The following is a 72,089-nucleotide window of genomic DNA, read 5'->3' as shown; positions in this document are numbered from 1 at the left end:
TGCCAACGCATATTTTTAACGATTAATATTCTTTAACTATCAACATCGTAAAATTATAAAAATTGGATATGAATAAAATATATACATTGAAGCTATTCAAACAAGATCTCACATGAATATGTTTTATCATATCTATAAACCACAAAAGCGAGTCAAAGTGTGTTGTATGGATAGTGTAAAAGTCAAACGGTGCCAACTAAAAAAACGGAGAAAATATTATTTAAAAAATTGAAAATAATAGTAATGCAACGGATTCTTAACAAACCAGTTTTGATTTAGTTTTTTCACAAAATCACAAGTATACAATTTGTAAACGTATTAATTCACTTTTAGTAAAAAAAACCAATATATGGATTCATTATTAACGCATAAATAATTTAATAATACGTACTAGCTAGTAGTATTAATCAACACAATTGTAATTCAAGTAACGGTCCATAATCTTATTTAATCACTAATTTATGAGATAAGTAAAGAGAAATGAGAGTTAATCTTATTTAATGACTAATTTATGAGATAAGTAAAGAGAAATGAGAGTGGTGATGACCAATAAAAAAGGCTAATAGTTACAATTATAGTTTAATGGCAAGCTGAAAATCAGCTCCTTTCTGCGAATTATTAGCAGGAATAAGAGTAGGTGATTCCACCCACGTGGCAGCATTAGTGTTGCTAGCTCGAAGCAAGTATCTTACTCTATAACCTCCATTTACTGTTGGTGGATTTTCCAGGTCCCAAACTGCTCCAAATGGCTTTCTCATGGGTTTCCATTCTTGGGTTTCCTCCTGCATTTCAAATAATATGAAGCCCAATTTAGCCCAATAAACAAATTATTTGTAACTTTGTATGAGTGTATTGTGTGGTAAGTGTACCTACCAAGTCGCACATAGAGAAATGAAACAAGTAATAATAAAAAAAATAAAGGGAGTACGGTTTATAATATGTGTAATCCCCTGATTTATTCCCTTAAGCTTATAATCAAAGTATATTCCTAAGCTAACTCTTAGTTAACAATATACTTGGTTAAATGTATTTAGTCGTATTTTATTGATTATTAATAATAATGTACTATATATACTTAAAGAATTGCATCAATATAATTAAGCTTTCTCTTTTACTCTCAAAGCTTTTAATATTCTCTTTCTCATAACTTTATCATGATATGTTATTCCACACATGTGGTGTGTATGCGTCATAGAGACTACATTATAGGTGATAGATAAAAGGAAGGAATAAACAAACCTGCCAAACTTCAATTCTAACAATGTCATAGAGAGAAGGATTATAGGTGATAATAATGGCAAAGTAGTTAGGGTATCTGGAGGCTTCATGTATGTTAACAATGAAGTTTGAACCACCGAAGGTGCAAGGGACTCGGTGGTAATCGATGTTAACGACGCCGTATGAGAGCAGCTCGGCTTCTAACCCGGGTTGGGCCATCTTAGCGTAGGTCTTGGCCGGAAATAGGAAATCTGTCCTATCGCCCATCCCAAAATCTGTTGCCACCACCACCACCCCATCTTGTGTGCATTCTCCTGTCTTGCACTTTACCTAGTAATTATTAAAAAATATTAATTTATTGATAGAGTATAAAACATATTCTTGCATGCAAAACATACTCCTAGATCTCAAGACTCTTAACTATCTAAGCGGATGGTTGAGCACAAGATTATGTTTTATACTCTATCATTAATGATCAAATATATAAATTAAAATTCGCTAAAAAAAAAAGTCAAATTGACGAACATTATTAATATATTATAAATTGGAAGGAGTACCTGGTAGCAAGCACCGCATCCAATGCCGTTTTGGTAAGGTCTGTACACACCAGCTACATCACCATTATTAGCAGTTCTCCCATAATCTCCATATCCACATGCTCCATCTGATAGATGCAATTAAGTCCATAATATCAATTATGTTTTCAGCCACTCACGTAGTCAATAACCAGTCATGTCATAATTAAGTATACAATTATCAAATGAACAGTTAAACATAAGCATAAAGTTTATGCTTTATTTACTAAAGAAAAGAAAATTTAATATTTTAATTAATCCTACAAAAGCATTAGTTTGAAGATTATTAAGTAATTGATATGGACTTCAAAGAGTGATAATTAAGATTTTAGATTAGCCTATAGGATATCGTAAGAATTAATAAACTTATAGTATAGCAGTAAGGGCTACTTACTAAGGGTCTGTTCATATTTACTGAACTGAACTGATTGGATCTGAAGTGAACTAAACTGATTAGAGTTGAAGTGAACTGAATAGAGCTGAAATGAATATTTTGTAAGAGAAGGAAATTAGGAGATGAACTGAACTGATTGGAGCTGAACTATACATTTCAGAGCTGAATTGAACTGAAATTAAGCTGAAGTGAACATGCCTTAAATAAAAAATTAAGAAGCTAATATACGAAGTACAAAATAAAATATTAATTACGTCGGTTCTTCCGTGTTTTTATGAAGAATTGCAAATATACATCGTTTCAGAATATGCATATAATGCTTATTAAATGTAACCATCAAATAAAGCTACCCATATAATTGCCCTTTAATTTAGCATACATGCATTGAAATAGTTAGTCACTACGTAACACATATATACATAAGCATAACTACAGTAGAGGTCGAAGAAGAAGAAGAAGAAGAAGAAGAAGAAGAAGAAGAAGAAGAAGAAGAAGAAGAAGAAGAAACGTACATCACTCAATATGCAAGTTAAGATACCATGCATGCTACTAAAACATAGAGAAACAACTCAAACAAGAAGGCATACTTGGATTTGCTTGACCAAAATAGGTTGCTCTAGAGTTGATTTTTTGACCATAGCCAATTACAAATAACAACATCATTATCAAAGGAAGTATGATAGCTTTGTAATTTAGGCTAAACCCCATTTTTTTTTAAGGAATATTAGAAATGAAAAGACAACAAGCTAAGAATGTAAGAAGCTAATATAAAAAGATAGTGGAAGAAATGGTGAGAAATGAATTAAGCAAGAAATTCTAGATATATATAGCACATAACTTTTCATAGAAACAAAAAAATAAAATAAAAGATTAATTTTAAAAAATGAAAATTGTAAAAAATTTGACTTTCACTATTGTAGTAGTCTTTAGAGACTATGTACAGTTTAACAATGAACCGATCGCTAATTACATTTAAAGTACCTTTGCTAAGTTTATTTTAATGTATTACTTTTCAGTGCACTTAGGCTTATCAATATAGTTAAAGAAAATGCTAAGATAGTCCTAGACTCCTACATTAATCAATTAAACAAGTACATCACTTTTTATTTTTTCTAGCAGTCAAGCACTCAGTTTTGTCACAACTGAGTTAGGAGATTAGGACACATGGGAATAAAAAATCTCTAGATAATTTTTTGGAAAATTTGCAAATTGCAGCCATTTAAATTTTTTTTTTTTGCAAATTGCAACCCAAAAGTTCGTATAAATTGTAAATTGCAGTCCGATTCAATTTTTTCACCGGTTTACATGTTGAAAAATCTTTGATTAATGTTGTAGGGGTCATTATATTCCTTAGGACCCCGAATTGAGCTCAGAATTAGCAAAAAAATAACGTAAGTGTTTCATATTTACAGTTTCCCACAAATCGATATATTTTTGTTTCACAAAACGAGATACTTGCGGTATTTTTTTTGCTTATTCCGAGCTCAAATCGGATCCTTAAGGGCTAAAATAGCCCCTGAAACTTTAATCGAAGATTTTTCAACTTGTAAACCGATGAAAAAGATGAATCAGGCTGCAATTTACAATTTATATGAACTTTTGGGCTGCAATTTGCAATTTTTTTTAAAATGGCTGCAATTTGCAAAATACGAACTTTAAATGGCTGCAATTTGCAAATTTTCCTAATTTCTTATTGACTTTTACTTGACAAATAATAGTAAAACTCCAGAAAATGATTTTGGCACATCCCTATGCGAGAGCACAGTTTTCTATGTTCTTCTCATATATAGAGGTGTGCCAAAATCAATAAAGGGTGTGCCAAAATCAATTTCCTAAAACTCCTTGTGATCCAGACTCACTTGTGGGTTGTGGCAGTTGCGGTTTAGACCTAATTATTATATTATAAGAGTCTGTGTTGAACTTAATAAATAATAATAATCTGAGCCAATATAATAGACAACTCAAATGTGAAGAAGAGTGTTAGTTGAGTCCATGAACAAGCCACATGCGAATGAAAGTGTTGTCTATATTAAAAGACTGTAAAAAGCATTGAAAAATGTACCTCACATTGAAGTAACACGAAAGTCGTGTTCACTTTATAAGGTTAAGAGGCTATTTCTCTTTTTGTCATATAATTTTGGTATGGAGCCTCATTATACTTGTAAATTGGACTCTCTCTCTCTCTTGATTACGGGTGTGGTCCAGAACCGTTTTCAACACAAAACACACAAAGTATGGGGGCTTATAATCTCACAAAGAAGCCATACCATCTTGCATTCAATCCCGATTTCAAACCACGCCACCTATGTTGAATAATCAATTATACCTTAAAATAGTGAACATTATTTTTAAAAAATAATTGTAGTGAATGGAAGACCCGTAAAACCGTTGTCAAGTCAAAATTGGGTTTGGTACAAATCCTTCTTGGATAGCTATGTGGAAATTAAAAGTAACCATATTTCTTTCTACAGGTAATTATGTTTTAGAATACTTTAAATAAAAATAACATGACCTATATATCTTTATTGTGTAATCATCATCCTTACGTTTTTGTGATTAATTCGACCTACATAGATTTATAATCTAACTTCATTAATCATCCAATGAATTTTCTTCCAAAGAGTTAATTCCTTGGAAAACCTTGTTACCCAATATAACAAAGAAATGTAGAATTTATGAAATTCTTGCTTTTCCTTCTACTTTGAATAGAAGTTATTTGATACAATCGGCAATCGGGTGAACAGCACACTAGTTGCAAAACCCCGATGACATCAATCCTCATGTACATGTACGGTGTTCAGCTACATACGATTCTTTTTTTTTTTTTTTTTTGAACGGACTACATACGATTTTTAGACATGTGCGTGATGTTTAATTTAGGGACTTACAAAATTAGGGGCTTATATTACTCTATGTGTTCGAGCGCAATTGTGATGTTGATAGTCTAATTTGTAAATGTGACAACTTGATTTACACAAAGGCAATCTGCATAACTAAATGTGCAAATAACATTAAACCATCTGTTTTGAATCTTAACTTCTTAAGATAATGGACAAAAACTGCCTTGGAGCCATTTTCATCAATACAAGGCACAAGCTGCCCTCCTTTTGTAGAATCTCAACAGCAACATGTTACTGTATAACCTTCAACATAGTCTTAATTTTGTGAAACCAAAACTTATAGAAAATGATCTAAGGCTTCCTGTTCACAAGGAGCCAATAACAAAACTGCAACATTTAGCAGAAACGATGGTTTTGATAGCATAATTCAGACAAGCCATGCACACTGCCTTGTATCGCGTATTGCTTTCACATGAATTATACAATGGAACATAATATAGTTTTGAAACAATTTGCTTTGACCACTCAAATCTTGAAACCTTTGCTTCCTGCCAAAATCTTCAACAGAAAACCCGGGATGAAGAACAGGGATCCAATACATGTAAAATCATTATTGAGTACATGACCTAATAAGATGCTGCTAATACTCTGGTGACACCAAACTAAAAGGATCTTACCTCAAAAACCTCCCTCTACATATTCTTAATTGATTATCACACCAAGTAACTAAATTGACACATTCAATACTCAATGCCCTGTATCGAGTCAGCAACTAGCTACACTAAATTTTCCCTGTCACAATGAGAATATTAAGACAAACTCCATCCCAGTAAAGTTGAATGCCGCACACACTTAATGGCAATAAGTTGAATAAGCGGGCTCAAAAGAACCTAAAATCAAGCACTGCAAGCTAATGCTCACACTTTAAGACCTTTACTTTAGACAAGCTACAGGAGCAAATAAGAACCAATAGCTATCTGGTCAGGTCATAAACTGGCTTTGTTGGTACAAACCATTCCAAGATGTCACCAAGTCTTTCCCACAAAAACACACAAGCCTAGGGGGAAAAGAGGGAAGTGTACAAATCTAAGCAGTATGGGACATGACATCCTGTACGAATATGAACATCATGCAACAAGATTAGTTCTTTACGAGCCACATCTAAACAAGCTAGGAGTGCAACTAGTGCGTCCTTCAACAGTAAAGTTGAATTTTTGGCAATGAATGGTTGCAAATAATATACTTCATATATTTTATCACATCCTCAAGCCATTAAGTATAGAGGATTCACAAGATTAACACATTCTACACCATTGGAAACTAGACTAGCTGACTAAATTAAGCCATAATGCGATCAAATCAGACAAGGACCAACTTCCCCAGCCAAACAACCTTCAGTACGTAATTCACCCACAATCACGCCCCAGCAACATCAGAATCCAAACTAATACAAGTACATAGGTAAACAAGATACAGAGCAATTATGAACCAGAAAATACATAAGAGAAATAACAGAGATAGGCAGGGGATGATGAAAGTTTAGTATTTACCAAATAAATTAACTTCAATCACGTCAATAATTATCAGAATATGTGAACTCAATAAAGATATTCTGCAACTGGCATATGATAAACAAGACTAACAAAACTTTACCACAATAGCACCAGAGTAGAGAAGTGTATACAATCAAAACTAACACAGCATTGTGCATAAGAGATACAAGTCATTGTATGCTTATGACATTTATGTAAAATAGTATCCTTTAAGCAGATCAAAGCAAAGTCACCATCGTCCATAACAACATGACAATATGAATGGACAATGCGTAATAATACCTAAACATATTCAACTATAAGGGGCTGGGGGAAAAATCACTATGCTTAACTATCATCTACACTGAAGGAACAAACATTCACATCAGTAACCAAGTCTAGAGCTGCAATCGAATTGGATCACTATACCTTGTACTATGAATGCAAACATGTTTACAACTACGACACGAATCCATTAGAGTTCAAACTCATCCTCAAGCTTCAATTGCTCAACAGCAGCTTCCTCCTCATCATCATCGATTGCAAAGTAAGGATTATGAGCCTCAGGCTTAAACTTGTACCCAGTAAACACATAGAAAGCAAGTGTGGCCAATTCAGCAGCCACAACACTAGTCCACAAATACCTGTAAGAAGTAATAGTCTCAAGTGCATAGACAACCACCCTAGTGAAGTATATGTAACAGATAACCACAATGTAGTAGTGCCTAAACAAGGTCAACTTCATTAGATTCACGGCCGCCTTCCCATCGGTCCTAGCCGCCTCCCGTAGATTCTTTATCGACCAAACAATCGGAAACAGGACAGCACAACAACAAATCACATCCACCAACAAAAACACCTGCTTCCAAGTAACCCAATCTTGATTAAAAGGACTAGTCTCATCAATCACAACTTGAGCAATATTCGCCACGACTTGCAATGGGATCACAATCATCAAAACCTTCTTCTCACGATCTTGTAAATAGGGTTTCAAAAACGACCACCCAGTTCCAATCAAAACAATCAAAGTAAACAAAGTGATACCCTTCAAAAAACTAAAGATATAGAACAACACGTCCCAACCGTGCGCACTACCCGTGCGTTTAATATACGATTTATCCTCAGCTTCACAAAGAAGATTCAAAGCTTTCATGATCACAACACCAAGCATAAAGAAATGAATTCCAAACACAGTCAATCTCTTCCTGTAAAGAACATAGATCCAGAACACAGCCATACCAAAGTAAATGATTGAGAAGAAGAAGTAAATCCGGGGCAAAAGAGTCCGACCCGCAGAAAGATAATCCCGGGTTCGGGTTTTCCCATCAAGATTATACATTGCAGACCTAATATTCATCGAAAGAAACAGATTTTCTGGGTAACAATTTGCGAAAACTAGGGTATATTGATCAGAATCAGTTTCAACAAAAAGCGACCCAAAAGAGTTAGAATTATGGGTAAGAGAATTGAAGGTGTAAACCTTTTTAACAAGAGCTGAATCAAGGGCACAAGAGATTTCGGATTCTTCGAGCTGTTCGAGAACATGAAGCCATGAATCGCGAGTACAAAGGAAGAACCCTACTTTGGAGAAATCGAGGTTGTTGTTGTTGTTGGAGAGGGTGATTCCGGTGACGTTGAGTTCGAGGCGACCCGTATGAGTAAACCCGAATTCGTCGATGGGTATTATGGGTCGATTGTCGGATTTGATCTTGGTTGATCGGATTTCTGCGGAGGAGAGAGAAAACAGGGTCAAGAAGAAGAAGATGGTTAGGGTGGTGATGCGGTGGCGCGCCATTGATGAATTCTGGGTAGAATGAGATCCGATTAGAGGAGACCGGATCAGAAAAAGGGGGAAAAACCTAGATTTGATAGTGGGAGAAATGCAGAGGAAGATGAATTAATAATGCAATTAATGGTGTGATTAACAGATGTTGGTGTGATTTAGAAGGAAGGAAATGAAAAGGAAGGGGAGTTTTCACGTTTTAGCTTTGATTTGATGATGAGGAGGAATTTTCTAATAGAAAAAGGAATAGGAAATTAAAGGAGTAGGAAATTCTGAGCTTTGGAATTTACACCACAATTTTCATGCCATTTGTTTTTTTATTTGAGCTTCGTATGGTATACCAAGACTTTGACTTTTTTCGTAGACTTTAATAAACTCTCCATTCCACATTTCTACGTTACATTAGATCCATACTGTAGAGTGTCCTGTAGTGATTATTTAGTTCAAACTAGCCTTTTGGCCCGTGCGATACACGGGTTATTCATATAAAATTGTATTGATAGATAAGTGAAGAAATATCAATAAGTCATTATAGGGTATAATATGTAATTGGAAACATGATTAAGAAAATTAAAATTTTGGACTTTAATAAAATAAAAAAATAAAAACTTAAATAGAAGGTGGAAGGGCTAAAATTAAAGAGAGAATAGGAAAAGGTTGAATTAAAGGGAAGAGATGAAGATGAAGTATGTATGAAAGATGAATTATAAGTTTAATGAAAGAATTTAAAAAAATGGTGTAATAAAAAATTAATAGTGTTACATGACATGTGGCACTATGATTAGAGAATTGTAATAGAATGGATGAGGACATGTGTCTTTCTTAGTTTCTTGGTTATAGTTTTTAAATACTAAGTATAGATATAGATATAAATATAGATAGGTATTTTTTGGTTTTGACATGTTTGCTTGATCGCTCTAGAGCTGGCAATCCTGACCTGACTCGAATTGAATGACCCGATCCTAACTCAAAATTGACCCGAAAACGTAGATCCGAAGTTGACCCAAACACAAAACTGACCCGACCCGACCTATACCCGACTCGAAGTAGAGTTGACCAACCCAAAGTGGAGTTTGACCCAAACTTGACCCGATATCCGAATTAACTCAGCCCGAATTAACCCGACCCGAAATTAAACTAATACCCGAATTGACCCGACCCGAAATTGACCCGATACTCGAAATGATTGACTCAAACGGACCTGAAACCCAAAGCGACCGGAACTATACTCGAAATGACCCGATCCAAAATAAAAAAATACTTAAAATGACCTAACTGATTTAGGGCTTAATTACTTTACCCAAATAAACACACATAGAAATTAACCTAAATTAAACAGTATAGTATTATGTGTATAATACTGTTGAAATGTGCGTGTAATTTAGTACTCGTAATTCATAAAAGAGTTCCATTTGATTAATCAAGAACACTAGTTATTGTTATTATTAGGACCTGTTCATATTTACTGAACTGAGCTGAACTGAACTGAAGTGAACTGAAGTGAACTGATTGGAGTTGAACTGAACTGAACTAAGCTGAAATGAATATTTTATGAGAGAGGGAAATTAAGAGCTGAACTGAACTGAACTGAACTGAAAATAAGTAAATATGAACAAACCCTTACTATTACTCTTAACTTCTTTTAAGTGTTACCTTGATTTTTTTTTTCCACTATTCACTTTATTTAATTTGAATTTGACCAATTTAATAATGATAGTGATACATAAAACAATACATTCTTATGTACTCCGTATATAGTACAGTTGGAATTGTCTAATGAATATATTATTAATATTCAATTGTTATATTTACGTAGTACTTATTGATAATTATAATATATTTAGGTAAGATTGACCTGACCCACACTCAACCCGATCAGAATTTGACCCGACCCGAACTTGACTCGAATATTGACCCGACCTGACCCCAAATAACCTGACCCGGAGTGTTGAACCGATACCCGACCCGAATTACCATTGACCTGAAACCCGAATTGACCCGACCCGTACCCGATCCGAACGATCCGTTTACCAGGTACTCGCTCATCATCCCATCAATTTGCAGCTCCATTTGTGTCCTCTTCCACTTCAAATATACGGAGTAGAAGTGTAGAACAATACGAATCTTAAACAAAATGAGGTTTCAAATTCCATGCTATTTTCGTTGCTTGAAGTACGTTCATCATTTATGACTAGATCACTAGTTCTAACTTATAACACACAAATTTGACATGTTGTCGAATTGAAACGACCACCAAATAACAACCCTAACTACGACACATTGATTAATAAATTGGATAGTTTTCAATAACTCGTATGATAATCCCCTTGTCCCCTTTTATTTGTCCAATTTTCAATTTTGGTTGCCTACACTAGTAATGGTTAAAAGAATCCTTCATTTTTATCGTCTCATTTTTACACTACTAATGGTTATCCTTGTTGGTTATAAGGGCAGGCGCAGCACTATCAATTTTCTCTATATAATTCTGCCTAACTAATTATGGTTTAGGAGTATTATGTATGGCATTGGGCTAAGCAAATCCGTGACATGACACGATCCAACATGAAAACAGATATGTGTAATACTATGTATACGGGGTCATGAGCCACTTTTTTTTTGTTTGAAAAGAAACAACCAGAACGATGATGTGCATGGCTTGACATAACAAATCAAGCCAAAAAAATAAAATAAAAAAATAATGATTTAGACATGCCAACATGAATGAAACAATAAAAGATGGTAGCACACAGACTATTTGAAAATTTTGACACGATATGAGCAAGCGGGATTAGCCATGGGTTGTATGACTTGTATCTAGTTGTGCACAATCTATAACCCTTAGCAATGCATTTTTTGTTGGCTGACCACACGGTGACCTGACTAACACATATCAAAACATTAACTGACCGAGAAAACCCCTGATTGATTGAGTAGTCTATGACCGAGTAACCCCTAACAATCGTGTAATCTGACCAAGTAACTCTTACTACACAGTGTGATTAGCCACATTTTCAACATGTGAAATTTTGTGTTTTTGCAATTATATAAACTATATAATGAATATATATATATTTTTTTTTAAAAAATAAAATTTATGGGTAATAAAATTTGTATTTTATCAGCAATTACTTCATAAAAAAAAACTATGGAATCAATGAGAAAGCACAAAGGGGCATTTGACCTGACTCTGTCAAAAGTTTGTAACAAATTGAAATTGGGAATTTCATGGTGACGGGTTTGCGTTGGTTTAAAAATCGCGCCTTTGGCTCTTTGAACAAGGTACATTAACGATCACTGTCTAATCTTATTTTCCAGATTCTTGATTTTGGATTAGTTTATTTTCAGGGTTTTTTTTTGGCCGATTTAATTTTGCTATTCTTCACTTCTTTATTTTTCTGTTCTCATAATTTAGGTTTGACAATTGTATAGCTTCTGTAACACGTACTACACCTTAATTAGTTTTCCGCAACATAATTTAGTTTTTGCCTAAATAATCCAATGATATTTTACTAATTGAATTTATGTAACATATGTCAAGTAATTCAAATTTGTACAGAACATAAGCCGAAGGATGGACAAAGAGTGATTTTTGTTTCAAACTTGATGAAATTTGAAATTGATTCTATTAGTTTAATAGGAATAGGAAGAATGACCAATTTTCTTGCATTTTCTTTAAAGGAATGGTCAATCTTGTTCATAAATACATACTAATTCCAATCTTATATTATCTATGTTAATGTATTAATGTTAGTATCTTTCATTATATGCTGAGAAGAAAGCAGCAGCTCCAACAAATGGTGCATTGATATAAGTTGCTGGTTCAGATTGTCTATAATTGTTTCTGTCGTCTGAAAACTGGTCTCCGGAATCTGGACCGCCTAATATAGCTCCGACTAGTACATTTGGATTTGGTGATCCGGAGTTGAGGTATTGGAACCCGTCCTTGCAACCAATGCGACTAGGGTGTGTGTGTACAGATGGTAGGGACGAACCTCTATGATGGATACGTTGTGGGTATTTGTTGCCAAATCCTACCATGTATGACATTTTTGCCGGATTATCACCCAAGATGTAGTCAACTTGCTGCCTGGCTACGGAGATTAGCTTCTTTGATGTGATTATTGAGGAGCCACACGAGGTTATGTCTCCGTTTTTGCCAAGGTACTTTGCATATGCTAATAAGAGGAATGATGTTGTTGTGACATATTGGAGATTGCTGTCACTTTGTTTGAACAAGAGCCCTCCTGCAAATATTTTATTGTATGAGACATCTATGAGATCAATAAGTGTTAACTATGTTACTTGAACTGGACTCGTGTACTAGTGTCAGACACGAGTTTGGTTCAAAATGTAGTGTCAAATGTCTATATCTATGTCATATTGGCGAAGATTTGACAAGAACACTTGAGGTGAAATTGTGAGTCCAAGTAATTAACGTAGTATGTGAATTATTCAGGATTCGTATTCACTTCCTTAGTGGCTTACCGGGGGTGTATTGGGCCTGATAATCATTTGCTCCTGGTATAAAGGAGCATATGAAGTTATCGGCGTGTGCTTTGTACACCTGAAAATCTGCTACTCTATCCTGCAGAAAGTCCTGTCAAAAGAAGCAATGTTAAGTGAGTAATAATATCACCTCTAAATTGGGTTCAAACAGGTGAAATGTGTTTAAGATATACCTTGGCAAGAAGGACTTTGGTGCCAGCTTTCTTATCATCCCAACTAAAGGAGAAATCATCCTCTTCAGCACCTAATATGTGACCATTGGACTGAATGTATGACAAGTACGAGGAGTCGCCGGAAGCCTTATGAATCCATGCTGCACCCCACAGGAGCTCATCCTGTAGACAAGAAATGAGAATTTCAGACTGTGTTTTGAGGACTATGAAGCGCAGAGATGGTTGAATGACTTACCTGATAACCTGAGTAGGAGCAGTAAAATGGGCAGACTACAGAGTTCAGAGAATCACTGTAAGAGCCTCTATGCTTGTCTGCAAAATCAAACACCTGCAGCAGCATTGAAGATTTTCAATTAGCCTTCTTAACTAATGATCAATTTTTATGTTTCAGCAGAAAGTTGTTCATTCTGAGTTTGCCTGTTTACCTGAATAGCCGTGTGAAGTAGTTTGCTCGAGTACGAAGGATCGGAATCTTTGAAAACAATCGAAGCTGCAGCCAGGGCAGCTGCAGTTTCAGCTGCTACATCAGATCCTGGATTTTGTGTGGACACCTTGTATACGTTCCGTGGCGTGTCCATGTCCTCTGGCCTTTCCCAACACTGATGGTCCAGGTTTGGTTCTCCCACCTACAAATTATGTGTTAGAAAAGTGTTCTTTTAGGTGAGAAATTATGTTTCCTACTTTTAAACACGCCTTATTAAACATGTCTTTAGCATTAATTATCATCAAACTTTTTCTGTTGCTATCCTCTTTTAGTAAAACAGCTCCAAACATTAGTTTGTGAATTGTGACTAATGAAAATGACATTTATGTGAGATAAAACGTGATTAACGTTAAGTAAACGTGTTTTAAAAAACAATTTATCATGCTTGATTTTGCGTTTATTAGTTTCTTCTAATGATGTTCACACATGTAGCAACAATAGCTAGAGAATTCATTATTTTTGCTCACTTGAACATATAAGGTGCCAGGGGTTGCTGCTGCCTTAAGTAGATAATCAGAACCCCAACGAACGGCAGCTTTAGCATTCGAAACCTGGTCATGCATCGAGCTTCCAAACTCGATAACACTCCACGCCAACATTGTCGTAGTGAAGGCCATAGGCAAGCCAAACTTGACATTATCCCCTGCATCATAATAACCTCCTACTAGGTCCACCTGAAATGCAGAACAAAAGAAATATAATTAGTAACGTAAAATGTTACTAATAGGTCCATGCCAACATTTCTCAGTAGATAAAATATCATGCTAGTAAATTAGTTACATGGTAAGAAGATCCATCAGACAACCCAGAGTCACCCCTCCAATTAAGCCGCTGGCTACGTGGCAGCGGCCCTGACCGCTGGCCCTCGAAAAAGAGGATCGATTTCTGGAGTGCATCGTAGTAATCCCGAGGGGCGAAGGCACTAGTTGTTACACTAATGTAACAAATTGTAATGAGGAATAAGGCTGTTAAGGAGGAAATTCTAGCCATTAGGACTTAGGAGATTTAGACTAGTTGAAAAAGATAGGAGAAGATATGTTGAAAGGTTAGTATAAAAGGTTGAATATTTATAGTGGATAATTAGGAATCACGGGGTACTACTGTAATTAATTTAAGTTCTGGAATTATAATCAGTGAGGCAGAGTTCGTTGGTCGTTAAGAGAGAAGGTTGCAAAGGTGTCACGGGATCAACTGCGCAATATGGTATAGAATGGTCTAATGTGGGGTCCATTTGCACCTTATTATAACGGTCAAGGAAGAAAGAAGGAGAATAATGTTGGCCAATGAACATGAGTATAGGAGTAATAGGACAAATAGGTCTTTGGATACTGTTTAATTTCTTGTCTTTCTTGGATTTCACCTTGTTTTCATCATAAATACTCTTTCCTTTTCTATTCAATCTCTTTAGATTATGAATGTTTTTAATAAGGTGTTACACAACCACTTAGATATTGTATTAATTTTTGAAATGTACTAGTAATTATGTATTGGTAGCTCAAAAATGAACACATAGCGTATTTAAATTTTTTTTGTGAAGTTTATAAAGTAGGCGGTGTTATGATAGATCATATCACACTTTATAAGTAATGTATAATAATAGGGTAAATAAATACGTTTATGTAAGCTAACACAAAATGGACTGTATGTAATACCTTTGTAATTTGGCCCTTTATACCCTCTATTTCATTCTCGTACGTTGTCATGTTACAAAACGGACAAGTTTTATATGTGTAGAATTATTTTGAATATTTCAAATCTAGTGTACATGATTAGTATGTATTTACAAACAGTCACCTGATTATCTTACTTGTGCACGAGGGGAAGTTAATTAGACAATATTTGCACGTTAAGAAAGCTACAATGGGCCATGTTTTAAGTATTAGAGGTAACAAGAGGCAAATCAAGGAATTTAAGGCATAGTTAGGTGCCTAAATTGAGGAAATTGGTCACGGACTAAAAGACTCTTATCACATGTTAGCTATGTTGGAGTACAAGCTAGTACAATTGGAGAAGGTAGAATGATCCAGGTTTAGTTTCAACTTTTGGATCATGGACTTTATACTTGTATCAGTTGAGGACTGAAATTTCACGTGACCAATTTTTCTATACTTGTTTAAAAAATAATTTGGAGTCTGTTGCAAATTTGGAGATTTTTGTCTGATAATCATAATATTGGTGCATATGGGTTAGGCTGATTCGTTGACTGTGGTGTTATGTGGGTCAAAAGGGTTTTTGCTCTATTACCATCTTAATTCCTAAAAAGGGTATCAAATTAGGCATGATAATTGATATATAGCGTACCAATAGCATTAACTTACGGCTTTAATTAAGGAAAAGGACTTAGCATAGGAAAATTAATGAAATTTTAACTATTTGTACTGTACCATAACATAGCCATGCACTACTAAAGAATCACATAAATCATTAGTCTCATTTATCGGGACGATAATTAATCATGTTGCTGTTTGGATTTGTGGTTTTAGATTGATCCTTTTGCTAAAATGGATGTTATAAGATGTAATTTTATTAGGTTTTATCTATTACACCCTTTGTCTTGAATTTGTAGTGGTCACATGTAGTATCAAGCTATTTTGGAAGAGAAATTTCACATGTCTAAATATAGATTGACACAAATTCTTATGTGTGGTTGGCCACACCGTGTGGCCAGTCATTATAAGAGTTACTTTGTTAGTATAATAACTTAAAAAGGGTTACTTGGTCAGTGTTTATAGGAGTTACTCCGTTAGTAGTATAAGAGTTACTCGGTTAGTGTTATAGGGATTACTTTGTTTTTTTATAAGGGGCCACACGGTATGTGCATCATTCAAACATGGAAGCGCCAATTATTTTCATCACATTCAGTGGTATGTGTTATGCACATAGGGCAAGGTGCATAGCATTGCACATTATTGTTCTATCAATTGTGATCGAAGACACCTTTTGTGATTTTGTCTTCTTTAAGATGATTGTGAAATTCTAGTAAATAAAAATAATCCTAGACTTGTAGTTTTGGTTTTGGACAATTTCAACCATCAGCTTTCCTTGATCATCTAAAAGATGGCCTTAAAAGAATTTCGCGATTTATGAGAGCTTTGGGTAGGTTAGTTATGAAACTTAGCTACAACTCTATAGGACTACAGCTCTTGAAGGCTACCAGGGAGATTTGGTTAACAATTTGAGGAATTTCCGTACCAGGTACCATCATCCTCTTACATGCTTGACTGACCTTTTCCTTTAATTACCTTTTAATTACACATCATTGCGCTAATTGTGCATACGGGCCGCTAATTTTGACACAATGAAGAAGATATATGTGAAAGATCATTTTAATGTGCATAATGTTCAAGTACATTACAAAGATGTAAAGTACAAGTAAATGACTAAAAATTCAAAGTTGATTAGATACTTTTATACTTTTAAATACTATGATTTGTGGATAAAGTTGACAATGGGAGTTATACCTGTTAACCTCATGTTATGAGCCTTGTCAAGTTCAGTAGAGTTTATTTCATTCATACTCTGTGAATTATACAGATACAAGCTGTCACTTAATGTCTTGAAAACTCGAAAACATGATTCAATTGGCCTTAGATTACAGAAGCCAGAGATACTGCTGTTTAGTTGATGCAGAAAAATCAGCTCCCTAGAGCAGCTATGTTCTGCAGTCTGTACATGATATGTTTACAAATTTGGGAAACTTAATGCCTATTATCTAGTAAATTTATGTAAAACATATCGAGCATCGCTTTAAGTTGATCTTAAGATTGGATGAATATTGTTCACATAGGAACAAAATTTGTGGACAATATAGAGTGAACTTATTTGTATCTATACATGTATAAATGTTTGGTGTCATCTCAGTATATAGTTACATAGCTCTGGTTCCGGCTAGCAGTGAGTAGACAATCACTGATATCGCGTAGGCATCTCTTATGATAGCAATTTAGGACAAAGGCTGGCGCTAGGATTCGCCATGGAGCCTGTGTTCATAAGCCAATAGTTAGAAAACAGAGAACTGCATTTCTAGTTCAATTGAATATTTAGTCGAAATTCTCTGTGCTTACATAGATCATTATAACAAGGCTGTTTGGAGACTTCATCTTCTTCGAATGGTGGTGGGACTTGCCCATAAACCATTTCACAGCTCATATCTTCGAATTCTGATCAAAATTAAGCATTAATAATGTTACTAGGGCAATCTTGAATTCTTGAGGAACTATAAACCATGTACACAAACTAGTTTAACCGAGTATTTCTTTTGGATGAGAGATTATCAGTTTAGTGAAATTAAGATAGATTAGATAGTTTAGACCACCACTTAGTGGTCGTTTGGTTAAAAGAAGAAGTATGACATCCCATGGAGCTGAGCTGTAATTCCTAAAGAGTTTTTATTGGTGGAGTGCCAACAATTGTACACTTGAACAATCTTATTCAGGGGAGATTAGTTGACTAGGTAAGCAACTTTCGTCACAGTTTATTTTAAGTTTTATACTTTTTTTTGAATAAATGAATATAGAGATTTTCACAACTCGTGAACTAGGTTTATATTTATGTCAACCAAACCACCACTTAATTAATGAAAATCAACCCCTTTCACTTTTCAGTTGTGTAGAACCTGAGAGAGTGCAGAAACATACTTGGGTTCATTGTAAGAGGGAGTCCGAATTCGTTGGTGAAGAAGTCTTGAGTTGGAATTTTGCACATATTCACACACATTCCAACACAGCCACTGTTCTCTAAGTACCTGGTGAGACATGGAGAAAGATATTCAGTTGCAATGCCTGGCTGCCTGAGTAGTTAAATCTCCTCCAAATGAATTGGGGGTCGCTTTAGATATTACTGATAGATAACCAACATCTAATACATCTTACCTGCATTTTTTAATAAGCACGCCGCTTCTTTGTTTCACTCCATTTACTTCAACTTCAATAACCTACATTCATACATGCTTTTAAGCTCTAGAGCAAAGAATTCATGTTGTTTTAACAATTAACGTAGTAGTCCACTTTATTCGATCATGAACTACCTACTAAGACCAAACAGGCAACAACAGTATTGATCATGAACTAACTAGTTTATTTTACAAGTATTCCTATATCCTGCATTTAGTTGTCTCTTTTTTCAGTTTTGTGGACTAAATTTGTCAGTGGCTGATTTAGACAATGGTCCAATGAACAACTACAAGTTCGATAATGAAGAAATGCTTCTCTGCTAAGCCAGGTTCATTTCTGAACTATTTATTTAATTTAGCTGCAATTTTAGATATAACATGTTTACTGCTTGCCTGACCTTGATAGTATGGATTGCATTTTGTGTTACTAACTTAGTTTATAGTAGAACATATGATATGAATGTCATGACTATCAACTTATCAAGCATTAAAATTTCCCATCTTTTGGGACGGGGGTGGGGGAAGGGGAAGGGGAGGCAAGTGCCAAGCAAGATAAGGGACCATATTACCTCAGAAGGTCCAACAAGCCAATGGAAGAAAGGCACTGTTAGGGCTGCATTGAACTCAGCTGCCCATTTTGTTGGTGGAAATAATTTTCTGAACTGCAAACATTATACAGAAGTTCCTTAGTCTTGATTCCAGTACATATTTCAGCTAATGCTAAAGGGAATTTAAGGGGTAACTTTTTCCATAGGGTCGATTAGGAGATTGAACTGTTTAATTAAATTAATCCTCTATATCACTTAGGAGTTCCGTCCTCTAGGATCACCAGGAAGAAATGACACTTCTAACACAATCATAAGCACAAACTAACCAAATTACGAAAAAGATAAGGAACTGAACAGACAAACCTGAGCAGGGGCACCAGGAGGGAGCATAGACAACAACACTTCCCTAACAACTTCCTGCTGCTGCGGCCGTGACCTTCCCTGCATTACTCTTTTCGACACATCCACAAAACTCTCGTAATCATACTTAAACCATCCATCTGTCTCCTGTTTTCGCTTTGATGATGCAAACTTCTCCATCTTCCTAGCAAAAAGATTCATGAAAACCCTCTCAAAGAACCCATCCTTGTACTTTGTCTTCTGTCCCATAGGAGCAGGCTGTCCTGCTGGTTCTGCTATCCCACACCGAGGCCAACGAATCGCCATTCGATTATTCCTGCCGCCATTCCCATGTCTCTGCACACTGCTGTGAGCAATATTGGGTCGAAACTGAACTGGTTGGAAACTCAGTACCACCATGAATATGTTTATCCCCTCTAATAAGCTAGTGTGCAACTCTTTTAGGTATGGATAATTGTACTGTGTTTTAGCAGGAAAATATGGATGATGGTATTTTCTTGAATCGTGTGTTAAACACAAGATTGTGTTTGTGTGTATTTTTTTATCTGAACGTGGCTAATGATTTTCTCCCTAAGTGAGGAACAATAACATTACACAATAGACTTGTAAACACTATAGCTTAGATGTGTAATGTGTGGCTGATAATTTAAATGCATCTTTTTTTTTTTAGTCTTTTGTTGGTGTTCTGATTTTGCTTTTCTTAGTAAAATTCTTTTCTGAAGCTTATGATTAGTTAGTAGGAAATAAAAAATAGGTGTACAATTTAGGATTCCGCTAGTGAAATTGGGTATAATTCGTGTTAGAAGTTATCAATAAAGTTTTTTATAAAGGTGTTTGGTACAATTAATTGCTACGTATTATAGTAGATAAGTAAAGCAATTACCTAAGAGCTAATTTTGTTGGTAAAAGTTGTAGCTTTGTACTATTTTGTTGAACACTACTATTTCAAAAGCTATACACACACACATTTAGTCGTTTAGGTGTGTTATTACCATTGGAGTATGAAGAAGTAGATGAGTAAAAGAAATTGGAGGTTCCAACAAGTTTAGAAAAATATTAAAGAGAAAAGAAAATGAAGAAAGAAATGGGATATCTTGTTTTATGAGGTCAAAATGATGCCACGCAAATGCCACATTTTGCACCCATTTGAAAGTTTGGTTATGGCTTTAATTCATTGGGACTTTGGGCTTTTTACTTTATTGAAAATTAGCATTCGCTTTGGGCCCAATTCCTTCACATTCATAGAGTTACACAGTGTCACTGTCCTTTTTATGTGATGGGTCATTTCGGCCCAATTTCCTTATACAGGCTGATTAAGATCCTATAACAAATGCAATTGTGTATCCACAAAATTTTTGATTAAATTCTTCAAAGGTAGTTTCAATAGAGTTTGATCGGTGCTCCTTCCGTTTTATAATGTTAATTTCATTCAAATATATCGATGAAAATCTTCAATTGCAAATATTTTAATTTCGTGATAGAAAAATTCGTAAAAATTAGATATAATAATCTATTTTTCAAGACAAATTAAATTTGATTTCATAAGACTATTTATGTTTGTTCTTATATATATAGACACTAGAGAGAAATGTCGCAGATTTTCTCTCATTTTTAATAGACAAAAAATTCTAAATGAAACCAATATTATGAAACAGGGAGAGTAACAAGAAATCATTGATGGCTAAATTACCAAATTTGTAAAATTAATTAAAGGAGTTTATTTTCTAGAGACATTTTGCATTTATTGTTGACGATTTTTTTTGGGTGCAAAAATGTACTTATAGTTTCTTACAATTGCATTTATTGTTGACGATTTTTTTTTGGTGCAAAAATGTACTTATAGTTTCTTACAATCAAAATAAGGAATAAATAACTACATTATCTTTAAATTTCTCCACTTTTGAAAATCCATCCAAAGGTTTATGTATTGCTATAGGTTTTTTTTTTTTTTTTTTTTTTTTTTTTTTTTTAAATGACCGAATAGGTAGTTTTTGTAGACTATAAGATGATTGGGAGAGGGAAAACTGATCAATCATAGTAACACCCCTTTTCAAGTTAACACTTAGGTATATCAGTCGCCATCACTTATTTAAAAATTAAAATGTCGCAGGTAGATTGATAATTCAATCGTTCATCGAATGATGTCGAAAATATGAATATGAATAGACATTTATTGCTAGAATTGGTTTTACATATCTTGAATGTAGATAGAGATTGATGAACTAAGAGATCAAGATATTTTTTTATGAAGAAAGTAATCTTTATGGAATACTTGACCTAATTTGAGCTATGCGGGTTGAATCTAATTGGAGCCCCACCACAATGCATGGTCGCAATGGAGGACATCACTTAGGGAGTTAATAAAGAGCCGAGTCTTTGATCATAAATTCGAAGTATGAGAGACTACTACCTTTGCATGCATGCATGCATATCTTTAACAAGTTAATTGTTGTATATACAAACAAACCCTTAAGATTCAAGATTGCTAATAATTTCCCAAAATATATCCACCAATAAAGATGTACCCCATAAATTTTAAGAGACGATCTCATATCCTATAAACTTTAAGGTCTAGGTTAATTACTATTGTAGGTATACCTGCATGAACTTCACATTCAAGATTATTATTTTGTATATTAATTCATTTGAGACTCGAATCGAACAAATATTGATTGTGAATGTATTGTGTGCATGATACATTTGCATGTAACGGACATTATAGATTATCCATTTTATATTTTATGGAAGCTTGAATAATATTTAGAAATCAATTGATGGCTGATGAATTACTGAATTAGTCCTATTAAGTAAAGGAGCTTAGTTAATTCCTAGATACATTTTGCATTACTACATACATTTAATCCTATTAAGTAGAGGTGATTAATTAACTTAAATTAAAAGAAACATAATTATCTCATGTATTGTGCTTAGCAATTTTTAGTAGACTATTTTTTGCTATATAAATGAATTACATTTTCTTAAAATATCATAATATGGAATTCTTAACTATATAATCATTTGATTACTCCACTTTTGAAAATCCTTCCATAGGTTTACTTTTGATTTAGGTAGTTTTCATTTTTTTTTTACCTACTAGGTAGTTTATGTTAATAAGCATAAGATGATTGAAAAATATTTAAAAATAAAAAATCACCAATCATAGTAATTCATCTTTTCAAGTAAACATTTAGGTATATTTGTCGCTATCACTTATTTTAAATCAAAATGTCGCAGGTAGATTGATAATTGAATCATTCATCGATGATATCGAATATATGAATATATATGAAAATGAATCTACATTTATTGCTAGAATAGGTTTTGCAATATCTTGAATGTAGATAGAGATCGATGAACTAAGGGATCAAGATATTTTTTTATGATAAATTAATCTTTATGGAATACTTGACCTAATTGTGGGATGAATCTAATGAAAGCCCCACCAAGACGCATGGCCGCAAGGGAGGACATTACTTAGAGTTGTGCTAAATATGTGAGACCAAAAAGCCGAGTCTTTGATCATAAATACAAAATATGAGAGTAATACCTTTGCGTGCATGTATGCATGCATGTCTTTAAGAAGTTGATTTTATATGGTATACATACAAACAACCTTTGGATAATCCCAATTAATTTGAAGAGACTATCCCATACCTTTGTTTATTTTCAATTTTCATTATTCTGTAGTGTATAATTATAATATAAAATCACGAGTGAAGTTTGATTTGTTAAAGGTCAATATGAAAAGCAAGATAGTGGATTTATTGATTGATTGATTAAAAGTGAAATAAAGGAAAATAGTAAAGTTTGGCTGATACAAAATTAATAAATTGGTAGAAAAATGTCAAATAAGACATTTATTTGAGAATCAAGTATTAAGATATAGAGTAAGACAATTATTTGGGAATGCAATATTTTTTAATTTTTGTGTGAAGATTAAATGATTGAAAAAAGTAATTCAATTTGGAAGCCAAGGGGAATAACTGCCAAGTATAGTAACATGCCTAATAAGTTAAATATTGGAAATCAAATTTTTTTTTTTTTCCTTGGTGTTGCAAATTTCTCATGTGTTTTTTTTGAAGGAATATTATCTCACATCAAAGATTGGTAAGAAAGATGACTTGAATATAAGGCATGTGAGCTACACCTCCTATTACCATATAGTTTTTGAATGAAAAATCCTTTAATTTATGTGCTACCACCTGTTGTGGGCCTTGACCCACGTCCTAACACAATTCATAGTCTAATACTTCGTACTTTAACCTTTTCTTGAACAATATCGGACATATGAATGTGAATACGAGTAGACATTTATTGCAAAAAATAAAGGAATGATATAACTGTCTTGAATGTAGATGATGATGAACTAGTTGATCAAGAGATTAGATAACGAAAGCAATCTTTATGGTATCTTGACCTAATTTGTGGTGTGTGGGTTCAATACATCTCATTAGCTAGAGCCCCACCAATATGCATGGGAGGACATCCCTAATAAGGAGTACAAAAATTGTGTGATAAAAGCCGTGTCTTGGATCATAAATACACTACATGCTCCATGAGAGAGTAACTACCTTTGCGTGCATGCATATCTCCAAGAGGATGATTGTCTCTCATGCACGACAAGCTAAGGGCTTTGTTATCCTTAGAGAAACATCACCAAACAAACCTTTGAGATTTAGCTAACACTTTTTGAAGAAGATCTTCTCAATTTTAAGGAGACTATTACGTACCTTGGTATAATTATGATTAATAACTATTTTTTTTAGTAATATTTTAAATCTAGTGAAGTGGCATATATATAAATATTTTTAGATTTATAATGTAATGGTTTAAAATAAATTTTATATGTTAAGTTATGGTTTTATGGAGCACAGAGTAACTTTTACTATTACAATAGAATCACTGCTTATTTTCTATTGATTAGGTTGTTTTTTTTTTTATTTTTTTTATTTTTTTTTATCCACCTGTTTCTAAACTTGCTGTAAGTAACTTGGGTAATCGTAATTGAGCCAAATTAAAACTTAGGGCCTGTTCTCATTGACTGAACTGAGCTGAGCTGAGCTGAGCTAAGCTGAGCTAAGCTAAGCTAAGCTGAATTGAATTGAACTGAACTGAACTGAAATGAATATTTTATAAGAGAAGGAAATTAGGAGCTGAACTGAACTGAACAGTACTGAGCTGAGTTGAACTGAATTTCAACGTAAGAGAACAAACCCTTATTTTGTTCGAACTTATATTATCTGAATTTTTTTTCTTCTTTAAATTAGTGAATATAGGGTGAGCAGATTAAACAAGACTATGGAGTTTAATTTAGTCATGTTAACGGTCTAAAGTTACTAAAAATTGCTTTGATCTATTTATAGCCTCTTATAATTTTTTTTTTTCTTTTCAAATGTGACATGAATATATTTTCCTTTGTATACGTGCTACTAAAAATTTACAGAATTTACCCCTTAAGAAGAAAAGACTGTAAATACTTTTTAGAAACAAAGAAAGTACTCGATATTAAGAAAACGGCGTTATTATAAGGATGGTGGGAAGCTATAGGCCTATAGCAAGTAACAGAAAAGCCCTGTGGTTGAGGGTGGATAAACTGCCAACTTTTCCTCCAAAAAACATCCCACCACAGAAATAGTAGTAGTTAATGCAGTATTGTACGTAGTAATTGTGGTATGTCAGTGCAATACATGTAATGTTAAATTCACAGTGTATATTAGTTTGAGAAGTATGTATATATGCCAGAAAAAGAGGCCGCAAGTCGTAAGTCAATCAATAATAATGCATGGTTTTTATGTCATGAGAATTAGAGAAGACACAATGCACATGGTTAAATGATAGTAGGGAGAGTATTGATGAAATCAAAGTGTATGATCAGCACCCCCTGGTCTATTCTTACCACTTATGAGCTGCGTGCCTTGCATTATTTGTACTCTGTCGTCTAGACCAACTTATATAACTCCCCTTGACAGCCAGGACCTGAGTATAGTAGCCCATACCCTCAACTCACCACTCTAAGTTCTGTTCATTGGACCCCTCACCCCATCATGTTCCCCCTTTCCTTTGTTTTATTCAAATTTGGAATACTCGTACAGTCGTAATAAATATGAAGTATCGTATAGAATGTTACTCATCAGATTCTTCATGTGTATAGGAGCTTGAGTTAACCTTTTTCGAATTGTTACATAAAATTTGCAAAGGGTTGACTATTCAAATTGTTAACACACAACTTTGATCATTTATAACTTAGCCTGTCAAATGGGCATGAGCCACACCCATTGAGGAGGAAATGAAGAGTGTAATCCGGTTTAAGCCTAAAGCCAAGCTCTTTTGGAATTAATTTCAATCTAGCTTAGTCTAGTTCAGCCTAGCTCAACTTGTTTTATACTTCAATCCGAGTTTTGTTTTTTTAAAAAAAATAACTAAAAAGCTAGTTAAATTTACATTTGAACACGTACAAACATATTCTAAATCCCAACATCTCCATGTTAACAAATCCTAAAAATAAATAGAATTTGAGGTTTATCCGATCTATTTTCGAAACTCAAGCCGTTTCCATGCTACATACATGATCCATCACAAACAGCCGAGAGAATAATATAAAGTATTAGATCTGCTGACTTTGAGAGAATATCTTAAGCGCGCAATGAAATACAGCCGCTAACAAGAACCATAATAACTCATACCAAGCCAAGTTAGTGCAGCAAAAGTATTGACTTTCTCTTGTAAAATACTTGTATAATATATACACTTATTAAACTTACAACTTTGGGAACCCAAAACACATAATTTAATGAATAAAGGATTGGTCTGATTTCTGAGAAATTTGGAGGTGGCTTTGAATTTTTGTAGAAATTAAGTCAATAACTTTCATTAGTCAACGCCTAGCGTTTACTAATATTGGTGTAGTTGGCGGTTGTCAAACAAATATTGCCATTTGGCAAATCGAAGTTAATGATGCAATTTGGTCAAACCTTTACCGTTAAATATTTATATTTATGCGATTGAAGGGCTGTTGTATCCATCCGTCAAACATGACAATACCTTAGCTACTACTCTTGTTATTAAAACATATTTCTATAATTCTATCTTTGGAATAAACAAAAGTTAAAAAGTTATAGTAGACCAAAAGATTGAGTTAGATAAATCTTGTAAAGACTTATTACAACTCTATTTGTATTATGAATAAATGTTAATAGATTGTACTACGTATGTGGCAACGTTCTTTTTCATGTATAAGGATCTGAACTTGGCTAATTATAGAAAAGGAGACTTGTGAGGTTCATATCCAATTAAATCATTCATATTACCACTCTCGGCCAAAACACAATAGTTGTAGCTAAAGGTCGATAATAAATAGATTTTACTAAATACATGTGTAGACAATTATTCATTAGGAATTGAAATAAATGAATAGTTGAGTAATTATTGATGATACTATGCATGATAGAGTAGTATCATATCATACAATCATTAGATTTTGAGAAGATTAAAATTACAACATTAGTTTTTGAGCATAGTTACGTTCAACACTTATTTAAAGATAACCTAATTTTGATTTTTATAAAGCTTTCGAAGATTGTATGGGGAAGTGACTCTTTTATCACCATCAAGCAATTTCTTGGCCATGATTAAGTTGGCTGCTTCAGTAGGATGATATGCATCCCAAAACACATATTTAGACCTATCTTCACACAATTCGGAGCTTGTGTTTATGTTTTTCCCTTTGAAGCACAAAAATGGGGGAAAATATCCACCACAACACGGGTCCTTCGCGTTTTCGAACCCTGTATGTAACACATAAGTAATTCAATTTAAGTTCTTCTAAAACTTTATGAAATAATATTGACCTAGCTAGCTTACCATAGTGTTGATAATTAGATATGATGTCCATGAAGATGTCATAGGAGTTTGCATAAACAAAGACAGCTTTTTGTCCCAATTCTTCATTTAGTAAACTTAACTCTCTGATTAATTTTCTGTTGTAGTCTTGAATTAATTCATTCACCTCATTCGAGCACTTCTCGAACCAATCTAGCTTCATAGCTCGAACAAATGGTATGCATCCCAAAGGTCCGATCCCTACTACAATAAACTTGCTTGCTCCCAACTTGTGTAATCGCTTCAAATGTGAACAAAAATTAGTATGTCCTTTGTCCCTAAATCAATCAATCCAAATTTGGTTTATGTAGTTGACTCTACTTATGGTAAAATTTGTTATATACACCCGAGTGTACGGTACACCCGGGTAATTTGCTCATTAATTTTTGCTCATTTAATAAATGAGCAAAAATATTCAGCTCATTAATTAAATGAACAAAAATTAATGAGTAAATTACCCGGGTGTACCGTACACTCGAGTGTACAGAACGGACTCTTATGGGATTAAAACTTAGATTGATTGATTGATTTGATTTGTCCTTAAATAATGTATCACATTTATGTTTCAGGTTGTCTCATAATAATATGTAGTATTCCATAGGGCATAGACTATAAGTCACTTTTTACGGGTAGTAAGTTAACATTATTTAAAGTTGATATATATTCCTTAATGATAGCTTCTCAAATTGAATATTCCAAAGACATACTACATGTTTTTAAATGAAATCTGTGATGGGATTTTGATTTTGTAAAATTAACTACGAGTAGTACATAAATCATACACCATTAAGCTAGTCGATCTATTATTTAGAGACGAATTCTTTTCACAATTTCACGTACGATTTCATTCTTTTTTTTTTTTCTTGTTTTTAAAATATTGAGAAGAGGTGGCTTAATTTTTACCTTGAGTTGCATAGTCAAGTTGGAGAGCATTTGGTCTTGAAAAATGGCAGGTTGAACCTTATCTTGCCCAATAAATGGTATAGATGGTTGAATGTAGTTGAGGATATCATTAGACCCTATTGTTATTGAAAAAATTGCATTCTTTAGAAATTTTTTTGTAGCTTTTTCTCCCATTTTGGCAACTATTTGAGCTCTAGTTTGCTCAAAATTTTGCACTTGTTCCTGTAGTGGAATTCTTCCTACCTGCATCAAACCAAAAATGTCTTAGATGTTTACTTCTAACTAATTATATTGAATGAAATACGGAATATATTTTGGGACAAAGGGAGTAATAACGTACAAACAAGGACCCAGTTTGAACCAGTATTCCGGCTGATCCCGAGGCATAATTTATTCCAGCATGAATTGCATTATTTTGTGTGTTTGGAGCTAGGAATGGTGGTGGAAAAAATTTGTCTCCTAAAGACTGTCCTGTAACCATTTTAACTGTTAGAAAAAAAAAAAGTAACTTTTTTTTACAAGGCCAAGCCACACACAGTTGAACTTTTGCTTTGTAATGTATATATCTTTGGAAATTTTGGTTTTAATAATCCCAAGTTTGACTGATTATTTTTTAATAATCACACCTTTTGATTATTCTTGAATAGTCCCATCTTATATAGGTATTTTCCTAAAATAATCCGAAATATTATGTTTTTTTTTAATGTTCTTTTTTGAGACTTTTATGTATTTTAAATATATAAGAAAATGCCCATATCTTTTAAGCTTGGGAGTTGATTTATTTAATACAATAATTACTCTTTATCATAGAGAATGAAGAAAGAGATTTTAGCGAGGGATTTTGTTTTGTAGTGCTTATATAATTAGTTCATACACTAAGAATTTCTTTTATAATAGTCAAAGTATATTGAGTTATTGTTAATGGCGTACCCCTCTAGGATGTTACTCTTAATGAGGCTCTTAATATCTAAAGGAAGGGTGAGGTGGCAAGTGTAGCTCTTTAGGATATGTAGTGCTTTTATATTATGTTTATTAATTAATTAGTTGATTTTATACACATTTATTTTATATACTATGTACAAAAAGTGAGAGAAATTATTTTTATCGTGAAGCTAAGGTTCAAGTCCATGCATTGGACCCATCCATTAATTTGGCTCACTAATAAGCTAGTAGGAAATTGAGATGAACAAGTTATTAGTTCATGAACGCAAATAAAAAGTCAAGTACGGTTTATTAATTGGCAAAACTGACCTAAAGTCTAAAACTATTTGAAAATCAAACCATAATTACAATGTTGAAAAAAATAGAACATAATTTTTTGTGTTTTTCCCATATTGAACCCTAATTTTATCATCAAAGAGGTTAATCAGTTTACCTATAATGTCAGAAACAGTCCGGCCATTGGTGAATCTCCCGGTAGGCTGGCCGCCAGAAGGCGAGAAATCTATACCATATGGCGGTGTGTCAGCCTTCGAAAGAGTGAAGAGATAGTCGTTGTTACCAGCATCAACTAAAGAGTCACCAAACAAGAATGTGGTTAGGGAAAGACTAGGTAAAAACAGCAAGAAAAGCGTATTAGAAAAAACTAGCAACCGTATAATTAATGAAGAGTAGCTCAAAGGGTTACTCATCATGCTCTTTTACATAAAGAAAATATCTTGTAATAAAAGTTCATACTTTCTAACTTAACTAGCTACGACTTTTAGCTAGCTAGTATACACTATTACACACATTGTACTTTGATTTATGCATGACTTGTAACAAAATGTCATGAGTTTACAGCAGGTGAGAGTTGAATAGGTCTTTATTTCGAATGACTTACGTCGAATTTGAAGTAGTCTAATAGCAAATTATTGGCAGTGGTGTATTTTCTCAGGTTAGTTTTACGTACATACATGTATGATGGTAACATTTTACCAAATTCTGTCCTAGTTCTTTTAATAAGTAAGTCAATAAAAGAATAAAATCATTTTTTTTCTGTTATTTAGCCTTAATTAGGGAAGCAAAATTAATTATGAACCACATTGTCTACATGTTTAACTTCAATGGGCCGTCTACACCGATTTGTACGTGATTATTTACCTGGTCTTTGTATATCAATTTCTTCGATGTCATTAATATTAACATTATGTTAATAACCCTCTTTTTGACCTTGATGATGCTTGGTTTGATGGCCGAATAGTCGAATGTCATTAATATAGAAAGCAACGTATGTATATTAGAATAAATACATAACAAGTTTACGAAATAAGAACATTTTTTTTTTTTTTGAAACATTGTGCAATTGTACTTCTCATCTCAATTTAGAGAAAAGTAAAGTCTTGAGCTATTATAAGTTTGGATAAGTTAAGGCTATTATGTTCTAATAAATTAAGTTTAGAACAATAATAACTATCTATGGTCAATTTGCAATTGCAACAGGTTTATAAAATATGAACTGGAAAAATAATTATAAATTCAAATTAATTGAAAGTATAACAATTAATTTAAATAAGTGAAATTTAGTTGAATAGAATATTATACACTTCAAAAATTATATTTAGGGTGTATAAGTTTAGAAAATATGATTTCTCAAAAAAAAAAAGAAGTTTAGAAATATGAAGTACTGTACAATTTTGCCGACTACATAGTACATACATGATACATCAAGAGTTGTTCTAAGAAAAAGAAGTATTAGTCGTTGGTCCATTGATTTTAAAGAGTAGTTGTCAGAAAGAGGGCGAACAAAACTATTGATACCCACCTTATTTATGCTGGGGGGTTTTAGATACTTAAATAGATTCATCCTTGACTTGGTCTGATTTTTTATTTTATTTTTAAAAATATTTCTATATTATAAATCTATAAATCCCGATCATAGAAAACAAAAATTAGTAAAGCTAAATGAGTAATTAATTAATCTAACAATCCATGAAAATTGATCCACGTTTTTTAAGTTTTCATTGGCTCGTTTATGTGAGTCTTATTGTATTGATCTCTAAATTGTTGTACTCTGTAATCTAAATACACATTTTGTCAACAACGACAATAATAATTATAAAAACAATAATAACAATGTCGTCTAATTTTTCATGGTATCACAAGCCTTACATCAATGGGGTGGTCGTGAAATACCCATCACCAAACAAGCCAACCGTGCCTCTTCATTAAGAAAAGCATCAAAGTCTAAACTTGTAATAAACTCTTATCCCCTTTTCACAAGGGTTTGGTAACACTTAGTTGGAGTGAACCAAACATGTTGCATATCTAATTCTTGATTAGCATTAACTAAACAACACTTATTTAAAACTTCAAAGACAAATAAAATCAGGCTTTCATTTAACTTAACTGTCCTTGTAACAAAAAATTAAATAAATGAAAAGACAAATAAAAACTTAGATTATCTCACCAATTAAGGTTAGCCATTTATTGAAATTAAACTCATAAAGATATATCAGTTTATCGTAATATTTGTTGAATCGTTTAAAGTGAAGTAAGACCTTTTCTCAATTGCCTCTCTCTTTCAAAACCCTACCAAAAAAATATATATACATTATAAAAAATAAAGCAATTCCTAAAATGTAACAATCATATTCATAACTATTTATATAAATACTAATAATCACGAATCAAATCAAAATAATTGAGTTGGATATGACGCTCAACCCTATTCCTGCCGATTGTTAGCTAATACGAAGTATATAATATCATAATATAATAGTGGCACTAAAGTTGACGGCCTTCATAATATTTATGATGACGACGATACACTTAAACTAAGAATATTCTACTCTTGACGTTTTCTTAAGATTAATTAGCCGTATTATTGGGTGCCCAAAATATCTGTTGCATGGAAGGAGACTCTTAGGGATCGCGTAAGTGTTATTTGTCAAATATGACACTTGTAAATTAGTGGAAGAATCAAAACGAGTAAGAAAGAAACAACTTGAGTAAGACATTACAATTGATAGTAGTACTTGCTTTCGATTCTTGTTGTAGTCATTGGTTGTTACATAAGTTCATACTAATTACTAAGAACTCGTAATTTATAACTTTAGTAAAATACGGCTAGAAAATCAAGATAAGACTTATTCTTCGTCATTACTTTGTTACATACGAAAAATTTGATAGTACACAAGGGTGTACCATGCTCATGGTACACCTGCTGAGTTGGCAGGATTAATTCCATTAATTTCTAATTACGGTAATTTAAAAAAAAAAAAAAAGGAGATAGTTTAACATCACGTGAATTTTGCTAAATTGTTGCCGATTTTATAGCTTTCAGTTTTTGCTAATTTTTGTTAACTGATATTTTCAAAAAAGATTTAGAGAGGGAAAATCATAGAGATTTCAAACTTTTTAGTGAGAGAGAATTACAGAGAAAATTTTGAGGATCAATCATTTGAATTCATTGTAGAAGAAGTTAATAATGGTTTATCAATCTGAATTTCGCCATGATTCTAATGCTAGATTTGTCGATGATGCAAATGATTATGATATCAACGATGAAGGTGAAGTCGAGGGTATCGTAAACCTCAATGAAGGTGAATTGTTTAATTCATTATATTTTTCATTTGTTAATCATTAATTTTGATTATTAGATTTAGTTATTACTAATAATTTTAATTTTATTATCGAATTACTTTATATTTTTAATTTCACAGTGATTTTCATGAGGTTGAAGATGAAGTTCTTTTATTATTTACATATGTTCTTTTTTATTTGTTATTATATGTAATTTGAAATCAATGTTGATTTTATTTATTAGTGCATGTGCAATTGTTAATTATATAGGTACTTTGTAGTACTCTTTATATACTTTTATTGTAATGTAATGTACTTTCCTGAAAGAGTCGTGTACTTTTGTTGTACTCTGTTTTGTATTTTCTGTAATTAATGTGCCGTTATCAATGTGCATTTAATAAAGAACATTACAAATATATTAAATAACATTTTATACCTTTAAAAGAACATCATGTTATTATGTAAGAACATCAGCTTAATATATATGTGTTTTGATATCCTATTTCAGGTTTTACCGAGGCAACTGAATCAGAATTATTTGACAGAAAAGTTAAGTCTGATGAAGAGGCTTATGATTTGTATAATAGTTATGCATTTAAACATGGTTTTGGTATACGTAAAGATAGGTTGAATCGTAGAGATGACAAAGATAGGACACCTAGGCAACGCTTTTTGGTGTGTTCTTTTGCTGGCTTTAAGCATGAGAAGAAGCATGGTGAACAATCAAAAGTTTACCAAAAGAGGAATTTCCGCACAGGTTGCAAGGCTCATATACAGTTTGATATTGATAAGGTGTCTGGTTTGTATGTCGTGGTCAATCACACTATGGTTCATAATCATAGTAGGGTTGTTGTTTCAAAGAGACATTTGATTAGGTCTCATAGGAAGGTAATGGTACAATTTTTAAAATTATTTTAAATCATGTTCTTAAATGCGCAATATATATTCTTTAACAAATACATGATGTTCTTTTTTTTTGAAACAATGTGTTTTTTTGTATGTACACAGGTTACTAATGAACAAGTTGTGATGATGAGTAGCTTGACTGAGAGTAGTATACCTGTTGCTGATGCAGTGCGTGTTTTAAAACATCAAGCTGGTGGAGAGGCAAATCTTTCATTTCTTTGTAGGGATGCGTATGGTGCTTTATCCCAACATAAGAAAATGATGTTTGACGGTTGTGATGCAAAGCGCTTGCTTAGCTATTTTAAGGAGAGGAAATCTAGTGAGTATGACTTTTTTTATGACTTTGATGTTGATGAAAAAGGTCATTTGCAATCTTTCTTCTTTCGTGATAATAGAATGAAGGTAGATTATGATGCTTTTGGTGATTTATTAGTCCATGATACAACGTACCGTACAAACAAATATGGTATAATTTGTGGACCTTTTGTTGGTATGAATCATCATAACAATAATGTCATGTTTGGTATTGGCTTCTTGATCAATGAAAAATGGGAATCTTTTGAGTGGTTGTTCAATACTTTTTTGAAATCCATGGGTGGCAAACATCCTGTGACAATAATGACTGACCAAGCTCAAGCAATGGCCAAAGCAATTAAGGTTGTCTTCCCAAATTCCAGACATCGACTATGTACGTGGCATATTGGGGAGAATGCAAAGAAAAATATCAAAGCACTTAGAGCAAAGGAAGGTTTTAATGATTTGTTTGATATTGTTTTGAAGTATACCGATACTATTCAAGAATTCGAGCACTATTGGTCAAGGTAACGCTATGAATTAATAATTTTAAAATTATGTTATTTAAATATTTTACTTATTCAATGTTCTTTAAGTTGCTAGACGATGTTCTTTATTTTCATGTTTAATGTTCTTTTGTAATTTATTTGATGTACTTCTCAAGTACACCCAATATGCTGGATTAATATAGAGAGATGTTCTTTTTTATTACGTGTGACATTCTTTTTACTTAAAATAATGTTCCTTGTGTTGTTCGTTTAATGTTCTTTTATCATATATTTGATGTTCTTCTGAAGTGAACTTAATGTGCTGGAATTAAGTATACAAATGTTCTTTTCTATTATATTTGACATTCTTTTCACTTAGTATGATGTTCTTTTATTTTACAGCATGCAGAAAACGTACAAATGCATAGATAATAAATGGCTGCAAAAACTGTATAATATCAAAGAGATGTGGTGTCCTGCATATTCCAAAGATTATTTTAGTGGCGGTGTTATGTCATCTCAGAGGAGTGAAACTACTAACAAATCAGTTTCCCGTCGACTACATGCCACTCATGGTCTATGTGATTTCTACACTACTTTTATTGAGGTTGTTGATGAGTGGAGGAGTAGAGAAGGTAGTAATGATTATGATAGTATGACTGGAAATCGTCATTTAGTTTGGGCAGATATTGGATTGTTGGAGCATGCAAGGAAGATTTATACTATTCAAATCTATTTACATTTTGAAGACAATTTTGTCAATGGTGTTCCCTGCACGGCAAAGGTAATAGGATTTCAACCTTCACTTTATGAATATCATGTTGGGCATCCAAAAAAGGATTTGATCATGCATACTGTTGCATTTGATGAATCAACAGTTACAGTTGATTGTACTTGCAAATATTTTGGTGAGGTAGGTTTGTTGTGCAAGCACTCACTTCGTGTCTTACATTTAAACAACATTACTTATATCCCAAAGAGATACATTTGCAAGAGATGGACAAAAGCTGCTATGTGCACTAGAGTTGATGACAATGATGTTGCTGAAATGGGTGTCACTCCTTGTAGTGTATGGAGATTGTATCATATTCGTACATTTATCACACTTGTAGATCGAGCACAAAATGACTTGAGTGCTCGAGCTGTCATTGAGGAAGCAATTGAAGAATGCACTGCTAGGATTAATCTCTTGATGGGAGAAGATAAAGATGTGCCACCTGAGTTATCAAAAACGAATGAACAAGATGTTACTCCAGAAAAAGGTGATGGCAGTCTATTAGAACCAGCAGTAATATTTGAGGAATTGGCTGAAGAACATGGAGGACTTGAAAAAGAACATGGAGGTTTTGAAAGAGAATATGGAGGCATTGTTAAAGAACACACAGTTCAGGTAGATGTCAAGGATCCTATCAAAAAAAGGAAAAAGGGTCAAAAGAATACTAGGTGGAAAAGCACACAGGAAAAGGTTTCCAACAAGCTCAAAGGTCAAAAGATAAAGTCATGGAGAAAGAAAAGCGCAAAGGGTGTTTCAAAGATGAAACAAAAAGCACAGACTACGACTAAGGTATATATTGTTCTTAATTATATTATATTACATTCTTTTATGGTTACAACTTGTTCTTTCATTTTATACATATTGTTCTTTTACTTAAATAATTTGTTATTTTTTTTTGAAAGGATTTCCTCCCTGTACCTGATGGAAATGTTCTGGCACATTCCAACGAATTTGGAGGATCTTTGGAGTTTTTTGAGCCTGATGACTATTTTGGAGTGAATATTAGAGAATTATAAATGATATGTACTATTTAGTCTATGTTAACAATTTTTTTTATTTCATATTTGTCCTTATATTTTTTTAATTTTTTTTTAATAAGATCTTATAAATCAGAACACTCTATTTCAGTTTTTTTTTTTTTAACAAGACATATTTTGCATATTAATGGTGGTTACTGTAATCAATAGAACATTATATGTTAATAAAAGAACATTATATGTTAATAAAAGAACATTGTTTGTAATTAATAGAACATTATATGTTAATAAAAGAACATTATATGTTAATAAAAGAACACTCTATTATATGTAATCAATAGAACATTATATGTTAATAAAAGAACATTGTTTGTAATCAATAGAACATTATATGTTAATAAAAGAACATTATATGTTAATAAAAGAACACTCTATTATATGTAATCAATAGAACATTATATGTTAATAAAAGAACATTGTTTGTAATCAAAAGAACATTGCATAAAATCAGAAGAACACATGTTGTATAAAGAACATTGTACATGTTCATTCTATTCTTTCTTCCAAATCAATATGCTTGTTCAAAAACTAACACAAGTGTCTCTAATCATTCCTAATTTCCTTGTTTAAAAACTAACACAAGTGTCTCTAATCATTCCTAATTGTTCAACAGTGCTAATTGTTCAACATCCACCAAATTTTCAAAAAGACATACTTGTTCAAAAACTAACACAAGTGTCTCTAATCATTCCTAATTTCCTTGAAATATTTCTTGGCCTTCATGCTAAAATCTGCATGGCGCTTATTCACTTGATCCACAAGAATCTCATATGCGTACTGCATTCTAAGTGCCTTCAATGCATCAAACTGTTCACCCACAAAAAAGAAAAAAAAAACATTAATGTTTGTTATTTTCTTAAATAAAAAAAATACAAAATATGATAATATTACATTATCAGCCCTCAAGCCACAATTCCATTTACGCTTCCCGAAGTATGTCTCCATGTGACGCATTGCGTATATTCCGCAATCAACATTGTTGTCCAATGTTCTCCATGGCATGTCTACCAATTTTATTTCATAGTTGAGGACTTTTTCCCATAACTTCATCCCATGTTGTTTCAGGTACATTGAGAAGGCATGCCTCTACCATACACAACGAAAGAATATAAAAGTTAGACAAAAAGAACACTATATATTTTAATTAAAAACATACATTATTTTATAAAAGTTAAATAACATCCTTACCAACTTCTCTAGATAGTCATGGTACTTTTCTGAAAAAGGAACACCCTCTACAAGTGGTCTGTTATCCAAAATTTCCACAGCCTTTGATTTTGTATTTATGACCATCACATAAAAGTGGTCGTGCGCATACACAGGGAAAAACAACTGAAACAGGCAGATAAAAAAACATGTAATTTAAAAAAAAAAAACATTGAATATACTATAAAGAACATGATATAATCATGAAAGAACAACACACGTATATAAAATAAAAATCAAAGAAATAAAAAGAACATAGTGAAGGAAGTCACAGAAAATGTGTAACTAATCCATGAAAAGAAAATATACTAAAATCAGAAGAACACTACTTAAAAATTAAAGAACATATACTAAATTCAGAAGAACACTACTTTAAAATAAAAGAACATTATATGACTTACCAACTGATATCCTTTAACTGATTCTATATTGCAATCAATTAGCCAATATCTGATTGTCTCTTCGAATTTAACATATTTGATACCATATGTAGCTTCTTGACTGTCATCAACATACGCATCGCTCACGCATAACAAGTTCTATGTTTTATAAAAACAAAAGGATTAGAATCAAATTAATAATATATCCTAAAAAAAAATAGGGATCAAAACCAATTGAATTACACTTACAATGGCTGCATTTGGGAAGAAAATCCTCTTTTTGTCATCAGCAGAATTTTTTGCATTAAGTATGAGACAAAAAGCGTCAACTATATCGCTGTAGATGTATACATTGTCGCCCATTGTTTTGATCAATTTTCTTGACAAATGTGCAAATCCATCGTCATAAAATAACTCACTACATAAAAAGAAAAAAAATATAAAAACAAAAAAATATAAAAATATTAAATAAGGGTAATAAAGCTTATTTTTCATCAATTTCATATGAAAAAGCATAGTTTAGTACAAGGAATAAAATCATACTCTTCATCAAGTACATCTGAAAAAGCATATTCCAGTATAGCTTCTTTGAACTCATCTGTGCCCTCTATCAAATGAGAATATTGCACTAGGAAAGGAGACATGTATACCTTTCCCAACTTCCTAGCTCTCTTTGTAGGTGTTGGACCAACACTGCAAATAAAATTTTATGTAAAAGAACATACATATCATTTGAAATAACAAACAATACTTTTAAAAAGAACATATATTTCTAAAAAAAAGAACATATACCTTTGTTCTTCCACTTTCTCCTTTCCTTTCTGTTTATTTTTTTTGCAATCTTCCTTTTTTGTAGTTGTATCACTAAAAAGGCACACATATATAATTAATCATACTATTCAGTATAATAATTATCTTTTATAGATTTTTTTATAAAATTTTTATAAAAAGAACAAAGAACAAAACGTAAAGAACATACAGTTTTTATAAAAGAACATATACCTTTTTTCCTTATTTTCCTCCTTTCCTTTCTGTCTTTTTGCTCTAACATATACCATCTCTTTTTCGGTTGCATCACTGTATTAATCAATAATTGTAAGCAAAAAATATTTATGAAGTAACAACAATAACCCATAATAATTATAAAGTCTATGTATATATGTATATACCTTTGATTTTCAGCTACATTTTCTTCTACCACCTTCTCAAATTTACCTTGATCCTTGTTTTCATCTGGCATCCTTTTTACACTCAAAGGTAGTTATATTATACATCATTAATAAAAAAAAAAAAAAACATACATTAAATGATATGATACCATAAAGAACATCAAATAAAAAATCAAAGAACATCACATAAAATCTCAGAGAACATTATATAAAATCAAATAGAACATTACACTTTATAGAATATTATATGACAACACATAGAACAACATATGAAATTGTAAAGAACAAGTTAGGAAATCATAAAGAACATTACAACATTCATCTAAATAATACATAAATATTACAGATTTGTATTCTAAATCATTCAAATCTAAATAAATATACCACACAAACCTGAAATCACATTTTGAGATTATTAGTTACCCTGTCTTTTGACCATCTAACATTTCCTCTGGTACACTTGGTTCCAACTGTTGGTCAGTGAATGCTGAATCAAATTCACCGATGTCAGAAAATTGTTGGTTTCCCAGATTGAGGGGACTTCCTGTGCTCAATGCCAGTTTCAGGTCTAGATCTCCTGTATATTGTGTTGGTGGAGTCAAAGGGGTAACCACACTGAATACCAATGGCTCCAAATCAGTGGGTTGAGAATCCTCCTCTTCACCTCCTTCTTTCTCTTTCTCCACAGTGATTCCTTCCACTCCAGAATTGTTGACAACATTGTCAACCATCTCACCAAACCAGTCAGATGCAAAGAAGTCTGTATCTTGGCTCAGGATGGAACTCCCCTCAACCCTTTGAGAAGGTACATTGTTTATTACATTTTCCGACAATTTAATGCCAGAAAGTCTGGACCACATTGCAGCTACATTGTACAGTGTGGCATCCCCATCAATAGGTCTATTATGGAACCTCTCTCCCATCTTAAGAATTTTGGAGAGGTTCACAAAGCCAGAAGCAATTGTTTCCGTTGCTTGGCGTAGCAAATGGGTGTATTCCTACAAAAGAACAAAGTACAGAAAAAAAAAGAACATGTAATTAATAAAAAAGTACATAAGTATAATCATGAAAGAACACTAAAAATTATAACACATGCTGAATTAGAAAATAAAAGAACATGTAAGGAATAAAAAAGAACATAACCATAGTCATTAGAGAACACTGAAAATTAAAAAAAATACACGCTTAATTAGAAAGCAAAATAACATGTAATTAGTTGGAAAAGAACATAAGTCTAACCATTACAGAACACAAGTTTAACCATTACAGAACATAATATTTAACCATTAAAGAACATACTTTATATATTTAATTATAAAAATGCTTACCTGTAAATTAGAAGGTTCTTGAGGTTGTTGTTGTTGTTCCTCCTGAACTTGTTGTTGCTGCTGTTGTTGTTGTTGTTGCTGTTGTTCCTCCTGCTGTTGTTGTCGTTGTTGTTGTTGCTGCTGCTGCTGTTGTTGCTGCTGCGGTTGCTGTTGTTGGTCCACTACACCTTCAATAGCTAAAGGCTGGCCACAACCATCTTGGATCTCAATTCTATCCAACAGTGTGCCAAGCCCAAAGCCAAGCTTCCTCTCAATAGCAATTCTTTTTGCTATTTTATCACTATCCCATTCTTTGATTAAAGGAATTTGTCTAGGCATAATGATATTTTTCCTTTGTAGTCGATCAAAGTAACAAACCTGTTAACAAAAAACCCAGTACGATAAACACATATATATATATATATCTGTATACAAAATATTTAAATAAAAGAATAAATAAAAGTGGAAACTACCATAAGGAATGGTAGTGGACCAGGAAAGTATCTCTTCACATCTCCTTGATAGTAAATAGAATTGTCAATCAAGCTTTGTATTGTGTAAGAACACCAATCAAAACTTGAAATTTGACTTGTGTCAACAGCTGTGTGCATGAATCTAGCCAATAAAATAACAAAATATAAGAAAGAACATCATATATAATACTAAAGAACATGTCAGAATTAACAAAAGAACATATAGTTTTATAAAATAGAACATAGTATACAATATATAATAAGTAACAGATAATTATTCTAAAAAACATTACAGTTACATATAAAGAACATGTTATGTATATAAAAGAACATATATGCCTACTAAAAAGAATAGAATGCTGAATTTTAGGGAACATCAAAAGTGAATTGAACAATACTAATTGTTTTCAAATTAAAAATACACAACGATTTAACAAAAGAACATAACACCTTCATATAGAGAACATACACTTAAATAATACTTTAAAAATTGACCCTACCATACAGATCTACCATTTTTAATGAAGTTGACAGTACATTGAAGTACTAAAAAATAAAAACATAAAAAAAACAAAACAAGGACATATTATAAATCCAAAAAGAGAACTTTTTTAACTCACTTTGAAGCATCATCTTCTTTTGCAATCTCATTTAGAAGCGCGGGATCTACAATTGGACCAATTACAGATGGAGTGTACGGTTTTTTACCACTACCTTGCAGAAACTGATTTAGAGTAGCATCGTCTTCAACCTCGACCCTTGCGTCTGCGTTTTGAGGTTCATTCGTAGCTCCAATTTCATGCTTACTTCCCTTCTCTTGTTCAATACTATTGTTTCAAAAACCCAAAAAAAAATAAATTATAATCAAACAAATTAAACAAATAAGCAGTAGAATCAGTCACTTACAAATCAAGAACTACGAAGATGATAGTTCCTCGCCAAACTCAACAAAAAAGGGAAAAAAAAATTAAAAACAATTGCATGCCACTTACAACTCCTTAGAATCAGCCATTATATCAAAATTCTTTAGTTGATTGCACAATTTTTGAATTTTTAGAGGTTAATTCTTGTGAATTTGATGGGTGAAAAATCTTAGGGTTTTGAAATTTTGAGAATTTTAGAGAGAATATAGAGAGAGATTCTAGAGAGAGAAAGATTTTTTGGGAAATTATTTTTACTAAATGATTTTTTTACAATTACTGTGGGCAGTAACACGTGGGCCGTAACTACCCAAAATTACCTCCTTATTTCACGCGTTCTTTGTTTTCATCGTAATGTTCTTTAAAATCCACATGTTCTTTGCATTGTTACTGATGTTCTTTCCGCCTTTTTAACCATGAACTACTATTTTGCGTTTCACTTATTAAAGGGTGTCGTTTTGGGGCGTGTGTACGATGCACATCGTACAACCGTGTGTATAAACCACCCATTAGTTACATACTTGTACATCATCCTGCATTCCTGCCAGTTAAGATAAAATTTATTTCAAAATATATATACTATATAGAAAATTAAAAAGCAAAGGTAAGCAATTGTTGAAAAAATTTCGTGGTTAGAAAATCACATCAAGTTTGAAGAAAAGAATGCAAGGATTTAGTGAAAAAAAAATAAAAAATCTCAAATACAAGAAGAAATTGCAATACAAATCATCAAAAAATTTGTTTGGTTTAATATGAAAAGGGCAAACATGGAACCCAAAATGCAGGCAAGTGGCTGGGCTAAGACCAATGAGAAATGAATACGAAAGTACTTCGTATTATAAACCTCTACTAAAGCTTATTAGTGAGTACAAACAAAATTGTAAAAGGAAGATTAGGGCAAATGGAATTTAAAAATTACACAATCTTATTAAACCTTTCAGTTTGTGAGGATAAAACTTCCCTTATTGTCAAGATAAAAGGGGGATTTTTCTGTGTGGCCGGGGTTACTTGAGTTACTCCTGACCGAGTAACCCCTCGAGTAACTCCTAACCGAGTAAACCCTTTGAACCTCTAATCGAGTAACCCATCAAGCAACCCTTGATCGAACCTCTCAAGTAACCCCTAACCGAGTAACTCCTGACCGAACCTTTCAAGTAACCCATGTTCGAGAAACTCTAATAATCTTGGTCACATATAAAAATTTGTGAAGTTGGAAACGGGCTTCTAAATAATACTTGCAATAAACAAGGAAAATAATAGACTTAATTAATAAAAAGGAGGTGCATATTACTATTCTTTACCTCCGTTTAAAACTAATAATTCTACATAAAAGTGAAAACAATCATATACATCTAGGTGTTTGGTGCACATAAGGGTATTTTTTTTACTCATATAGTGATTAAATGAGCAATAACCATCAAAATGAGTTAGCAGTACTCTTAGGTGCATCGTGCACGCGGATGTATATAACAATCACTCGAAAAAAAGGAAAGAAATTTATTTTTAGACTTCTTTTATAGTGAGATGCATTTTCAAAATAAACTAAAAAATGTGTAGAGGATTAGGCCGCACAAAGCTTAATATTTTGAGTTTGTTCAAAATCGTAATTCATATTATGTATTATTTTGAATATTTTAATTGGCCAACCTTATTTAAATGCTGAAGTGTTGGGAGCCACTTGGGACAATACATCAACTATTGTATGGAGTAATCAAGTAATGGAAAATGTTTACAATTTTACATTCCTATTTTATTTGATTATGTGAATGCCGTCTTTTTTACTCTTACTCTACTTTGTATCTAGGTTGCATCTATTACCGTTTATGATTCGTTATTAACAAGTTTATTTTGCAACGTATACCAAATACTTTGATATCTACATTCATGGGTTACTTGGGACATTTTCCTCACTCTCCGGAACAAATAAGCTGATAACATTATATTGTACAACAAGTTCTAAAAATCTTGTAGCAACTAGTATATCTTATAATTAATGAATTACGGCATATTTCTAGGCAATGAAATTTAGTTTTCCTAATTTTGTTGCAGAAGTAAAGTTTGTAAGAAAATTCAATAAGCTTCATCTTTGTGTGCTATTGTCACAGTCCACAGAGTTCAAAATTTCATACATTGTACTATCACTGATTGAAAAACTAGAGCAAGTACGTCTTATTAGCCTTATTAGTACTAACACTTGGCGAAATCTATATCGATTTAATCTGAACTAAGGCTTGAGATACAAATTGAAATCCAACCAACCCTATAATTGTTAAGTTCGGTTGATAATGTTGATCAATTATTAATAACAAAATTGACAAAGGAAAATAAAATGTCAAGAAACAACTCGAACCAAACTGAAATGACTAATCACTCATAATGAATAGCACTCAAAACGAATTTAATCCAAAGCACTTGTTTCCGATCTAAAGTACATCTAGGAGTATGAATGCTATCAAAATGTACAAAACTACAAATACAAGAAAGGGAAACTAAAGGGATGGAAAACCACACAATTTTTTCTTTTCTTTTTTCTTTTTTTTTTTTTTTTTTTTTTTACATCCAAGAGTTTATGCCATAAGATAACATATATTTGTGGTTAATCAATTCTTGTACCTATGATGAACATTAATTATATTAAGTCCAAGATGACATATTATAAGGCTGAAATATGATGAAGTGTCCCCCACAAAAGTAATATAGTGAATAAATAAAATTGAATTTCAATACTAATACTTCCTAAATAAAAAAGGGCATTGCAATGCAAATGCAATGTTTAGGGCGGTGTCACAATTTGTCAAGGGTTGGCTCTACTCTTAATATGGGATGTGATGGAGTCATGTGTCCAGAAAACCTGCCATAAATGTTTCAGAATTTATTGAGCCTTCTTTTTACCTTTCTTTTTCTTTTCTCTACCCCTTCTTGGAAGGTTAGGCTCTTGTTCACTTCACTTCTCTAACAAATTTCAAGCCACAAATTTCCCGGATTTTATAAACATTAATAAATTTTCATCCCCGGTTAATTTTCTTCACCTTATTCTTATAACTTGTTATCAAACCTACAGAGTAATTATATATTTTAGACAAGATCACTAATGTTACAAACTAAACTACTCGGACTATACCTACAAATCATATAAAAAAATTCAGACTAATTTTAAAAAGACCATAATACCTTAAATAAGGTGAAGAAAGATAACCTAAGAGGTCAAAATTATTATCTCTCTTCAGAAAAAAAAAAACAAATTGATGTTAAGATATTGTGGCATATATTATCAATTATTGTATTTAACCATTTAATCAGGTGTGGGGTAAGGTGTATTAGTTGACTTGTTAATTACTTTGCAATCTTGAGGTATGTATTCACCTTTCCCTTTATTCGATGGAAGAACACAGTTTCAGCCAATAGAGAAGTTTATGATAACCATCTTATCTTAGCAAAGTATAGCATATTAGGATAGTAATTTGTGCGTAATTTCAATGGAATAATTGTATACACACCAATAATTTAATGATTTAACTTTGAATTATTCCTTTCAAAGAAGAAAATTGTTTATATAATGATGATAGTAGAATCTAGCTAGTGTTTCAATTAATTTTGAGAAGTAATATGTCAATTATCAGTAGGTTTTGTCTCCTATACAATAAGTGTGTTACTAAGATTAGGAATTGCACCGAAAAAATGATTAATAAGAGTTAGCAACATTAAAAGTTCAAGGAGGTTTCGTCTCAAAAACATGTAGGTAGGAGAAGTAGTCCCTTAACCTTATAAAGTGTTTTAACTTTTCAACTTTTATTAGTGTAGGACATTTACATATATTGTACGAGAAGGATATGCTTCATCAACAAAGTTTAATTTTTGCTATGTTAATTAATCTCTTAGAGTTTAATAATACATTTTCGATATTTAAAGTAATATGAGTTGTCGTGCATGTTTTGTTTATATTTATTGTGTCGAAATTATAATAAGAGAAAAAGATTAAATTTTAAAACTAAACAAAAAAAATTAAATAAAATAAAGAAGCAAAAGTAATGAACGTTTATTTACTTGATAAAATGAGATACATCCATTCCCTTAAATAAGCTAACGACAAAAACTACCAAAGTTAAATACTATTTTATTTCTTATTATGTGCAGCAAAGAGGTATTATTTGTAAAACATAAAACATTTATTTATAAGTTGCAATAATAAGAAATGGAGGTAGTATGAAGCCACTACTAACCCACTATGGCTGCTAACTAGCCCACTAACAATTCAACTATTTATCCTATCTCCACTAAGTCTTTAATGGAAAGACTAAAAACAGTATTCCTAAAATTACTCTTAACTTAGTTTGAATCAATCAATCAACACACCCTCATGGCCTCATGACTCAAACTCACCACAATTGCTAAACCTTCTTTGTCTTTAATGATCTATACTGCCATGGACTTTGACTTGAACTCGACACACCCTTTTCAATCAATCTCAACACATTAACCTAGTCAAACATTTAAAAAAAAAAAAAAAAAAACTCCAAAGCTAAATATTAGGAAACCAATACTAATCCACTAACTAGCCCACTAACAATTCAAATACTTCTCTTATGACCAATTGACCACTAAGTTTTTAACGGAAAGACCAAATATAGTATTTCTAAAATTACTTTAACTTAGTTTGAATCAATTAACCAACATATGTGTAGCGTGCATTTAGTTTCAATTTCTACATATTCGATGTAAAGTACTAAACTCGTTTAGACTCCACTAAAGAAATTTGTTCAAACGTTGATTCCATCTTATTTAATCTTTTTAATTAACAAATACTTGTATTTATTGATTTATAGCAAGATCATATTACCTAGTATAATCAATGTATCGCACCTTCTAGCCTAACAGAGCAGAATTCTCATAATAATGTCCACTTAATAGATATCAACTACGAAGTAGCTTATTTGGTTAAACATTGAAAATGTTTTCCTAGAGTTCAATTTCCATTTACATCATATATCTATAATGAAGCAATACGTGGTTCCTACACCCAGGTGTATCATGCACATGGTACACCTGAATTTTGAATTTCAAATTTTAAATGAGGCTCTTTATATGACTATATAATGTTTTTTATAAAAAAAAATAATTTTTATCCTCTAAAATTATTTGACCTAAAAATAACTTAAGATTTCGTTTTTAAATTTCAAAATTTAAATTTATAAATTTCGTTTTCAAAATTTTAGTTTTCAATTTTTTTATTTATTTTTATTTTTTATTTCATTCATATTTTTCACCTTTAATATATATAGTTACAATATTCATTTTAGAGTTGGTAAATATAATTTTTTTTTGTGATGTTCTATATGTGATTTAATAATGTTCTCTATTAGAAAACATGATGTACTTTATAGTAGTTTGTAATGTACAATTATTTTTTAAAACTATATCTTTTTCCTTATGTCCATAATTATATCATATAATGATTTTTATTAATCAGATTTTTTGATAGTTTATTTTAATTGTCCATGTTTTTTTTATTGTAATTGCAATGTACTTTTATCGTCACATAATGTTCATTGCTTATTGTGAAATGTTCTTTGAATTTTGTCTTTGGATCGTGGTAGGTATATATATAAGTTATGTTCATTTTATAATATTATCATGTTCTTTAATAATATTACGGATGTTCTTTAGATCTGAAAAACAATCATCAATAGAGGAGATCTCAAAAGAATATCGTCATCAACCTTCACGATCCTGATTTAAAAAAAAATATACGTAGTTAGTGATAATTAATATATATATATATATATATATATATATATAGAATTAATAAATGATATATTATTTTAAAAAAATTATAATAATTCGAAGAACATACAGAATAAATCAAAGAACATAAAGGATAAAAATAAAGAACATTCATATAATTGTTCAATAACTATAATAATGAACATAAGTACAATTTATAGAGAACACCATCTTCATCATTTGACAAAATATAAAGAACATCATCTTCAACCTTTGACAAAATAAAAGAACCTATCTTCAACCTTTGTCATATGGATCTCAAATTCATAAATATCAAAATTGAAAAAAAGAACAATGATATTTTACAATAATCGTGCAAAATAATAACGAATTAAAATCAACCTAATAAGCGAAATCCTGAAATTAAAATCATAACAAATAAAATCAAATTACCTTAGCTTCTCCGATCCATCGATTACAATGTTCTCATAATTTGCTCTGTATTTTTCTCTCTAAAAAATTATAAACTTTATTCTCTCTTAATTCGAAATTGAAATATGGTGAAATTTAATTTTGAAAGTTATGTAAAAATGGAGAATATCACGTTGAATCCCATGAATTGTGGAAGAGAATTTTTTTATTTTTTTTTAAAATAAAAAATTGACAGCTTGCAAATAAAATGTTAAAAACGCATCATTTAACACGAGATATACCATGAGCATGGTACACCCTAGTGTACTATACAATTTTCAATAACGAAGTAATATAATTTCCTTCTTATTGAAAGAGTAATGCAATGCCTTTAACACTTAGCTTATAAGCGGATAGCCGGATCTAAGCTTAGATTTTCTTCTATACAAAGTAGACTACGATAAGTTAGTGAAGAACGGAATGAGCAATTGTATTACGCAAAACATATAGACCCTATTTTTTGTTCAAACAACTAAACAAATATTTTCTCTTTCTTAGCTTCTTTCCTAGGAATGCCTCCTTTCTTCTTGTTAGTAATATGAGAAGATTATGCAAGTTAAGCGACAAATAAAGAGCTTAACCACCACATTATTTAATTAAGTAATGTGATGACCAGCAGCAAATAGTTTGATTATTATATACAAGTATTATGAGTATGAAGTGTAAATTTCTGGAAGGAATGAGTGGAAGGACCAACACTTGTACTATAGGATTGACAGGAAAAAGATACACCACACTTTGAATTTCGAATTAATTACATTTATAATCCAAACCACAATAAATTTATTAATAAAAATCTAATTTTAGCAGTAAGACTTTTTCGTCGATTTTCATTATATAATTCGTTCTAAATTTACCACCGTAAATCCAAAATGATTTTATCTTTGTAAAATATCCAAACTGATGTGTAAGACCGTATCTCACTAACTCAATAAGAGTAATTCGTCATGATACACTCAAATATATTGTAGGCATAATATTTAACTTTACCCAAAAAAAAAAAAAAAAAAAAAACCTATATTCTAAACCTTAAATATCTTACTTAGCTTGTATAACATTATTAATCAAAACCTTGATTTCATAATCTAATTATGAATAATTTGCAAATAAAAATTTGGTAACTAAGAAGACTTTTTTGACGGTTTCCATTATTCTACACATCTAGTATACGGTAAATCCAAGATTGTTTTCTATACAAAAAAAAAGAAAACTACTTCAGATGTGTAAAAAGAAAAAAATAATTATATATCACGTGCATGGTACATCCGGATGTAAAATAGTAGACGGAAGTGAAATAACATTAAAACTGATATATGTTTACTAAAAAAGGAGAATAAAAAAAAGGGAGGTGTTTAACCCTTGAAAGTGTATATGTGGGAAGGAGGAGGGGGGTTCAACCACCACCTACCAGAGTCTCTTGCCCAACGAACAAATTTAAATGAAACAATGAATTTTATTCATTTATCTTCTTTCCTTCCCCCACCCCATCTTACTACGTGTCCCTTACGACCCCTTTTCTTCTCTTTTTTTCTCCTCTTCTTCTTCTTCTTTCTCTCCTTCTCACACGCTCTCATTTAACCCCAATACTTTGTGGCTGTCTTATTATTATTATTTTTTTCTTTCAAAAATTATTTATATATATATTTATATTTTCCCACTGTCAAATGTATATTTTGTACCGTCTTTTTTGAGGGGCCAATTAATCTGGGTTGGCTTATTATTATCTTGCTCTAAATTCTACATTATTTCAACATCATTACTCTATTAAAGCCTACATTATATATATACACATTATTATACTTATTCCAGCTAAATTAGCTCAACCACATCATATATCCTTGCACATTTTTGTGTGTGAGTTTGTGTATGTGTATGTGTATGTGTATGTGTGTTTTATTTTTTCCATCATCAAAGGTTGAGCCTAGCGAGCAAGCCGCCCCTGTGTCGTGTTGTGTCGTGTCGTGATTGTTTTAACAATGAGTGTAAAGAATAATATGGGCAAAGCTAAATCAGCTATACTAGTTACAGGAAGAGCCCTTAATGAAGGAATAAGTTTCTTAGTGTTTATATTGCTAGACCTTCTAGATTTCATCTTATGTTTGGTGTACAAGATTGCAGATTTCGTTGTCGAGGCGGAGTGGAAGCCGTGCTACTGCTGCTCCTCCTCCGCCAAACAAGCGATGGCCGTTACGAGTACGGGCAAGACGATCTTGGTGTCCGAAAAAGGCGAGTCCACCAAGATCGTCCGCCTTACATCCACCAAACTTCAACTCGAAGACGTTTCCGACACTCTTTACACTCGTCCTTCTCTAGTGTCAGAGATCTCCAAGACTACCGTCAACGAACTCAGACGCCTTAACAAGGTTGACACTACGAATATCATCACCAAACACCACCACCACCACCAACACCACACTTCCTCGCTCATCTGCGAGAAGATGACCACGAAAACTACCGCGAATAATACTAAAAAAAATGGATCCACCACATTTACTGTCAACTCAACCATTGTTGAAATGCTTCAAGGTAAAATCGGAGGTATGCAATCTTTTCCGATTCCACGGTGGTCGGATTGCGATTGCTCGACTTGTTGCTCTTGGACTACCTCCTCTAAGGATGCTCTCTTTGTACATTCTGATGGTGCTAAACCTGGTACTTCACTCTCATTTTATTATAGTATTATATTATATGCTACATTATCTAATTAAACTATGTAATTAATTATGTGATTAAACATTTTTAACATATGGTAATAATAACAAACAAGTATTATATTGTAGGAGATAAGACTTCAACAGAGGATGTGTTATTTATTCACGGGTTTATATCGTCATCCAAATTTTGGACGGAAACTGTTTTCCCAAATTTTACGGCAGCAACAAAATCTAAGTACCGGTTATTTGCGGTGGATTTGCTAGGGTTTGGTAGGAGTCCAAAGCCTACTGATTCATTGTACACTTTAAGAGAACATGTGGAAATGATTGAACGTTCTGTATTGGAAACTAACAGAGTTAAATCCTTCCACATTGTTGCCCATTCTCTTGGCTGCATTTTGGCTCTCGCCCTCGCCGTTCGCCACCCCTCCAAGATCAAATCGCTCACCTTGATCGCTCCTGTAAGTTGTTCTCAGTACTCCCTCTGTTTCATAATGATTTTACATTTTCTATCAGCTTTGACTCAATGTAAATTTTATATGGATTATTTTGTAAACATTTTTATTATATTTTAAACATTTTTATTATGTGAGATATTATTAATTTTTGGGTAATGCTATATGCAGCCCTTATATTTTCTTTTTTTAGTATTAAATTGGGAATTTATCAACAATTTACGAATAAATCGGTGTAATAATTGTATATTTATTGTCAATTATTTTCACTTTTAGCTTCTTATATGCAGCCCTTAGGGCAGCATATATCTTTTTTCTTAATTTTTTTTATAATTAGTGAATTTCAAAGAAATAAGATGATTAAAATAGGGTCTTAATTAATAGGTGTATTATATACGTAGTATTAAGGACTGTAGAGTGTGTTTATTAAAATACCAATAATGACAGTTGGGTGATCCCAATGATCTCCCCGTTACTTTTAATTTGACAGGTATGACTTTACAAAACATTATTATAATATTTGGATTTTATTTGTATAATAATACTCCTAGTAGTACTTTTTAATTAAAAAATTTGGTTACTTGAGGATACCTACATTCATTGGTAGGTTAGATCTTAAGATTATCGTGTCTGAATTAGTCTCGAAAATTCAAATTATACTATTAATATGACAATTAATTGCGAAAACAATAAAACAAAAATACGAGTATTATTACTAATATAGAAGTCGAAATTTTTGGTTACAGCCGTATTTCCCAGTGCCAAAAGGGGAGCAAGCGACACAATACGTGCTAAGACGAGTAGCACCACGACGCGTATGGCCACCGATAGCAATGGGGGCATCCATAGCATGTTGGTATGAGCATATTTCTCGGACAGTTTGCTTGCTCATCTGCAAAAACCACCGAGTGTGGGAATTTCTCACCAAACTTGTCACCAGAAATAGGTAACCCAAAACACAACTTCACGCATATATTTTAATTATTTCCAATATTGACTGCCTTTTTTATTTTTCTTAGTCTTTACAACGGAACGTGTGTGTTTAAAATAGCCTAAAATTTGGAAACAATATAACATTCCCATAAAGCCCTTCACCCTCTTTTCACCACTTAAAGGGTGATTGTGATTGGGTAGTAAAGTTGTCCCAACAAAGTAATTACTTTGGTACCTCGAGATCACAGGATAGGCCATCCTTTTTTTTAATTTTTTTTTAAAATTTTTTTCAATTTTTTTCTTTTTAATTATTTTCAAAAAAAAAAAAATCAATAATTTTGGGGTAGTACATCACCTGGGTGCATTTAACATTTTTGCATTGCATTTAGGTGTATTTAATAGGACTATTTTGTTTTAAATCAAAAGTCAAAGCTACTTCATTTCATTACGCGTATCACATGGCTTGTGAATCTTATATCTTCAGAAATAAAAAGTACCTCTATTTTTAAATAACAGGCTGCATTTAATTTGGTTATCATAAATTTGTTTAACAAAAACCTGTAATTTGTCTTATATAATACTAGTATACTGCACTAAATTTGACAATTCTAAATTCATCTTACAAAATGTTCTCATACAAGGTGTCCACATTTTTTCCAAAAAATAAATAATAATAAAAAAGGCCTGCTACACTTGTATAATAATATAAATTGCTATATAATATCCTTGTTTATACAGAGTATAAAACTATAAATGACGCATTAAAAATATTAATAGTAGTTTGAGCATAAAAACGTCTATACCCTAAAAATTTTGTGCCACAATTAACTGGGAAAGTAATCTCAAAGCACATGTGATTACTAGCCCAGTTGCCCCAGAGACGTTCCTACTCAATAGTTGATTGTCAATCTTATTTTCTTTCTCTTTCATGATATATGCTTTATGATAGCTTGATAATTGACTACTCCAATTTCTGGTTCAACAATCACCCACCCTTTACTAATAAGTATTCTAAAGTTTAGCTCATTTTGGCATATTTCACAACATTTTTATACAATTGATAAGGAAATTCTTTATAAGCCTTTGTTTTTGGTTTCATACACACAACATTGTCTAAAATAGAATGGACAAATTAAATTATAATGATGGATGTAGATATATAATAAATTAAACGAGAGGGAAAAGTATGTATGAATAACAATTGTTCGAATTTTATTTGTAGATTTGATTGGAAAAAAAAAATATTATGTGATTATGATTTCTAACAAACATTACGGTCAATTTAAGAGCCTCTATAATTGAAAATGATGCCTAATTTAACTAAAAGTACACAAAGAAATAAAAAAACATCGGGGGCACACTAATAGTGGTCCGTTGTTTTTGTTCTGCTTTTAGTTTAATTAAACAAAGATAAAGACTTACTATATGATGTTGCTCTAGCTTGTCTAATCCTAATTAATGCGTGTACATAATTACATATTGGTGTGGGAAACATAAACTGTAAAATCAATAAACTCTAAAATCAATTTAAAGTCTTATATGTGACGATCTCATTCTTAACAGCAAAATCTTTTTTTTATAAGTAAGTATCCGGATGAGTTGTTTTTTCTTTTATTGTTGGAAAAGCTATATATTGTGACAAAGACTCACCGAATATCTATTGATTTACTAATAAAGTTAAGTATATATGTATGAATGCAGGGTACGAACGTATCTAATGGAAGGTTTTTTCCTCCACACTCATAATGCTGCTTGGCACACCTTGCACAATATAATCTGTGGATCAGCCAGCAAGCTTGATAAATACCTTGACGTGGTTAGGGACCGGCTTAAATGTAACGTGAACGTATTTCACGGTAGAGACGACGAGCTTCTTCCAGTCGAGTGCAGCTACAATGTCCAAACTAAAATTCCTAGAGCTCAAGTTAAGGTGTTCGATAATAAGGATCACATCACCATTGTTGTAGGACGTCAAAAGGCTTTTGCACGGGAGCTAGAAGAAATATGGTCTAATTCATCATCTTCAAGTGCTTAATTAAGCAAAGATTAAGGACTACTCTTGAAGTTTGAACAGCACATACATATATATAAGTTCCTACAAGTTTTTTCTCAACTCCTTTTCTAGTAGGAGGGGAAAGGGAGAAATCATCATCATTTAACTATTCCACATTTTATAAGAATTGCCCTTCATTTTTAGGGTTTTCTTCCTTTTCTTCTTCTTTTTTTTTTTTTTATTTTTTTATTTTCCTCCCAAAAATTAGAAAAACAAAAAAAAGAGTGCCAACTCCTATTAAGGTAGGAGGTGTCAAATTAAATTATTGCCCATTCACAATTTGGGTGTGCATTGTTAATTAATTGCCTAGTTTTAAGCCATAATTAAGCTCATTACTCAAAATCGTAGCTTGTTTATTTGATAAGAGAAAATGTGAATCCTTATTATTTTAGTGCAATTTCCTACATATATACATATAAAATTGTAATATTTCCTACCTGTTTCCAATTTTACGTTGTCCAATTTTTTGTTACTTCTAGCAAACTTGGATCTATATATATACAAGCCCACTTTTGAAGGAAATATTGATTTTTTTTTTTTTTTTTATTTATTTATTTTTTTTTTTATAAGAGAAGGAAAGATTGATTTTATATATTAGTTTAAGGTAAAATTTCATTAGAAAAAACTATTCAGTTATTATTTGAATACTCCATTTACTTGTTAAACTTACACTTGTGTACAACCTTTATATCCTTCCGAGTGTGGTAGGCAATAAATGTAGCAACAGGTTATTTGTATTTATTTCACTCAATATAATTTTGTGAAAATGAGTAGTGAGACATTGACATTTCCTTCTTAGCTGATTCCTCCATTACTACTATAATGCCATAACTAAATACAAATTATTTGCGACATCTCCTAGTTAGTAAGCTAATTAATCATCGTCTACTACAATGGAACAAACACTAAGCTAACTAAACTCTTTCTAAATTACTATCGGCAGTCATATCATGAAAAATATCAATCCATTATTACTCCCTCCACCCTAGAATATATGAGATGTTGGACTTTTTTCACTATTCATATAATAGCTCTGACCGTAATTTTAATATTTTACTAACGTAATAAAAACATATATTTTGTCATAAAATATTTTGTTAGATAGGTATTAATATAAAGTTTCATAATCTAATTTTAAAAGTAATTTTAATTAATATTTAACTATATAAAAATAAGATAAAATTAGTGCATTGGCATATGTAAACTAATTTGATGTTTGAAACTTAAAATTTATTTTACCACGCCTTCTCACATGAGAGTACATGCAAATGCAACATGAGTATTATCATAATCATTTAAAATGAGGGGTAAATGAGATTTAAACCCTTGACCTTTTTGTCACATTGAATCTTAATTGATTACACATCGACAAAAGACTAATTAATAACCTAAAAGATTAACCAGATGGTTGAAGCTCGAAATTGGTTTTATACTCTATCAACTCGACTCAACCCATGATCAAAAAGAGATGGGAGGAGCTAGGAGGAATCCAAGTAGTATCTAAGCATGTGGGACAATATAAATATAAATATAAACATAGAAAAGGCTAAATGGTGTAAGCAATAAATGAGAAATGAAGGTGATGTAAAATACACTGCCAAGGGTGGTTACTGGGTGGTGGGTAGTATCAATAATCTATCTAATGGAGGGTAATAAATGTACTCAACTCACTACCACTACCACTACCCTCCCTCACCCTCTCTTCTTAGCTGTTTTTCAGGACTAACTCCTCACTTTGTCTCTTGTCCATTTTACCTTCTTTTTTAAACTCTTTCTATTCAATTCTATTCAATGCTCAGCCCCCTTCTTTCTAATTATGTACCATTTCTATTGTTGTGCTTTTATTCTTCTATTATTTGTCCCACTATTTTTTACTACTATTTCTTATATACCCTCTGTTGCAAAATTTCTTTTGGAATGGAATACTTATAATGTTAACCAATCTTATTATAATTGATTGGTTTATATGTCATATCTTTATGAGATTTTGTCAATGCTTAATTCATGCATCATTAATTTCTATCAACGTACTATATTTAAATAGACAGATTATCCGATGCATCCGAGAACATCCATTATGATTTTTCTGCTGACATGTGGACAACACACACGTTAGTGTATGATGTATATATATATGCGCTCACAAGAAATTATAATACTTCGAGTAAAGTTAATTTTGATACCTTTAATTTGACTACAAAATTAAAAGTGAATTATGTCTTACTCTTTAAAGACAAATATAGTAATATAATACTTAAAATCAAATAGTGATAGAACAAGAGAAAACTTATTTAAAATTAAACATACGAATTAAAATGAAATTAATTATGATCAAGGACGACATACATAGATCATAGGGTACGGTCCATGTCTATAAATAACAAATCTAGCTATAAACAACATAGTACAACATATATTTATGTCATACCATGTGCATAAAAGATAATATATCACGGGAAGTTTCTTTATTTGATGGTGAAATAAAAAATAACCGAATGTATGTACAAAACAACTAGAAAAACAAATTGCAATTTCTTACCAAATTAGCCAGTGAGAAACATTTGCTCAAGTTTTGGTGTGTCCTTAAACTGCTTGGTTAGCCCATAGTAGTTACATGTGTATTGTATAAAAAATTATAAATGCATGCAAATTTATAATAATATTTTACTAAGTCTAAGTTTTGGGCATGTAACAAAAGTCTGGCCTATGACAATGACCAAATTGTTGTTCAAAGGGTAATCTCACGCCATTTTGAATAATTTTAATCCTCATTGCTCCTTATAGTATGACGTTTTCATGCCTCTTATGGCATGATGATGCTTTTTAAAAAGCTTTTCCAAATATATTATATGGTTTCCTGTAAATTTAATCTTGTTTGATGTCGATTTTTTAGGTGTGTGATGTTTTGATAAAGTGTTACTTTAAGTTGAATAGAAACGTTTACATAATATATACATATATCGAAATAAAGGCGACAAATTTATTTGAGCGAAAGAAGTGGACTATGCATGCACAAGGTTCATCATGAGATACATGCGTACCAAATGCGGCTTTTTTTTCTAGAAAAAATTTGAAGCAATTGGTATCAAAGATTCATTGTTATTTTTCTTATAAGACTTATAGTTAAACTAATTGATAAAAAGATTAATAATTTCAAATATATGCCAAGTCATCCTTCCTATTCTTCTTTGGTGTCGGACAATTATTTTCACTTGACGTGAATTGTGTTAAACTATTCAAATCATTAATTTACTCCGACCCCTCCGCTCCCCTTTATTTGCTCCATTGAAAGAGGGTTACATTTTTTATTTTGGTTGAAAGGAATTGATGAGAGAATAAGTGGTGGATTGATGTAATGGTTGTAAGAGTAAATGTATTGTCAGTAGTTTACTAAAACTAGAAGTAGTATGAAATTCAACGGGACAAACTAAAAAGAAAAATATGGCAAATATTAAGAGATAAAGAGAGTATATTAGTAATATTTTAGCTCAAATTAGGGCACATAAAGCGCCAAATAGATAAGAGGGGAAAACTAAGTAAAGGAAAGGGTAAAAGTGTCAATATGATGAAGTGTAATTTGAGTAATTTTTTTGTGGTACATAGCAATTCACTAAAGATATATACCGAGTCTATTTTGTACAAAGAACAATTAATTTGATAAAAAGGTACTTCATCATTCGTTAACCTTTATGAGTTACTAATTGACTACTACTCGTATTTATTATTTCGATAATGATAAAAATTAACACATATCAATAATTTTGCTGAAAATGTCGGGCACATATTTAATATTAATTTCTCTATTGACAAATACATTTGGAAAAACAAAAAAGAGGTCTATCAACCAAGTAGACGTTCAAATAAAAATTGTTATGCTAATAAAATTGATAGTAATATTTTGGGATTTGTTTGTTTTAAGAAGATTGAAAATGGAGTTGGTTATGGACTATGTCACCAAACATTGACTAGAATGACGCCAAAAGAAAAAAAAGAGGCAAGAGATGGAAAAGGATAGGAAAGATGTAATTGGGCCATAATAGTATGGATTCGATTCATACTGGGCTGTTGGCTAACTTGTGGAATTAAGAATCAGGACTACCCAACTCATACGCTAACACAATACTGAAAGCAACTCCTAACGATTGGTCCATTCCTTTTTTTTTTTTTTTTTTTTTTTTTTTTTTTTTTTTTTTTTTGTTGTAGTACTTGTTTTTGTCTGGTCAATCCACTACACTACACTTTCAACTTCCGTTTACTAAAAATTTCTGCCAAGGAAGAACACAGTGCTTGGTTTCACTATGATTTAAATTTATGGTTCATTGGTTAAGTTTATAGGAAATTACGGTTTTGCATTTATTATGTTCTTTGAAATTAGCATTGCATTCAAACATCATGTATGTATGTTTGTGTGCATTTTTTAAAAAATTATTACAGTATATATTTTTTTTTATTATGAAGAAGTCGAAATATATGTAAACTTAAACTCATTATTGTGGAAAAAATTATCTTCATATATAGACAATAATGTTACTTGTATTTCTTTTTTTACAAGAGCAAAACACAAATAATAAGCAAACTATATTGTTAACAAATTAAATAAGCAAAATGTCCCTTTGTTATTGGTAGTTTATCTCATTTTACATAACATTGAATAGATACATTAAGTAAGACTTTATATATGTACGACTTCTATCTCTCTAAATAAAAGTCTAATTACATCCACAAATCTCGTCCAATTGTTCTTTTAGGGCTAATTTTCCTTTAAAAAAAAGTCATTTTGCCCTTATATATTTCTTTATTTACTTTTAATTAATCATACTCCACTATTTTATTTTATATTCAATTCGTTCCTATAATTCAATCCAACTATCCAAACCTCAATATCTTATCAATTTACACCCGAAACACTTGAGCAAAAGGCAGTGAGATTTTTATTATTGAAAAAGGGGGAATAATTTTTTTTATTAACTTATTAGTGATTTTTATTGTTAGAAGTAATTTTAGAGGTTTTTTTTACCAAATAAAATTGATTTTAATAGAAAATTTTCAAATATTCTCTAGTAATATATACTCCCTCCGTACCAGAATAATTGACATGTTAGACTTTTTTTCACTGTTCATATATTCACTTTGACTATTAGGTTTTTATTAATCAAATTAAAATATACTTTGTCATAAAATATATTTTAAAATAGGTATTAACATAAAGTTTCATAAATTTTTTTTAAACAATTTTTACTAATATTTTATTATTTATAAATAAGATCAAACTAGTGTATCAACATGTATGTAAAGTTTGACTGTATCAGTTATTATGGCCTTATGGGACAGAGAAATTAGTCAAGACTCTGTACTATAGATTTGTTCATTTATAACGACTAATAATAAGGCTGCTATGATTTAGGAAACTTGATTAAAATTATTGATCGTCATTTTCTTTACGGATTATGATTTTTGGGGAATATTATTTGTATGATAAATAATGTTTTAGTGGTCCACTAATATATAATATTGCTTCATATATCAGTATATCACCTACATATTATGTCCCTGGGTAAATCGGTCCCCTACCATCCTATTTTATACACATTGGCCTTTAATAACTTTGAAAAATGGTATGAAAATGTGCATTGCGGTTACGTTTAGTCAGAAAATATCCATGTTTAGTTAACATGCATGGCCCCTTTAAGGGTATGTTTGAACTACGATTTTCTCCCATTATAAGAACTTATTTATTCTTAGCTGATAAACTTATCAGAGTTTATTAAATCTGAAATAAGTAAAAATAAAACAAATAGAACAGACTTTTAATCAAGTAAATTAAAAAAAAAAAAAAGTTGAGATGCAAAACACACTAAATCATACTCCATATTATTCAATAATATGTGGGTTAGTGATGTATTATGGATTATGGATTATTTTACCATATTAGTCACTAATTCTTACAACTATCACATTATTTGTTCATTATTGGTCACTTGTCAATAAAACATAACGGGGTTAGTCATTGCGCGCGCTTTGTAGTGAAATTAAAAGGATTTTTTTTTCTTTTTAATAATTTAAACACTTCATTCAATTCACTACATTTTTCTCCGATACAACAAACCTAAGCTAGTGGCCGGCCGGGAATCCTGCTCGGAGACGGAGAGCCACTAGCTATAAAATTCTTATAAACATTGTTACAAGAAATCAGCTTAAACTTAGAGCTGAAAAACATAAAATAGGAAAAGAAATAAAAGTTCACTTAATATACATATCATACAACTCTGAAGTTAGATTTGTAGCCTTTGAAGTATAGCATTGGTTAAGCCTTCTTTAGTACCAATGAATCCATTGCCTTCAGGCTGCCGCTTAACAACAACATTCTGAAGCACAAACTCATCCATATTAGATATTGTAGCGTTGGAAATTACAAGATTCAGATCTCTTAAAACATTCATCAATTTTGCTGTTGGATAGTCCAAACCCGACGATTGAGCATGGACTATCATTTCTGCTCCAAGCAGTTTCACCTCAACCTGCACTTGCACATTGGTATTCATCATTGCAGCCAACTGAGGAACTGTAACAGTAGGATTTTGATCATCAGGCTGTTGAAGATGCTGATCACAAAGTAAGAAATCGACTGCAGGATTATTTTGGCGTTCAGATTGGTGAAGATTCTGATCCTGTAAAGTGAGCAGCTGTAGGATTTCTGTTCTGCAGCACTCGTAAATTGTCCTCCAATAAACTTACTCGCGACTTAAGCTTGTTTATGTAAACGACGGCATCAGAAAGCAGAGATGCTCTGTCCATCTTTGAGACATTAGGAACTACAGCGCGTAATGTACAGAAACGCTGGTTTAGTCTCTCTCGCCTTTTCCTTTCTGCCTCAACAGGGCTGCTCTGCGGCACTGCAGTCGCAGGTGCTGTTCTTCTTTTGCTATTGCGAGAGGTAATGTTCATGTTGCCATCACCTCTAGCACCAAACATGGAATAAGTGAGGTCAATTAAGCTCCTATCCTCCTTGATCACATCCAAAGATCCGACTTCAATGACACCATTTGGACTAATTGGTAAGAAAACCAGGGTCTGAATGTTGTTCAGTCTGGCTTCCCTAGCCCTTTCGCACCTCGAGTAATTTAGCTTCCCATCCACATCAACAAGCCACAAGTGTGTCCCTGAACTCATGAGTCGCCCAATAACAGAATTGGTGTCTTCTATGTCTAGGAACTTGTGTAACGAAGCTGTGTAAAATCTTTCTGACATTACCATCTCATCCACTTCTTGAATATGTGAAACCTCCTGCTGCTGCAGATTTCCTGGTTTACTGCTGTGCATCAGATAACCATCCGAACATGCCAACACACGGCGATTGTTGTAGGCAGAGTCATTGCTGATAGATGACAATTGCCAATATATCGCGTACAACCACCCTGGCTTACTCTTCACAATAATTTGAAGGCAGTGTTGGTGTGATGTTGATGAAATCTTGGGCTGTAAATTCAGGCTTAGAGATTGAAATGGTGAAATCGCGTCTTCCATTGCCTATATTAGCTTAATGATAAAGAAATTAATGAACAACCTCTAGTAAGCTAGCTAGTAGTAATAAAAACTCGATCTTAGATCACACGAACTCCTGAAGAAATAGGACCATAATGACTTCCTGAATAATGGTAGGGAACGGGTACAGAACAGGGGGCGGCTGCGGTTTTAGCAACAGTCAAAATTGAACTAGTTTGTTTAAGTCTTCGTCAACATGATTTCAAAAAAAAAAAAAAAAAAAAAAAAAAAAAAAAAAAAAAGAAGAAAGATAGGTCTTTGTCAACATGACATCTTGTCTTAATTAAGAATATTTAATTTCCTTGTACATTCCTATTCAACAGAATTTTCATTGTTAGGAACGTGCCACTTTCTTTGTTTACGTGATGTTAAAGTTAATTTCGGTTCCATCTTTATCCGACTAATTTAATTGCTACAGCAAGAGCAGTTAGATTATTTGTGCCCACATAAGAAGCTGGGCTAAGCTAAACAACTTTTTGCGATACTTCAAATGAAGTAAATTAAGAGTCTACTAGTGTTAATTAAGGAAATTAAAAAACTCACTTAAATTCTTGTAAAGTTTATTAAGTTTAGGAGATACTAGTTTACTATAAGGCTATAAGCCTAAATCACTAGTCAAAAAAAAAAAAAGCCTAAATCAAAATTCAATTTATAACTAAATTTAGTTTAGGAAAATTTGTCCAAAAGATACTCATATGTTCACTTTAATGAGGACCTTATAAGTTCAACGTGGTGAAAAAAGTCCTTAAAAATATCTTTCGTTGTAAGGAAGAACCTTGACATCGAAATATGACTTTTTCAGTGTTGACCATCACCCACGTGGCACATGATGTTTTAAAAAGGCCCATTCGTTCTTTTTTTTTCCCCACGCGTTTTCACTTTCTCTATCTTCCTATCTCCAAATTTTCTCTCAAAATTTCTTCTCAATCTTTAAAATCATGGAAAAAAAAGGAAAAACACTTTTTAAACACCATGTGCATTTCATATAATTGTCAACGTCGGAAAAGTGAAGTCATCAACCATTTTCCGATGTGAAGGTCTTTCTTCACGACAAAAGTGATTATCTTTTTCACCACTTTGAACATATATATATAAGGTCTTTCTTCACAAACAAGTGAAAATATAAATACCATTGAGACAAATTTTCCTTTAGTTTATTGCTAAAGTTGAATGAATAAATTCTCATACATAAAATTAACGTCAAGTGTTTATATTTACGGGCTTGAATTTCAATATGTTGTATGTTGTAATATGAACTTGGGTAATCATTATCAACTAATCCTCATGATGGCTAATTTTTCCTAAATTAATCTTATCTGAAACACTAGTAGAAAAATACAATAAGGCACCCCCATAAAGGCACCGGTTCAGGCCAAACCGGTGCCCTAAACCGGCCCAAAATTGGGCGCAATTTTACACAAATAGAAAAGGCACCGGTTCAGCCCAAACCGGTGCCAAAAATAAAAAGAGCACCAGTTTGAACCGGTGCCTTTACGAACCGGTCCATTTAAATATAAAAAAATAACCGCCCTTATAACTCCCCCCTAACCCTAATTTTCTCGGCTGTCTCTCTCCTCTCCTCTCCTCTTTCTCTCTCCTCCTCCTCCTCTTTCTCTCTCCTCTCCTCCTCTTTCGCCGATCTACCTCCTTCATTCTTTATCTTTCTGGATCTCCTCCTCCAACAATTCGAAAAGAACCAACAATTCGAAGACAACAACATGCAACACTGATTTTGAGGTTTTTCAATCGATTTCTTGGTTTTTTTTTTTTACCATTTCAATCGATTTCTGGGTTTTTCGATTTCAATTTTTTTTTTATTTTCAATTTTTTCGATTTTGATTGTTTATTCCGATTTCTGGTTATTTATAATTCGAATTTAATAGTTTTTTTTTTCGATTTTGATTTTTTAATTTTGATTTCTGGATTTCTTTTTTAGATTTTGTTATTTTTTTTTCTATTTCTCGGTTTTTTTTTCGATTTCTTTTTTTATTGTGTTTTTTTCGATTTTGATTTTGTTTTTCGATTTCAATTTCGATTTCTGGGTTAATTTTCTGTTAAAATAATTGATTATTTTGGGTTAATGCATGCGGTTTTGGGGTTTTTATTTTTGTGATTTTTAGATTTTTTTCCTGGGTTTTTTTTCCCATTTCAATTCTCTTCTAATTGGGTTTTTTTTTCGATTTTCATTTTTGATTTTGGATCTCTGGGTTTATTTTATTTTCGATTTCATTTTTGTTTTTCGATCTCTGGGTTTTTTTTCGATTTTAATTTTTTTTGTTTTCTGGGTTTTTTTCGAATACTGGGTTTTTTAATTTATTTTTTGGATTTTAATTTTTTTATATTTATTTTCCGGGTTTTTTTTAATCGAATTTAATTTTATTTATTTTCAGGGTTTTTTTTTTATGATTTTCGATTTTGATTTTTATTTTATTCGATTTTTTTTCTGGGTTTTATTTTTATATTTTTATTTTTCGATTTTCTTTTTAACTGATGTTCTGGGTTTTTTTTTTTCTTTTCAACTAATTTTCTTTTTTATTTTTTCGATTTTCTGGATTTTTTTTTTAAATTTTTTCGCAGCTTAATTAAATCATTTTAATCAATTTATTTTGGTTGTTTTAATTGGTGCAAGTACTTAGATCTTATATTGAAGAATCAAGATGTAAGTATATTGATTTAGATGTTGTATGGGTTTTTTTTTTATTGTAAAGTTGTAAATTTTTATTTTGATTTATATTGTATTTTTTTTTATTCATATTTTGTAATTTTTTTATTTTGATTTATATGTTGTAATTTTTTTTATTGATCTATACTGTAAATTTTTTTTGATTATATATATATTGAACAGATTTGATTTATATGTTGTGATGTTTGATTTATATTTTGTATTCTCATTTAACTTTAGTTTATTTAATTTATAAGAAAAAAAAGGCACTTTTGGCACCGGTTAACCGGTGCTAAAAGTGGTGAATTAAAAATTTTTGGTACTTTTTGGCACCGGTTAACCGGTGCCAATTTCAATTTTTGGCACCGGTTTGAACCGGTGCCTTTTTATACCCCTTTTTGGCACCCCCTACATTGGCACCGGTTCAAACCGGTGCCTTAGGCCGGGTTTGAACCGGTGCCAAATTCATTTTTTCACGTAGTGAAATTATCAAAACTTATTTACTTTCTTGAAATAATTGAATAGGTGAACAAAATTGATAGAGAATATCCATAGAATATTCTCATCCTAGGTTTAGGATATATTTTGTATAAGATTATCTTTGATATCTATACATATCTTATGTTACCTAATATGATTAGGTTTCTCATTGTAACCCTATAAATATTGATCAATGGAAATCACTCTAATCAAGGAGTTTATATTATCTCACATGGTATAACAACTTAGGTTAGATCTTGGGATCATATACAAAAATTCTCACCCTGCCGGTGGGTTAGAAAATTAAACCCACCAGCTGGATATACACAAATTTTTTATGCTTTCGCAAACACACACATAGATTTTTTTTTTCTTTTCTCAAAGTTTTTTTTTTAAAATCTTTATGTAGCCTTGCGCTTCCCACCGATAGTAGCAACTGCGAAAGCTGCCTCCATCATTGGTGGCAATCGCATACACTACCGCCTCCCACTACTGGCAGTAACCACATCTGCCAATCTACTCCATGTGCCGCACTCTATTTCCACCTCCCCATGACCAATAATGATTCTTACATTGCCTCATTGGTTTTTTTAACACATAATCACATAGATTTTGTTTTGGTGGTGGTATATCACAATAAGGTCAACTTTTGCACATCTCTTTTGCTATCAAGTTAGCTCCTTTTATTGTTGCAGCACTTGGAATCTTTGTGGAGTATTACTTCTTGCTACCTGGTTTCTCTTTTGAGAATTGATTAATTTCAAGCGATGGGATTTAATCTTTTCTTGCGCAATTATATTTGTTTTTCTTCAACTGTGATTTCACGTAGTAGTGTAGTGTCTTCTCCCCAATGATGGTTTGATCCCTTAACTTATTATTCTCTGGATCTGCAACTTGGCCCAAGTATATGCGTGACTCTTCTCCTTCGGCCTAAAAGCGCATATCTCTACAATACGTAGGTTGTGGTTGTTGCTTCTCATTGTCATCACCCGCACACGTCTACTACTTCTCTTTTGATCATGGGTTACTATACTATCCTTACCGTTCGATGCGTGATTCAGATCCAGTATGAGCATCCGATTTTCTCCCGCTCTGACTGCGGGGGTGTGATAGAGAATATCCATAGAATATTCTCATCCTAGGTTTAGGATATATTTTGTATAAGATTATCTTTGATATCTATACATATCTTATGTTACCTAATATGATTAGGTTTCTCATTGTAACCCTATAAATATTGATCAATGGAAATCACTCTAATCAAGGAGTTTATATTATCTCACAAAAATCTTCAATCCTTTAACAATCAAGCCAATTGACATCTATCCACACTGGAACGAAAGTGTTATACTCTTTAAATCTTTGTTTAAGGGAGCGAAACTCCTTAAAACTTTTGGATTCGAATAATTTGACCCCAAAAAAAAAAAAAAAAAAAAAAAAAAACCTGATGTTAAAATAATTAAAATATACTTGATATTTAGATATTTAAGCAAAAACTCCTACTTTATTAAGAATTATAGTTGGAACGGTCGAAATGTAGATTAGTACGAGCACTGTAAGCCACCAGTAAGGTCTTGACCCTTAAACCAGGTTGTTTCGCTGTTGAGTTGATTCTATGTCAGTCTTACCCCAAGTAAAGTCTAGGCAATAATCTAATTGAACAAATATTAAAGTCAATTTCATCGCCTGATATTGTTGAACAATTTCATCACTTTGTAAACCCTACTTATTTTACCACTCTGTACTGTGGAAAAAATGCCTTGATTGAGTAACATGCTAATGCCCTTTTTGCATGTTATTATTATTGTTATAGCGGAATATTCGAATATAGGATAGCAAGTCACATACAAATAGGGAAAATTATATAAGAAGCTAAAAAGGAGAATATCGAGAATAGATTATTAATTATATTGTTTTGTGCGTGATTTTATCAAAAAATTTCAATTTAATATCATTTAAGAGAGTAAATTTAATGTTTATGTAAGGCCTAAGAGCAACTCCAATGGTAAATTAATTGTTAAACTGGTTGTCATGCCACATATGATTTCAAACTAACTCTCTTTGTAGCTATTTTGTGCCCCAATGGTTAGCTACTAGCTTGTTAATTATTATTATTATTATTTTTTTTTGAATAGTACTACCTTGCTAATTTAATAAGCTTGACTTTCTCAATTAGCCTTATAAATTTAATTATGTTAATATATCAATCTCCAAAATTTTAAAAACTTTTTTCACAAGCAAATTAGCTTACCCAAATTAATTTGCTTGGCTTAGCTAATTGTATTTTTTGTGCTTCAATGGTCAAGCTAGTAGCTAGAGACTTGGTAGGGACTTGCTTGCAATTTTCAAAAGTCTTAAAAATTTTAAGACTTTTAAAAATAACCCTATAACACTGACGAAATATATAACCCGTGATCACTGATTAGGTAATCCCTATAATACTAACGAGATAACCCTTTATAATAGCTGGTCATACGGTGCGACCTGCCACATATAAGAATTTGTCAACGAAATATTATTAATTCGGAATTGAAACTAGATAGTACTAACTACATGTATATATGTTAATCTTCTTGTGGACTGTTGTTATAGTTGATTATGCTTATATATTACTTCCTTTGTCCCTATTTAATAGTCACTTTTGGGCATACAATTTTCACGAGAATTAATAAACATGAATAATAAGTAGCAAAAGTACATTGAAAAGGTAAATTTACATTGGGTATGCAAAAAAGTAAAGAGAAAAACTAATTAAAGTACACGGAAAAGCAAAAATTACATGGGAAAGTTAAATTTGCACAAATATTTTTGCAAATTAGAGAGAATTTTGGTAAAAAAAATTAATATTAATGGTACTTAAGAAAAAAACATAAATGTGATTAACATTTTAAGGCACCAAAAATGTAATAAGTGACTGTCAAATAGGGACGGAGGGAGTATCTCTCAGTTGATTTGGCTTGTTGTTAATTAGTAGATTTGCCTCCTTCCATTTTTATGGTTTTCAAACATCAGATTGAAATTACTGAAATTAACTAATTTATGAAAGATATTAAACATTTTTGTTCAATATTTTTTTTTTTTATAACATGAAGGGCCCTACCGAGCCATAACCCTCACAGGTCAACCCGGAATGTAAGAGAATCCTACTTCCCCAGATTATCTAAGAGAGTATAAAATATAGGAAAATGTTATATATAACCCTTAGGGCTACATATAAGCATTAAATTTACACTTGAAAATCGTAAAAAGTGAAGATATCATAAAAATATAAACACTAATTACACTTATTTACGTGTGTTTTTGTCATGAATTCCTAATTTTATACGATTTCCAAGAGTGTATTTAATGCTTATATATAGCCCTTAGGGCTATAGGGCTATATATAACATTACTCTAAAATATATTCCTGAAGCTCAACCATTAATATAAGCTTTTAGTTGAGATTGTTCCACTAACATAATCCCTAGGGATAGTTTTTTGTTCCTTACATAACTAAGGACATTTTCTCTTCTTTGGTCGCTAAACTCGCTAGTCGCTACTAGAACTGTCAAAAGTTGGCCCGACCCAAAATATCGACTTAAACCCGATTATTAACCGAACCATCTGAACCCGAAAAAATGGTGACCCAAACACGACCTGAAACCAACCCTAGACCCGAATTGACCCGTGTATGTGAGACCCGGACCCGAACATGAACTGACCTGGAGATGACCCGACCCGAATGTAACTTGTAAATTATTGACCTAAACCGAACCCAACTGGAACCGAAATTGACTCAAACCCGTTTTAACCCGTCAAAAATCGAATTTAACCCGACTTATTACTAACCTAGCCTGAATTCAACCCGACTCGTTCCTAACCTGACCCGAATTTAACCTAACTTGTTACAAACCCGACCCGAAATCAACCTGACTTGTTATTAACCTGACCCAAATTCAACCCGACTTGTTATTGACCCGACTCAAATTTTACCAGACCTATTACTAACCCGACCAAAAAATTCAAACCGATCTGTTACTAACCCGACTCGAAATCAACACGACTTGTTATTGACCCGACCTAAATTCAACTCAAATTGTTCCTAACCCGATTTTAAATCACGTTAAATGCAATTTAGACCACCTAATTATTGTTAATCAAAGCATTTTGTCTAGGGAGAAGCGGTCCAGGCAAGTAAAAGAAAGGAGCATCATCCTCAAATTTAAAAGTTAAATATAGTATATATTTGGTGTATGGTCAAAGGAGATAATTATCTTCCTAAATTATAGACTATAATTCCCTAATATATTGCCATATATATTATAGTCAAAGGAAATAATTAGCTTGATAAAATGATAATTATCTATTTATAATTAGTTGAACCCGAATATGACCTGACTTGGAAATGACCCGACCTGATTGCAACCTGCAAATTATTGACTTGAACATAAACCGACTTGAATATGAGAATGACCCGACTTGGAAATGACTCAACCTGATTATAACTCGCAAATTATTGACTTGAACCGAACCCGACTTGAACCCGAGAATGACCCGACTTGAAAATGGCCTGACCTGATTATAACCCGGAAATTATTGACTTGAACAGAACCCGACTTAAACCCGAGAATGACCCGACCTGATTCTAACCCGTAAATTATTGACTTGAACGGAACCCGAATCGAACCCGAGAATAACCTTAACCAGTGAAAACCCGAATTAAACCCGACCTATTGTTCATACAACCCGAATGTAACCCAACCTGTTATTAACCCGACCTAAAGCCGACCCAAACCCGATAAGAAGTAGGACCCGACGTGACCGACTCAAGCATGACCCAACCCAAATCCAACCCGCATAGGTTATGTAATTAATCCAAATTGACCCGACCCACTCTTCCTGATCCAAACCCGACCCGTTTACCCAAATTGACAACTCTACTCGAAACCTCCAAAAAGTTTCAAAAAGCGTGAATATTAGCCTTCAATTTTGGATTTTTTTTTGACTTTTTTTCACCCGAAAATAAAAATTGCCAAAAATTTGACCAATGTCCCTAATACCCTCCGGGAGTCCAATTGGTTGGGTGGAAACATCCAATTTGCCTTTAAACTACCAATTTACCAGTTTACAACTTGCACCAATTTCATTAACTTAAGCCTACATGTAGGGAATATTTCAAGCATTAATCCCCTAGCTTGAACCCCACTGTGATCATACACTAAAGTACGGTGGCGTCCAAAGGGAAAGAAGATAGAGCAAAAGAGTCGCCAACAAGTTTTTTAGGAACTTGTAAACCGTTCACGAGGTGAAGGTTATACCCCTTAACGATCCAAGAGTTCGTCAACTCCATAAGGTCTTGAACCAAATAGGGTTCGGGGATGAAGGTACAAATCCAACCTAAAAGAGATTTAACCTGCCCTAATAATAAGCCTCTACTTTATTCTAATCGTATTCATGTGCGCTTTCTGACTAACATGCAATCAATAGGATTAACCCTAAACCTGTTTATCTATGTTGGTTGAATTTAATGCACAAATAAATCTATTATTGGCGATCACTTGAACTTTAATCAAATTAATCCTAAACAAGATTATTAATTATCTTATTAAGCATGATTACAAGTACTAATTCCCTTTAAACATGCATAAAAAGGTGTGATCAAGCAATAACAATAAAATATATATCAAGCAACATAATAATCATCATAAATAATAATCATAATCATGTTAACAATCATAATAATTAAAATAATCATGTTAAAGCATAATAATAGCAAGATCCTAGGCATGATACTAATAATATTAAAAACAAACCCTAGCATGTCACTAAACAATAAAAATCAAAGGTTTAACCCTAACATGATACTAACATGAATAAATATTAGGAAGAATATAAAAGGCATCATAACAATCATATTTAATATTAAAGTTACCCTAGACATGATACTAGGAATTTCATAATAACAACCTAAGCATGAACTCTATATCATAACATCAATAAAAACCATTAACGAACTTACTTTGATGCCTCGTACCTCTTTCTAATAACAAAATACACACGTTAGTAACTTCAAGGAAAATAATAAAATTAAACAATTAAATTAAATAATTGAAAGAGAGATTTGGGACCAAACCCTCATAAATTAAAACCTTTCACGTCTAGGGCGAAGGCAAATTCGAATTATGCTAGGTGTATCTAAGTCTAATGAATGCGGAATTTTGTATTTGAGAAAAGGCTAGCTTAGAAAAGAGAGAGATAGAGAGAGAGAGAGTAATCAAGAATTTCTTGATGAGAGTTGGTGAGAATTGGTGAGAATTGATGAGAATTGATGATTGAAAACGGAGTTTTTAGAACGCTATTTATAAAGAAAATCAACCAAAAAGATAAAACATCAAAACAGAGTTCTGACGCGGATAAAAATTGATCGGTCGTTGGCGTCAGACGTCAACATTAGCGCCAGGCGCTAACGCTAGTGCCAGGCGCTAATGTCTGGCGTTAGGCGCTAATCCCTTTTTTTGACGCGTTTTCTAAAATCAAATAGAAACTTCCGTACAGGAGGATAAAATCGTATTTTCCTCAAAAGTGTTCTTTGATTCTAATTAAAACTCTAAAAAGTCAACAAAAGTCAATTTATCAATGCTAATTGAATTAGGAATGAAAAGAACCTTCTAGAAGAATCTAGAAGACTAAAACCATTCCTAATTGCATTAGGAATGATAAATCCATATTAGGCCCTTCTCTAGATCATTGGGCCGCATATAAGGTTCAAACCGGGCCCAGTTCAGTAATTTGGCCATAACTTCCTCAATATTCATCGGAATTGGGCTTATAATATATCGTTGGAAAGCTCTTTTCAAGCCCTATCCAACTACACTATTATTGGACTCATATCATGGACCAACCAAAATGGATTGACTGTTTTATTAAAATAGGTTTTCAAAAAACAGAGAGAAGAGAAAAGAAATTAAAACTTTCCGCAACACTAAACTTTCCACACTTTGACTTCATTCGATTATGATTCGACGTGAAAGGTACTCATCACTGGGTTTGGTTTTGGGGAGACACAAATGGGTGTCTACATTACCCGAACATTTATGACAATAAATAATGAACATATATCGTTCCAAACGACATTATATGACCCTGAAATGTATTCTGTAAAATAAAAAAACTTTTCGACATTGGGCCCCGAAACCTCCAAAATTTCTCAAAAAGCGTGGATATTAGACTTCAATTTTGGAATTTTTTTTAACTTTTTTTCGCCCGAAAATAAAAATTGCCGAAATGTTTACCATGGTCACTAATACCCTCCGGGAGTCCAATTGGGTGAGTGGAACCATCCAATTTGCCTTTAAACGACCAATTTACCGATTTACAACTTGCACCGATTTCATTAACTCAAGTCTACCACAAACATTTATGACAACATATAATGATCATATATGGTTCCAAACGGCTTTATATGACCCCGAGATGTATCCCCTAAAATATCAATGTTTTCGACACCGGGCCCCAAAACATTCGAAATTTCTAAAAAAACGTGAATATTAGCCTTCAATTTTGGAATTTTTTGACTTTTTGTCACCCGGAAATAAA

General features: G+C 32.2%; 8 protein-coding genes across 8 annotated transcripts; 2 read left to right on the top strand and 6 right to left on the bottom strand.

Annotated features, from left to right (window-relative positions):
* Positions 1-422: 422 nt before the first annotated feature.
* Positions 423-2,895, bottom strand: LOC110722779 (expansin-like B1). Its single transcript, XM_021902073.1, has 4 exons — positions 2,775-2,895; positions 1,776-1,882; positions 1,240-1,548; positions 423-782 (listed from the first exon to the last, which is right to left on the bottom strand). The coding sequence occupies exons 1-4, from the start codon at positions 2,893-2,895 to the stop codon at positions 573-575; spliced, it is 747 nt and encodes a 248-aa protein (XP_021757765.1). The 3' UTR covers positions 423-572.
* A 3,780-nt stretch (positions 2,896-6,675) lies between these two features.
* Positions 6,676-8,653, bottom strand: LOC110722778 (protein GPR107-like). The gene has a single exon (XM_021902072.1). It carries the CDS (start codon positions 8,352-8,354, stop codon positions 7,035-7,037), a length of 1,320 nt encoding a protein of 439 aa, XP_021757764.1. The 5' UTR covers positions 8,355-8,653; the 3' UTR covers positions 6,676-7,034.
* Positions 8,654-11,927: 3,274 nt separating this feature from the next.
* On the bottom strand, positions 11,928-14,658 carry LOC110722777 (endoglucanase 1-like). The gene is made up of 7 exons (XM_021902071.1): positions 14,286-14,658; positions 13,973-14,179; positions 13,447-13,647; positions 13,257-13,349; positions 13,022-13,183; positions 12,828-12,939; positions 11,928-12,586 (listed from the first exon to the last, which is right to left on the bottom strand). Exons 1-7 carry the CDS (start codon positions 14,493-14,495, stop codon positions 12,090-12,092), a joined length of 1,482 nt encoding a protein of 493 aa, XP_021757763.1. The 5' UTR covers positions 14,496-14,658; the 3' UTR covers positions 11,928-12,089.
* A 2,339-nt stretch (positions 14,659-16,997) lies between these two features.
* LOC110722776 (beta-carotene isomerase D27, chloroplastic-like) lies at positions 16,998-20,179 on the bottom strand. The gene is made up of 6 exons (XM_021902070.1): positions 19,308-20,179; positions 18,966-19,058; positions 18,377-18,438; positions 18,143-18,249; positions 17,570-17,665; positions 16,998-17,485 (listed from the first exon to the last, which is right to left on the bottom strand). The coding sequence occupies exons 1-6, from the start codon at positions 19,701-19,703 to the stop codon at positions 17,436-17,438; spliced, it is 804 nt and encodes a 267-aa protein (XP_021757762.1). The 5' UTR covers positions 19,704-20,179; the 3' UTR covers positions 16,998-17,435.
* Positions 20,180-26,849: 6,670 nt separating this feature from the next.
* LOC110722531 (GDSL esterase/lipase At5g41890-like) lies at positions 26,850-31,490 on the bottom strand. Its single transcript, XM_021901800.1, has 6 exons — positions 31,474-31,490; positions 29,461-29,633; positions 28,426-28,556; positions 28,086-28,328; positions 27,165-27,423; positions 26,850-27,088 (listed from the first exon to the last, which is right to left on the bottom strand). The coding sequence occupies exons 1-6, from the start codon at positions 31,488-31,490 to the stop codon at positions 26,850-26,852; spliced, it is 1,062 nt and encodes a 353-aa protein (XP_021757492.1).
* A 1,003-nt stretch (positions 31,491-32,493) lies between these two features.
* LOC110722529 (protein FAR1-RELATED SEQUENCE 5-like) lies at positions 32,494-36,067 on the top strand. Its single transcript, XM_021901799.1, has 5 exons — positions 32,494-32,608; positions 33,097-33,476; positions 33,597-34,315; positions 34,679-35,840; positions 35,954-36,067. Exons 1-5 carry the CDS (start codon positions 32,494-32,496, stop codon positions 36,065-36,067), a joined length of 2,490 nt encoding a protein of 829 aa, XP_021757491.1.
* A 12,819-nt stretch (positions 36,068-48,886) lies between these two features.
* LOC110722775 (probable lysophospholipase BODYGUARD 3) lies at positions 48,887-54,216 on the top strand. Its single transcript, XM_021902069.1, has 4 exons — positions 48,887-50,387; positions 50,516-50,850; positions 51,591-51,790; positions 53,479-54,216. Exons 1-4 carry the CDS (start codon positions 49,712-49,714, stop codon positions 53,810-53,812), a joined length of 1,545 nt encoding a protein of 514 aa, XP_021757761.1. The 5' UTR covers positions 48,887-49,711; the 3' UTR covers positions 53,813-54,216.
* A 6,245-nt stretch (positions 54,217-60,461) lies between these two features.
* Positions 60,462-62,263, bottom strand: LOC110722577 (transcription factor bHLH14-like). Its single transcript, XM_021901842.1, has one exon. It carries the CDS (start codon positions 61,352-61,354, stop codon positions 60,476-60,478), a length of 879 nt encoding a protein of 292 aa, XP_021757534.1. The 5' UTR covers positions 61,355-62,263; the 3' UTR covers positions 60,462-60,475.
* Between the last annotated feature and the right edge of the window lie 9,826 nt (positions 62,264-72,089).

Source organism: Chenopodium quinoa, unplaced genomic scaffold (assembly GCF_001683475.1).
Source record: "Chenopodium quinoa cultivar QQ74 unplaced genomic scaffold, ASM168347v1, whole genome shotgun sequence".
Classification (NCBI taxonomy): domain Eukaryota; kingdom Viridiplantae; phylum Streptophyta; class Magnoliopsida; order Caryophyllales; family Amaranthaceae; genus Chenopodium; species Chenopodium quinoa.
Note: the sequence above shows the minus strand (reverse complement) of the source record. Positions and strands in the feature narration are given on the sequence as shown.

What these genes read in the sequence shown, in the direction of transcription:
- LOC110722775 (XM_021902069.1), top strand. Translation starts at nt 49,712, where the DNA reads ATGAGTGTAAAGAATAATATGGGCAAAGCTAAATCAGCTATACTAGTT. An exon ending in CGCTCACCTTGATCGCTCCT is followed by an intron (nt 50,851 to 51,590) that starts GTAAGTTGTTCT and finishes TTTTGGTTACAG; the next exon opens with CCGTATTTCCCAGTGCCAAA. An exon ending in AAACTTGTCACCAGAAATAG is followed by an intron (nt 51,791 to 53,478) that starts GTAACCCAAAAC and finishes GTATGAATGCAG; the next exon opens with GGTACGAACGTATCTAATGG.
- LOC110722529 (XM_021901799.1), top strand. Translation starts at nt 32,494, where the DNA reads ATGGTTTATCAATCTGAATTTCGCCATGATTCTAATGCTAGATTTGTC. An exon ending in TTCGAGCACTATTGGTCAAG is followed by an intron (nt 34,316 to 34,678) that starts GTAACGCTATGA and finishes TTTATTTTACAG; the next exon opens with CATGCAGAAAACGTACAAAT. An exon ending in AAGCACAGACTACGACTAAG is followed by an intron (nt 35,841 to 35,953) that starts GTATATATTGTT and finishes TTTTTTTGAAAG; the next exon opens with GATTTCCTCCCTGTACCTGA.
- LOC110722776 (XM_021902070.1), bottom strand. Translation starts at nt 19,703, where the DNA reads ATGGTGGTACTGAGTTTCCAACCAGTTCAGTTTCGACCCAATATTGCT. An exon ending in CTCCTGGTGCCCCTGCTCAG is followed by an intron (nt 19,059 to 19,307) that starts GTTTGTCTGTTC and finishes TAATGTTTGCAG; the next exon opens with TTCAGAAAATTATTTCCACC. An exon ending in GTGCTTATTAAAAAATGCAG is followed by an intron (nt 18,250 to 18,376) that starts GTAAGATGTATT and finishes ATGTCTCACCAG; the next exon opens with GTACTTAGAGAACAGTGGCT.
- LOC110722577 (XM_021901842.1), bottom strand. Translation starts at nt 61,354, where the DNA reads ATGGAAGACGCGATTTCACCATTTCAATCTCTAAGCCTGAATTTACAG.
- LOC110722778 (XM_021902072.1), bottom strand. Translation starts at nt 8,354, where the DNA reads ATGGCGCGCCACCGCATCACCACCCTAACCATCTTCTTCTTCTTGACC.
- LOC110722777 (XM_021902071.1), bottom strand. Translation starts at nt 14,495, where the DNA reads ATGGCTAGAATTTCCTCCTTAACAGCCTTATTCCTCATTACAATTTGT. An exon ending in TACTTCACACGGCTATTCAG is followed by an intron (nt 13,350 to 13,446) that starts GTAAACAGGCAA and finishes ATGCTGCTGCAG; the next exon opens with GTGTTTGATTTTGCAGACAA. An exon ending in CCAAAGTCCTTCTTGCCAAG is followed by an intron (nt 12,940 to 13,021) that starts GTATATCTTAAA and finishes TTCTTTTGACAG; the next exon opens with GACTTTCTGCAGGATAGAGT.
- LOC110722779 (XM_021902073.1), bottom strand. Translation starts at nt 2,895, where the DNA reads ATGGGGTTTAGCCTAAATTACAAAGCTATCATACTTCCTTTGATAATG. An exon ending in GATGCGGTGCTTGCTACCAG is followed by an intron (nt 1,549 to 1,775) that starts GTACTCCTTCCA and finishes AATAATTACTAG; the next exon opens with GTAAAGTGCAAGACAGGAGA. An exon ending in TTAGAATTGAAGTTTGGCAG is followed by an intron (nt 783 to 1,239) that starts GTTTGTTTATTC and finishes TTTGAAATGCAG; the next exon opens with GAGGAAACCCAAGAATGGAA.
- LOC110722531 (XM_021901800.1), bottom strand. An exon ending in GACTGTTTCTGACATTATAG is followed by an intron (nt 28,557 to 29,460) that starts GTAAACTGATTA and finishes AAATGGTTACAG; the next exon opens with GACAGTCTTTAGGAGACAAA. An exon ending in ATCTAATTATCAACACTATG is followed by an intron (nt 27,089 to 27,164) that starts GTAAGCTAGCTA and finishes TGTTACATACAG; the next exon opens with GGTTCGAAAACGCGAAGGAC.